The following is a 72,089-nucleotide window of genomic DNA, read 5'->3' on the forward strand; positions in this document are numbered from 1 at the left end:
ATTATGATTTGAGACTTTTAAATAAGTCTGAGAGTATATTAGGAATCCTTTAAGTATACTTGTAAAGTTGTATTTGCTGATTTCAAGTGGTAAATGAATTGGTAATACTTTAGATTAAATGCATCCAAAGAAAAGGGTGTTTTTTTAATTACATGTTTTTTGGGATGTAAATTAAGAATCTGAAATCCGTTTTTGGCGGTCGGCCGGAAAACCAATTTTTCCGATTTTTTATAAATGAAAGCCTTAGTGTGCCTAAGCTGCAACCTCCTGCCTCCTGGCTGGTGCAGAATAGCAGCCTACACCCTAACCTCACCTAACGTAACCAGTGTGGAAATCCAGAGGGGTAATATATTAACTGGTAAACATAGCAAATTGGAAAGCAGGACCCAAAAATCTGGAACGTCCAGCACACTTCCTTTTTCAGTCGATCATCATCACTGATGAGTCTCTGCAAGATGCCACAGCTGTTTCTTTGAAAAAAAAAAACAGTGCTTGCATCATCACAGTAACAAGAATCTGATCAACGCTTGAACGCGTCCAACGTAACAGTCACAAGAATCCAATCAATGCTTGAATGCGTCCAACGTCACAGTCACATGAATCCAATCATTGCTAGAACGTGCGCAATGCCAGTCACAAGAATCCAATTACCATCAGAATGCGTGCAACGTCACTGCCACTGGAATCCAAACAGCGTTAGAAAGCTAGAATGGACCGCCCCAAATGCACACATTGTTAACGCACTAATGCTAATTTAATGTGTAATGCTACATTTCTTATTTCAAGCACCTAAAACAATAATGTAGTTATGTCACTATTGATGAAAATCGCAAAGAATAACATCTTTACTTTGTACATTCACTCACAAATACATGAAAAACTGCCTATGATTTCATCGACAAATAAAAAACTGATGATAGTTTTCAGTTGAGACATGAAACTACTCGCGATCAGGATTCAGGAGTACCATCTGTACCGAAACAATAACAAAGGTGACACGTGACAGAGATACCAACAATATGATATCAATATACTTAACCGTATATGTTAACCGACCGTTATTAAACCAATATGGTTTAATAACGGTCGTAAATGTTATACATGCATTGCATGCAGTATCAATCGTGTGTAAAGAAGCTGGTGGGAAAAGCTTTCAGCTCAGCCTGCTGGTTAGTTGACTTAGTTCTCATTACGCAACCGGTGGATATGCTAACTGCGATGCAGATGAAGCTTGGACTTCAGTTTAATACTCCTTAGGTTTTATTCATACACTTCGAGACTATTATTGAGTGAAAATTTTATGCGATATATTGTGAGCCATCTAAAGTTCTAATAATGTATAAATTACGAGGTTCACAGAATCTAAAGTTTTGAATGCTAAATTTTCCAAGTACGCTACCGGTAGTCTGTCTAGTCAGTCAAGTGTCATGTAGNACAATAAAGTATTTTACAAGCGCTTTCAGGAGTTTTTGAAATTAGGTTGAAGGTTCTTTGAAAAATTGGCAATTGTGGAGCTGTCTCTTATACACATCTTTAAGGCGGAACGCTTTTTTTAAGTGAACCTCTAATCTTAGATTTCCACTCTGAACGTAACCTAACCTAACCTAGTGCGATTTTTGGGTTTTACATAGTTTTACAGTCATTCACAGATCAATATAGAATTATAGATCATTTCCAGTAAAAAAAAAAAAATGTTACAATTTTTTGTCAATTTTGCTGATTTTTGCCCGATTTTTTTTTTACTAATTAGATCCTCAGGTGTTCCCTCCCCCCTAAAACCCCCGGTTCCCCATGGGTCCCCCATTGTCGTTTTCTATAGAAATATACAAAAAATTAGAAAAAATCAGTTTTCCGATGCTGACCAACAAAAATGAATTTCAGATTCTTAATCTACACCCCAAAAAATGTATAATTAAAAAAATGCCCTTTTTTGGATGCACTTAATCTAAAGTAATACCAATAAATTAATAGATGATTAATTTAATCAACGGTTTTAGACACCTACAAACTAATTCCAACACAGCTTGGAATTAGACACACACAGCTCGTTCCGAGGCTGACCAAGCTGTGTCCAAAAATTAAAATTTTCTTAATTAAAAGCTTAATAGCTCTTGATTAAAAGCTTAATTAAAAAATTAAAATTTTTAAATTAAGCTCGTTCCAAGCTGTGTTGTATTCTGATACAGCTCACACAGGGCGTCAGAATTCCAACACAGGGTGCCGGAATTACAAATTAATAGAGTTTGAAGCGCTGCCAGAATTAGTCTCACAATATGCCTAATTTAGTCACACACAGCGTCAGAATTCAGGGATTTTGTAGGTTTGAATTCTAAAGGCTTTTAAATAAATATGGCAATAGTTTGTGACGTTTCATTGTTGCTGGCACATAGTGTGGTGTTTTGAGAGTGACGTAAACCAATCAGAACTCAAGTTGCGCATACGGGAAATTTTTATAGCCATTCATTTCTTGCTATGTCCTTGATGTGTCGGAATATGCCGCGTTTACCTATATTACTCTGCACACAACACTTAGAAATTAACAAATCAATAACTCAGTAATCCGTTACCAAATTGATCCTTTGTTTTTTATGCAGGAACAATTGAAATCAGGTTTTGATGGAAGTGTGGTAATGTTCTGTGAGAGTTGCATTAACTTCATTTTCATTTAATACGGAAAAAGCATGTCAGAGCAAGCATTAATTTATTTCCTGCTAAAGAAATGTAAGACAGACATACACACCATTTATTATCATATATTATGGGAGATTTGCTTGAGAAATTGAACAATATCAGTTAAATCAACAAGGCAACCACACAGCTGTGATTCATACCCAATTACATTTGGGAAGTAGAAGATCTTTTGTGAAATTACTAAGTTGTCTTTTATACAGTGAGTGTAATTGCAAGTCACGTTACGTTCACAATATGCTGCTTTTTGGCACGCTGGTCTTCCTGCTTTGTTCAATCTTTCCACGGTTTTGGGACTTGCTTCTCCTACACAGAGTTTGAAGGTACTTCAGTTATTTTTTCAATTATCTTGCAGAATTTGTGGCAATTTCTTCACTGAAATTGCTTGCAATGGAATTGGGACAGGCAGATTACCGTCAACCGGGGCAACTCGGGACTGGCGGGGCAACTCGGGACGCACCTCCAACACGGCGTAAAACTGTTATAGTAGCAAAACTAATTGGAATATTGCAAAACTAAATATAGTGGTGTAAACGNGGACTTTTTCTTCAGAAAACGAAAAAAACCGCTTAATCACCCAAAAAAAACAAAGTCCAGCGCGGAGTTAGAGCTGTCTCTTATACACATCTAGATGTGTATAAGAGACAGGCTATAAAATGAGCCTAAACTTGTTTATGAAATGTTTCATCGTAAGAAGTTATTAACAAAAAACGCTCAAAACCGTCCCGAGTGGCCCCGGTTGACGGTAATCTTTCTGATTTCGCATTTTTTACACTAAGGAACATGGTGTCACGTCACCTGTCTGGGACTTGAGTCACATGCAGACACATGACACCAGTTGGCAGAATTGATTGAGAAGCAATTGAATTCCTGGATCAGGGTTTTAAAGCATTGAGATAATTTGAGATTGGTAGGGACCAGGGTAGAGTTCTGAGAATGTGTGTTCATATATTTAAGATCAATCCAGCCTTGTAGCATAATCGGTTCCAAAATATTAGCTAAATATAAAGTAAAATTTAATTTTTAATTACACATTTTTAGATCTAATATGATATGTGCACATGTTCATACATTACCCCTCTCTATCCCTAAATCCTCCCTGGTAGTGACTAGGGAGATGCTGTCTGTAATAATCACTGCCAATTGCCATAATTTGAGGTTCCTTATTATTTACTAAAATCACTCTGCACATGAGTCCAAAGTAATATATTTCCAACAAATTTGGAATCTTGCAGTTGCTGCAAAATTGTGCATGTTGTTAACATTTGGAAAGGGCAGCAGCCAGTAGGTACCTATAAATACAGTAGGTACCTATGGAGCTGTGGTGGTGCAGTGGTGTGAGACTCTGTCTCTCGCACCCAGCCCCCGGGTTCATGAAATTTGTTTAAAAATTTGTGAATTTGAAACTAAAGGACTTCAACCAAATATGGAAATTTTCCAAATTTGTTGTTACTGAGCTGCTAACCAGACTGGATTGAATGGATTGCACTATTTCACAGCTATAAATGGATAAATTAAAGGCTCCAAAATCCCCATTGCATCTTATGAGTAAATATTTGCCTCCCTTCTTACTACTACTGGATCATTGAACTGGCCCCACCGAATGGCCCCACCTAAACATCACAGTAATTTCATGAATATAAATAAATATTGTGTCACTTTCTTTCAGAGTCACTCCCAGGTGATTTCAGATGACAGGATGAAATTTTACAGGAGAATTCCATGTTCAAGAAATTTTCTAAATGTTCTCATTTCACTTGTCATTGTTACTGGCTCCTTGATAGTTGCAGCAGGTGTAGCATTCCTTCTCCTTGAGGTATGTATATAATGCTTCTATAGAAATAATGTTTCATCATAAAAACAATGATTTATGTCTGCAGCATTGAAATCTGCATCATTGAAATTTGCATTCTCCAAAAGATGGTTATTTCTATGTTATTTTTATGTGTGTGTATTTTATATACTTTTCTATGTAGTTTTGCAGCACCTTTTATGCATACTTATTTAGGTAGGTACTATACGGTATGTGCAATATATGGATTCAATTTCATAAACTGAGACTGGTAAATAGTTGAAGACCTTTTGAATTAATCCTGTTCAATTTAAAAAAAATTGAATTGGTGATCCTCCAGGAAATAATGCATTGGCTCTTATACATGCTTTGATACATTTCTCAATAATAGTTGATTAATATTTTGCAGGCTATTCATCATTTGAGAAGTGGTCAAGTTACAGACCTCAACTCGCAGCTTCAAAGTCCAAGCCAATGGGAGTCTATTGTAGTGCAGAGCAAGGGCATTGCGCCCACACCCTCCGTCCATTCCTGTCACCACCACTCCTGCTTTGATGTGTATCGCTGTGGCTGCACTCATCACTCTCACATTACTGTGTAAGTTGTCTTTTCTAATTAAAGTTTATTAGCTCAATTTTTTTGTGACTTTTGCCAAAACCATGGTTCTTGTATATTACTTTGCTCACTTGATTAACTCGCTTACAAACAAATTAATAACATGAAAATTTTTAACCCAATTGGTTCCACTTAAACTTTTTTTTTTTACAATGGAACATTTTGATCCAATGGAACTTTTTGTTCCATTTGGTAATATTTATGGATTCCCAAATCTCAAGTGGAACCATGAACATACATGAGCGTAGCTGTATAGAAAATTCATCCATACTCTCCAAGTGGATGCTAGTTTGTTTGTGGATCCTCATCTCAGCAACTTTTGTATTTTTGTAATAAGTGTTTCTCACATTGTGATTGTGTAAATTTGATTGCTGCTTCCAACCTTTGCTTAATAAACAAATACTTGAAACGAACTGGTTGCCTAAGATTATATACGGTATAAATGTACTCCAATTCATTTATAATGTAAGCTGAAATACATACATAAATTATTAATTTCTCGTGGATTTCAGGTATGTTTACCCACTTGCGCATTTCATTGATGAGGATGGAGTTGAGATCAATCCAATTTCGAAGGAGTTTTTGGAGATCGTCGAGGCCGTGGCCAACTCCCGCTACTACGTGAGCGACCCCAAGGATGCCTGCATTTTCTTCCCTACCATTGACCTGCTCAATGAGAACAACCTCAGGAAGGACATGATTGGCAGGGCTCTTGCTGGTCTCAAATAGTGAGTCAGCTTTGTTTTGCAGTATATATTAGGTCTATTCAATCTGCAATTATGTTTTAATTAAATCAATTACTGTTGGTGCTTTCATTTTTTTTTTAATATTCCTGCTTGTTAAATTTTTAGTTTTGCGTGCTAAATCAAAATACTGCAAAGTAGATACTATCAAATGAGAATTTCCATTTTCACAGCTGGAATGAAGGAACCAACCACCTTCTTTTCAATTTCCTGCCGGGGACTGCACCTCATTTCACCCCTCGTTTGGGAGTAGAGCGAGGCAAGGCCATAGTGGCTGGAGCTGGTTTTTCTTCTCACACTTTCAGAAGGAACTTTGATATCTCCTTGCCTGTGTTCAACCCGGCCTACAACAACCAGCCTGTCACCAACAACTCTATGTGAGAATATAAATAGATTCTAATGGTCATATCTAGCTTCATGGAAGTGCTTTACTGAACCTGTTATGAATTTCATGCTCTGTAGAAATTGTGAAGTGCGCATCATTTGTAGCGTTTTTTTTATATTGATCCAATATAATAGATTTTACAGCATTAAATGTTACTTATTTCTTCATACACACACAAAATAACGTAATAATAATATGTACAGAGACCAGCGTCCATGGTATCTGGTTTCTTCACAAGTGAATCTACACCGCGATTACTATGAAGAGTTGCTTGCCCAGACCCCTGGCAACCCTATGCAGCGGCAGCTGCTGCTGCTGCACATCTGCTCTGACACGGTGCTGCAGCGAATTCAGCGGCAGCACCAAACTTCATCCCGCAGTGGCGCTCAAGATGAAAAGCCTTTTAGCAAACTGCAGTACCGATGCAGAGGCGAGCAAGTCTTCCCTTATCCTCAAATCCTTGAGGTACATATAAGATTGTGGTCATTTCTGTGATAGGTAATATGATCAGGTCGTTGTCATGGATCAAATTTTATTCAAATTTTGCGTCCAAACAAATATCTTTATGCTCATGTTACAGGACTTATAATCCAAAATAATTTTCAACCATCATCATGAACCATCGTCAGAATTGTCATCAAGAAAACTTCATCACGGACATTGAAAGGAAATATATACATAAATAACATAATTCAAGGTCTTGGGCATACATGTAATTCGTAGCATGTTGCAGGAGTCACAGCTTTGCTTGGTGTCGCGTGGAGGTCGTCTGGGCCAGGCAGTTCTTTACGACGCTCTGCGGGCAGGCTGTGTGCCTGTAATTGTGGCTGACACTTTGGTTCTTCCTCTCAGTCAGGTTTGACTCTAGTTCTTAATTATAAATGTGGAAAATTATCTTCGTTCCCTTGGGTAATATATGTAGCATTATTTATCACTTTTCACCCCAGAGTATTCAGCACTATTGTTTTGCTATAAAATAATGACAATCGCATATGTCGTGTTATAAATATGTCGGATTCTTTATCCATCCCAACTCATCCAGCACTTTGTTTGCGCTGTAAAAAGTTTTTGATAGAATTATTATTCATTAGATTTGTTTGACGTGCGCAGGTGTTGGATTGGCGGGTGGCAAGCGTTCAAGTCTACGAGGACGACCTGCCTGAGCTGCTGCTGATGCTGCAGCGCGACCTCAGCAGTGACAGGCTGGCGCAGTTACAGCAACAGGTCGGCACTGACTCGACGAAATATTAGTTTCTGATGCGGGAAATGCTGATGGTGCTTTTCATTGATAGTTGCGCGTTTTGACTTGAGAATACTGCCGCGCCCCTACAATTAAATCGGTAGGTGAAAGTGTCTTCTCGACTGCTACAACCTCACCATAGATTCCTTACCGGTATGTTAATTATTACTATGCTCGTTGCATTTATGCTTGCTCATCAAACATGCTCTATGATAACGGTGCAATTGTGGAGACCTTCTTGATCCATAATTAGTACACATTTATGAGCCTAAATACGAAGTTGGAGAAAGCATAGTAATATTTTTGACTGCACTGACTACATTTGATTGCTTTAGTGGTGCAGTGGCGGTACAGTATTCACAGTTAGTGTTGTTGCTGACTCACCCCCACATTTTACCTCTGTACAGGTACAGTGGCTGTACGCACAGTACTTCTCAAGCGTAGGGACGCTGGCATTGACCACCCTGGATCTGCTCAACGAGCGCGTGTTCCCTATGCAGCGCAGGCGCCGTGCCCTCTGGAACAGAAACCCTGCCACGGCTGGGGCTGACAACCCCCTCTTCCTGCCCCTCACCGCCCCCCCACACGAGGGCTTTACTGCTGTCATCCTCACCTACGACAGGCTCGACTCCCTCCAACAGGGGAGTGGGGTTATGACGCTTTATTTCTTTATTTATATTAAGGATGTGCATCGGTATTGAGTGCAGTCATGGCGCTTTATTTCTTTTTTCTATTAGTAAATCGGCATTGGTGTTTAGTTACTGGTTGCTGCCTGATAGTCTGTTGCCGGAATATTATATTTATTGACATGCCGGTGTGTTTATTCATATTTTTCTTTGTACTTATGCCTCTAGGTATGGGAAATTTAAGAATATTTGAAAATGGGTTGAATTTTTGAAATATTTGTTGGAGTTTTATGAAGTTTATCATTATGATTCACGTAAGTATGTTTTTTGAGCCTGGATTTCTCTTAAGCGTTCTATGTATTTCCTCATAGCTTAATTCAATGCTGTGGGTTTACACCTTACGTTATTTGTTGTACATTTTGTCATAAACGATGTCACGGTTCTTGTTCTAATTTTGTGTTAACATTGTGATTGTGACGACAGATGATCCAGACGTTGTCTCGAGTGCCGTCTTGCAAGAAGGCTCTCGTCGTGTGGAACAACCAGCAAAAGTCGCCACCAGCATGTTAGTAACGTAGTACCACATCATACTTGTGTTAAATATTGCATATAAGCTTTCAGTTTTACAGGTATTAAATTGCAGTCCTATTGTTTAAAATATCACTTCAGTTTCTCAGCACACAAAATGATTGGAATCGTAGCTCTGAAGCCTCTCATGACGCAACTAGAGTCTGTATGTTATTCATAAAAAATCAGGTTTTGAGAAATTAAATCGTCATACTTTTGCGTATGCAACTGGAAAATTTCTTATATTTACGGCTCTGAATTGTGATAACTATTAATCTACGTTTTTATAAGAAAGAAAAATATACTCTCTGTAAACTGAGCTGAATGGTGTGCAGCGCTGTCCTTGGATAATTTGGTTGTGGCTGTTGTGCGGCCACCAGAGAATCGCCTGAGCAATCGCTTCTTCCCTTACAACGAGATCACCACTCAGGCCATCCTCTCCCTCGACGACGACATCAACATGATGACTCCCGATGAACTCGAATTCGGATACCAGGTTCACTAACAATTACTTGAGATTTGCACGTGTTTATTCGTGTTTAAAATGATCCATTAGGACCCACCAGCGCACGGGTTAGGTCGTAATGTCGCCCATCCTAAAAAAAAATAATTCCCCCCCCCAAAAAAAAAATTTTGGGGGGGGGGTATTTTCGACAGTGACTAATTTGCGTAATATTCACTGCTCTAATATCACTTGCTCAGTTTTTGTGCATATTTTGAAGGAAGTGGTTTGTTTTATCGGATTATTTGAGAGTCATTTTGTTTCCCTCAGCCTCAAACTTACGTGCGCTTGTGGGTTTAGTCATAAAGAATTATTTTTGAATAATTTATGGATAATTATTAAGATGATGAGCTGTTCCCAGAGTTTTCCCCGAGGTCCCGCTTCTTCTCTCCTGTCTTTATGTCAAGTTCAGGACTTTAATGGCAGCGCTGTTGCCTGTTAACGTCATGTCTAATCGCAGGTGTGGCGCGAGTTTCCCGACCGTCTCGTTGGTTTCCCGTCACGCAACGTCCTCTGGAGTAACGCTAGTCGCTCCTGGAAGTACGACTCAGAGTGGACCAATGAGGTACTATCAATAATTGTAACCTGTCGCCGGACCAATTAATTTTCTTTGGTTTGGTTCCTTTTATAATGGATATGATTAGCAATCTGGTGTAAGTATATTGCTTTCAAGGTTTAATTTAATACCTTGCAATTTCCTTTGAGGTTTTCCTTGAGCGCCGGCAATGAATTTCAAAACGGAAAAATCATGGCAAGTTACGAAAAAAAGTTTTCTTTTGTTGCCTGAAGCCATTATTAGTAGTTGATGCTGCAAGTGCGTAGGTACACCTTGACTATTTTTTTTTGCTTTCCATACCAAATTTGGTTCTTAAGCTGCTTTTTATCGTTATAAAGTAGGACTCGCTTGTTCTTTGAGTTTTAGTCCATGCTATTTTTTGTTTTCAGAATAATTCTTCTGTTATGATTTCTTTATAGAATTACAAGATTCAAGATATTTCACATTTGTCGAAGTTTTAATTACTAATTACTTATAGACGAAGTCGAATTGCTTCGGGATATAAGGAAAGTTTCGTTTCATAGAAATTTCTAATCTCGAGGTGAATATATTGACTTTAATTGGTTAGAATTACCGGTATACATTAATTTTATTTTGTGTTACGGCTAAATTGATCTGCATGATTTACTCGATTTACATTATTTAAGGCATGTTCCAATGTAAATTATTTCTCAAAGATACATGTTATTAACAATTTGAAAGCAAAGAAAACGCGAATTTAATCTATCAAATCGTCATTGAAACGTTCATGTTCCCCATATCGTCGTTAAAAAAAGTTTAAATTCACCATATCGTCTTTAAAAAACGTTTAAGTTTATCATACCATCATTAAAACACGTTAAATTCACCATACCGTAATTAAAAACGTTTCCACTAACGATATTGCGAATTTTCTTTGCGTTCTCATACATTTTTAATTCATGGTGAATTTTCGATTTAAGTGGACTAATGATATAAATACTTACACATGTAATTAAACTTGCGGTTTTTTGGAGCAGGTGTCGATGGTGCTGACAGGCGCTGCGTTCTACCACAAGTATTGGAGTCACGTGTACACCACGGAGCTGCTGCCCAGCGTCAGGGACTGGGTGGACCAGCACATGAACTGTGAAGACATCGCGCTCAACTTCGTCATCGCCAACCGCACCGGCAAGGCGCCCATCAAGGTGGGGACTGCCTTGTTGTCTGTATTGCCTGCGTGTTCCATTGTGGCGAAAAAATACTGGGAATTTTTTTCTATTCTCTTTTAATTTCTTAATTGAAGGTTCATTGGCCTGGATAGTTTTTTGTCGATTGACGCTGTATGACAGGCTGACAGCAGATGACGTGCTCTGACATCTCTGACTTGCTTAACAATCTGACCTACTCTGACATCTCTGACTTGCTTAACACTGACGTGCTCTGACTTGCTTAACACTGACGTGCACTGATATTTCTGACTTGCTTAACACTAACGTGCTCTGAAATCTCTGACTTGCTCAACACTCAGCCTGCCTATGCACTATTCTTGGCTCGTTTCCCTCGTTTAACTCCGCCCAGGCTGGGGCAGCCTTTAAGATAACATTTGTGCGGTAATTGATGATCTCTTGACCCTGCCTGGTCTTGTGCTGCGAAAGTAACGTTGATTATGTAATCATATACCTATTATTTTACTTTAAAATAACACAAAGAAGAAAAAGTTTTGTTGGTAGTTTCGTTTGCAATATGTGAATATTCATCTTGTTTTGTTATTGATTACGGTATATAGTTACTTTAAGATAGAATTTTGGACTGATAAATTTAGACATTTTTTGTACCCATCCATTATATTTTTATTCGTATTTCTCAATGCATTGTACAGCTGAAAGTAAGTTTCTGCAGCCCAAATTTCTTGTCATTTATGTGTCTCGCAACTTTGATTTCGAACGGACTCTCATCTTTAATTATAAAATCCATTATTAACCTTAGTTGTTTCGTTGAAAGTTATGTGTAACTTCTACTTAATTTGTAACTAAAGGTCACAAAGATCTTCGTGCCAAAAATGAACATATATTTAAAAACAATTATTAGTATTTTTACATCGCCAAGGTGCATCTGTAGCAGCGCTGGCCTTTTCTATGTCACCGACTATTGCTTAATTCCTACCAGCGCGAAGGGTTGAATGTTTTCTGGATGTAGTGACGAAGAAATTTATGTATATTTATGGACTTATCAAAAATAATAGAGTTAGTGTTTCTTTAGGTTTGTCAGTGGTGTGGAGAATCAGTACAACTGAAATAGCCAGCTGGCCCATTGTAAAAAATCGAGTTGACAGGTTAAAAAATCATGTTTGCCAAAAGCCATTTACCCAGCAATCGGGACTGAAATTTTATACCTGTTCGCTACTAAGCCTGAAATTTTTTAATGACGGGCCTGAAGCATTAGTTATGTTAAGTATGTATTTTATGAGCTATCATCTATTACAGCTTATTATATGACGTACCGGTATACAGTTCGCAAATGTCAGTGTCGCAAGATATCCCCTAGGTTACTTAAATTCAATGAATATGTGCAAAAGTATAGATATATATATTTATTTGAATGCAGGATAGATTATAGCTTTCATGGTGCTAACATAATTTTAGTTCTATTTCTAGAATATTTTTCTGGTTCATATTAAATTTGGAATTTAACCAGGATTAAATTACTTATGGAGCTCAAGAATCGAACAAATTGCTGTTGATTGCTTTGCCCTGTCGTTGTACTCGTGCAAATAGGAATGAAAATAAAGAAACGCCAGGAAAGTAGTTAATTATTTCGAATTATTCGACATTTGGTGTACAGCTTCAGTCATGCTTGAGAAGCTCGTGATTCTGTGATGCGATGTTGAGCTGCGTTGATTCTATTACTCATTGCCTTGTCCATACGTAATAGTTGAATATTATTATTAATTCAATTACATGACAATTTAATTTAACCTAATCTAGTGATATAATCTTCTGTTGATATTGGCTTATAACTTAATCCAAGCAATAAATGTTATACTCTCTAAAGAGATCTTGAAGAATTCTTGACATAACTTCTATAAGTAATTTTTTGAATATGAAGTAATTTTAATTGTGAGCGTAGTGACATCATCGAAGCATTGCATTTTACGTTTTCGCTTTTATCTATTACATATTTGAACTTGAATCAAATGACTAACAAACTTCACGAATCAGTCCTTGACAAGGTGCGTGGGGGGCAGTATTAGGCTAACTAGAAAAGAGAAATCTCTCGGTGGCGTGAGCTAAGGCTTTGCTTCTCATGAATCTAGAGTTGATGTATTGTTTTTAGTGCAACATTATATGGTATTATCCAAGCTTTTCTTTGTGTCAAACAGCAGTCACTTGTATAACATTGCTGAGAACTCAATGTTAAGTAGCTGCTGTTCTCTCCTGTTCTGTAGTTCCTATTTTTTAATATATGATTATTTTCCATTATGGTCGTCTTAGTTTTCCCTAAAAATTCGTCTAATTTTTTAGTTGAAAGTTACGTTGCAAAGAGACAGCTTTCATACTGCGTTTTCACAGAAATATAGAACGTTTTAAAGCGGTTGATGTGGTATTAAACAGTACATCTGTTACTGTACTTACGCATTGCCTGTTTTCTGTCAATTTATCATGTCTATTGGATTCACACGTTTGTCTAACGGTGCCCTTGCTGAGTGAAAAAAACGAGTGAAAATTGTCAGTTGAATGGAAAGCTCTTAGTCTAACTTTTATATCTAAATAACATCAACACATGTGCATGCATTGTTGTACATAACATCCTGCTTGTGAAGAAACGGCTACCATGAAATATTTTGCAGGAAATATGGAACCTTGTGGATGCTTAAGATTGCTCCTGCATGTGTGTGCCATAATTTCTTAACTTCTTTTGATAATTGAGCTCAAGTATTATATATTCACAAATATCTTGGTAAAGGGAACCAGAACCAATTCTGCGTGAACATAGCAACCTTCAAAGTAACAGGTTATTTGTTCAACTCTAATTTCGGGGCTGACGATTCTGTTACACTGAATCACTTCATTAACTTTGTCATTAAACTCGTATCAAATCATCGTTGGTAATGGGCAATTATAATTTATGATCTTTTAGAATATGTAAATGATATTCATCATTATTTTGAAGCAAAATTTCGTAATTTTATCGCTAAATTCAAAATTACAGGCCGTCCAACGAATATAACTTTCGTCATTTGACTTAACTTAACGAACTCGCTTCTACTATTTTTTTTTTGGCAAGTTAGTTTCAGTAAACCATTTATTTTCAAGTGACAATTGATAATATAACATCCAATATGAAGCGAGCAAATTAAGAGCATCTTTTTTAATTCAAACCATTAGCTTATTTCATAACTAATAATTCAGTCATGTACATGAGTTTCGATCCTGGTACGCGGTCTGGCTTCTACATATATTGGCTCGCTGAAATATATTCGTCAATAACCATGAAACTTTGCGCATTTGCCACGAAATATGCCGTAAAATATATTATATGAAATAATATAGCTTTAACGCCACTCGACTGCTTGAATTGCAAATGGACTAATATTGTAAAAGTAGAATGCCACAAAAATTCAATATTTCTCCTTATAAAACATTTCTCGTCCAGCTCCATCGTCAGTTCGAAAGCTATTGGAGTTACGAATGAATTAGGACATATCTCAACATTTTCTGATGATCAATGGTGAATTTTTCTAGCATTCATGCAGTGAAGAAAGTTCAATGGTTATTAAAAGTTTCATCCTCGACACTGCCGGTTATTTCAAGCTTTCATACCCACAAAGCAATTATTTCACATCTGCATTAGTCGAATTTGTTCTCATCTCTGAGGCTAGGTAGAACGTTTCATAGGTAGGATACAATGCGACAATCTTCCTTATATTATTATTATTATACATTTGCATAGTGAACACGGTGAAATTCAATTAAAAATATCAATAATTATAATGAGCAGAACAAAATCTATGAAAGCGCGGGATTACTTTACGATGACTTTCAGTCAACAAGAGAAAAGTATAATGAATGTTGCTACATTCATAAACAATGGCATTTCGAGCCCTGAAAACCTGCTTCATCTCTACGTCGTCTTAATAACAATTTCGATACATGTCGTTTTTGTAAATCTAATATTATCTGTCTCGGTAACGAATTTGCTATAATTTCAGAAGTTATTACATGAAAGTGGAGGCGAGAGGAGAGCTAGAAGATTGGAACTTGACTTATTGTAAAATAACTCAGCTGCAGCTATTTCATTAATTCATTAGGAAGACTAAATTTTTAAAACATGCATCCCACACTGTGTGTTTCATAAAACTGGAAAATGTTTTTTTAATGACAAATCGCTTAGGAGATCGACGGAAGTTTTTTTACGTTGTTCATCTTAACGAGAAATCGTTTGATTGCCAACTTGAATTTCTAGTTCTCAGTTCATTTCTTTGGTTGATAAATGGAAGCAAAAGTGACTGAAACGCTTAGAATGATCTTAAAACAATTTAAATAAGTACAAGAACGCTGCAGAGAAAACCAGCATCAATCCTTTCGCTCCTTGCAGTTCACCTGAAGAAAATAGACGATAAGAATTAATAAGTTGTTCATGTAAAAGCAGACTTGAATTATAAATTTGTGACAAGGGAACATTTCCAATATCCAGGTATGCATTAATGGCTAAAAGTTTGAACAGCTTGTGCCTAACATGACGATTTGATCATATAATTTATATATTTACTTACTTATCTATACGACGATAAAAATGTAAACAAACTTCAAAATCAGAAAGAAAAATTCACCGTGAAAATTTTTGGACAACACCATTGTCTATAGTGCGAGTAACTGAAAAACTCACAGGCTAAACTGCGGTAGTTCTCGAGCTTGGGGGCAGAGGTAGTCGAACTCGACTGTGGTCGCCTCCTACTGGAGGACAGCAGCGTGGACGCGCGTCTCGTGGTTTGGACGGTGGACGATTTGCCGGTAGGTTGGACTAGAAGCTTGGCAGGTTGCTGCGTAGGTCGTGGTTGTACTTGGGCAAGGGCAGGTCGTCGCGTTGGTCGCTTTACGATTGGACGTCGAGAAGATGCGTCAGGAGAGTCAGGAGAAGCCGGCTTCAAGAGTCCCGACTTGATATTGACTGTGGGGCGTTCGGGACTTGGCGTTGGTGTCGTGGTTCGCACCATTCCGAACAAACCAGAACCTGTTTTCGTCGCTTCCTGGTTACTATTCCTCCTGTTTGACGTTCCCTTGTTCTGGGACAAGTTAGATTCGTCTTGGGATTTTCCGTGGTTGTTTTCGCCGCTCGTTGGTTGCAGCAACGGCCGCATGACGACCGGTCGCCGCTCTTCGTTGGCAAGCTTCTGGTGGGTTGGGGACTCAACCATGGGCTGCAGGAGGGTGTTGCGTCGTTCTTGGCCTCTCACCACTGCAAAAAAATCAAATTACATCAGATTTCCATATTAACAAATATTTATGGCCCGAGCAACGTATGGAAATAGTTGTTTTATTGGCTTTTCATAAATGTTTAAAAATGCAACATTCCATTTATAAAAAGAGGATAAATTCAAACGGTCTTTTTATAAGTAAGCATTTTATTTGATTTCACATGTTAAGCTGGCGTTTTCAAATTAGTTGAAGGGCGAATAAATTAATTTTAAGTCATAACTAGAACAAGTTTGGAATATTGAAAAGATTGAGTTTCAAAACTTTAATTGAGTTTCAAAACTTTAGGGTGTGTTTTATTGTTATAGTTTTTAGTTTTGATTATAGTTTTTGATTGTAATGATTTAAACACGATTAGACACAATTTTCGAGTCTTTAATATGTTCATCAACTGAATAAGTTGCGGAAATGTTATGCAATAAGGAGATAAAATACACAAGATATGTATCACTTAATCCAATGTATACTTTAATGCTGGTGTCATTATCCGTAGATCAACAATTGTGAGTCTCCCACCCCACACAAACACAAGTTGGTTTACAAGAACGAAAACCAGAGTGCGGCGTTTCTTCGCGCCTAAATGACGTAAAGCTGAATTCAACTAACTCAGAATTATTCGATTCGAAGAAGGCCAATGCAAGGGTTGATTCATTATTTACTTTTCTTCTGAACTTCTGGCACTTCCTTCTTTAGCACTTCTCCTTTTTCTCTTCCGTTCGCAATTACTCTTCCTTTTTCTCCTGAAACTCCTTCTTGAAAACTTAGTCCTTTCACAATTCCTCCTTCTTTTCCCCCTGAACCTCTAACACTTCCTCCTTCCTCTCTTCCTTTCACAATTTCTCCTTCTTGTCCTCCTAAACCTCATATATGAAAACTTATTCCTCTCACAATTCCTCCTCATTTTTCTCCTGAACCTGCTCCTTCCACGTCGCGTGACCCCGCCAGACAATCGTGACTGGACCAGGATTTTAACTCAGTCCCCCCCTTACCGCGGCCTGTAATTGTCTGGGCGTTACTGCATGCGGACAGCGGCCGTGGCGGTGGGCAGTAAAATACTGCGCATCTATGTTGATTCCTTCAACAATTATTCCATTTAAGCAAGCTCGATAATCATATATCTGTCATAAATTCGATGCTGGATTGAAAATTTGAAATCATCTCCTAAAAATAGATAAAAAATTCAATACAGAAATATAATGATGAAGCAGTTTACGGTATAGCCATTGACGACCTCCATCGCTGATGTTGATTGTCAGAACCTTTGAGCGCCTGAAAGTCGGATTTTCAATATAAGTTATATATGAAGTATCCTGCAAAACTACGGTCTGATAAAGAAAATCAAGTAATCACATCAATCAATCTGATATTGCACGGTTATCTAATGAAATATTATTTTTGGTATAAATTACCGAATTCCAGCATACATTTCTATGCAGCCGGATTGGCAAATCTAAAATAATTCTTTTTCAAATTAGGCAACGGTTAAACATCAGCAGTCGCCGTATCCTTTCTGTTGTCGTTGACAACAAAATGAGCGTCCATTATGTTTTCAGAGTTAAATAAAACCTCGGACGTTCTCCCCTTCAAATGAAAATCGTATTCAGGACCAATTAATGTCGAGAAGGCTCTGTAAGCAGGTCAAGTGAACGTGTCGTGCTCACACACAATTGAAAAATCCTTTATTATTTTCTAGTGAATATGGGTCAAGGCCTCGCGCTCATCAGGTTAAACACTGCGACCTGAAGAATGAAGGATCCTGGGTGAACCATCCAACAAGTGGCGTGCCGTTCAGGAGGAGGACGCTGCATGGTCCTTGAGCAAGTCAAACTCTGCGTGGCATGACAAGCGGAACAGCTCTGAGCTGCTGCTCTGTTTGTGGTATGACACGCAGAACAACTCTGAGCTGCTACTCTGTTTGTGGTATGACACGCAGAACAGCTCTGAGCTGCTGCTCTGTTTGTGGCATGACACGCAGAACAGCTCTGAGCTGCTACTCTGTTTGTAATTACTTGAAATGCTGGTCGTTAAGACAAAACAGTTGTTTTAAAATATTTACAGTGTTTTAAATGACCTGTTCCAGTAAAGAATATCTGGAGCACGTGAGGTCAACTGCTATCTCTAAGAGGTATTATTTTAGAAACTCGACTCGGTCTGCAGACACCGAGTACCAAATAACTTTATTTTATGTTGTCAAAACTGAAATCTTTGTCGAAATATAACTTGATGATCGTAACTATTCTTAAACAAGTGATTGTTTACGAATAGCTGATTGTGGAAAATTGGTTAATTTACCTAAATAAATTAAAAATATGATTGCAACCATCGAAAAGCAACATTCCTCTCTGAAGAAAAAGTAGCGGTTTTATCAAAAGTTTTGAGAAGTTGAACAGAAGAGTCAAAACTTTACATCGAGAATACTCTACTAGCTGAAGCTGGAATACAGTAATTCTTTGCTATATCGCGCTTCTCATACTGCGACTTCAATTCATCTTGGGTTTTCCAAAAATATTAATAATAAGAATCCTTCACGGGGATCTTCGCAAGTTCGTGGGTTTCTTGGGGAGTCGATCGGATGATTTAAACAGCCTGCGGAACTCGATCGGCAGTAAGAGTGTAGGGAAGGTTTGTGAACACTTAAAGCAGTGTAAACTTACGGAAAATTTGCAATACAAATCCTTAAATAAGTACTATCAGTCGATCGATTACTCATCGCAGAATTTACCTATTGAGGCCGAAGTCTAAAAATTAACGTAACACCTGTTATAGGTGAGGAATGACTGCACAATCTACTAGCTCAATCTATATTCTACTATTACTAGTAGCTCTACCTGTTTCTAGATTCTACTTACTTTAGGTAGTAGAGAAGTACAAACGGCACGATTATTATCATTGCAGGCAATCCTGCCCACGACTTGTCACAGCTCTGTCTTTAAATGCGTCCCTGGCGAGACCATTCATTTTATGACATTAATTGCAGGGTTATTTGTAGGCTAGAATGCGCCCCCAAGCGAGGTTTGGTTGAAAAGAACTGACCTGATGTATGGGCAGGGACGATCGAGCGCCGCGAACGACATTAACTTCATTTATCAGGTCACTATCAAGCCTTAACAATCGGTATTTATTAATCATTCATTATTCATAAATAAAATAAACAAGACCGATTTAAAGAAAACTGACATGCATAAAATGACGCAGAACCTTAACCTCACCTCTCTTAACCTCACCTCTCTTAACCTCCCCTCTCTTAACCTCACCTCTCTTAACCTCACCTCTCTTAACCTCACCTCTCTTAACCTCAGCGTTACTGCAGCGTTAGCTCGTGCAACGGTCGATGCGTAAGTCGGCGTAACGCGCGCGACCAGCTCCGCGGCGTCACGTGGTCGATATAACAGATAACCGCCGCGTGCAGCGAGTGCGTAATCACGCTAGCCGACACAATGAGTATAATTAACATACAAAAAATATTACGTAGTTCTCACTTGATCGACTGCTTGAATTATGCTAGGTTCCATTATTTTATTTGGTTCTTTGCCAGTTAAAAATTGTAGCAGTGTGATATATCGGTAATTGTATCAACCCATGCCCCATTTTAAAACAGTAAAATTCACACATTAGTGTTTGGCATTCCTCCTGTTCCGTAGATTATGAGCGTCTGCGGAACACGTTATGTGTGTTCGGTGTTGTACGGTGGTGCGGACGAGCTCTAATCGAGGTGCCGTGACCGGGGGCAGTTCTGTGATGATGGGAGGTCGGTAGCGAAAATACGGTAGCATTAACACGGCGACCCAAGGCCAGCTCCGGATTTATTCTCGGAACCTGGTGATTGTTTCACTTTCACAGGAAATCTCTCCTTTTATTGGCAAGCATCGGTAGAGTTCAATTTTATATGATAAATTTTATTTTTATCAAGATGTACATGAACATTATTTTGTTTAGATTGATTTTTCAATGAGCTAATTTATTTTTTAAATTCAATATTAAAACGTGGTATTTTTGTTGAGATGCTATTTGAAAATAGTACGTACCATGTATAAAAAATAAATGAATGAAGTTTTTGATAATAAGACACTAAATAAATTTTCTCCACCATAACTGTTTTCTAAGCGAGAAAAATAATGTGCAGTCATAATTCATAAGGTCGGGAAGACTCGCGTGAATCATGAATATCCTGAAGTGACTTGACCTCGAGTGCGAGGTCACTCTTAGCTAATTAAGTGGCTTGTGCTCCTTCAGCAATCACATTAAATATAATGTCAATAAGATATCAATATGAGATATCAATAAGGGATCTCTCTAACAGGTCTGCCTCGCCAGCCTTAATTTCTGTAGGCCAAATGCAAGGAACTCAGAACTGGTCGATATCGACCTCCAAGCTGTGGCTAGAGGATTCCTACCGGTCAATAATGGAATATGGAATCACGCAAGTCAATAATTAATCAATCACAACTCATTAACTGGAACATTTTTACGACACGTTTTTTATCAACTTTTCGATTAGAAATTGATCGTTACCCGCCGAAAAGCTACCTTATTCAATTAGCTCAGCCTATCAAACATAACAATTAATTGATGTGATAAAGATGGATATTGGAGATGTTATTGAATTAAAATTATTATTATATCATCCATAACAAATAGTTAATTTTAATTAATGTTCGCATGAACACAGCAAGATTGCGCTGAATAAGATACATTTTTTAAAATGTACCATTATGTATATTTCATGCTTCATGTAAAACTTGATGTAAAACATAAGCTAAGTGGAAGTTACAATATGAAAGGAGTTCCTCATATGCTCTACTTTGTACATTTCAACCCAGACCAATTGAACAAAGTATTCCCGTTACTGCTGGTCAAATGCTGTCAACATAGATTTATTTTACAGTTATTACCTTGTCAGTATAGCGAAGAATTTTCTGAATGGTATTTTTACACTCGTAGGAAATATTGAGTTCTTCAAATTTGGTAATTAAACCCGGAAAAAATTATGAAGTCACCCAATTAGGATTTTACAAAAAAAGAGCGATGAATTAAAGTGAACTATAATTATAATCAATTATTACTTATTTTATTAATAATCATATTTCTAATTAATTTCCCACAATTGATTACTTTCCCTTGAAACAGCGATAGTTTACCGTAATATATAGTTTACGCTTTGTTTGAGATCAACTAATGCAGGTAAACGTTTGAACTACACACGCAGGATTACTGAAAAGTTAAACAATGCTCGGTATGTAATTTGCCTGCTTCCAGGTCAGCTGCCCGAAGGTACGCGTTAATTGTCTACAACAAAGCTTAAATCCTGTAAACCAAAACCGCTTACATGACACAAATTCTTTTGTATCCAAAAACAGATTTTTTTACGAATTTCTTTGTACCGTGAAGGAGAGTCGGTGCATAATTTATCGTGTCATTGGTTACACCGCGACTGCCCGATTAAACATGCAGGTGGAAACATTGAACGCTTTTGTTTCGAATTTTCATTTGCCTTCAGCTCAAATATTTTTATATCCATACAATTAGTAGTGTAACTGAAAAGAAGATTGACGTTTTTTTTAGCATTTTTGGATAGTGGCAGGAAGATTTAATACAAGACTTCTTAGCAAATAGAATTGGAAACTAATAAATCCAATTAAAATTTGCTAAAAAAATTTCACTTCTATCATTAGAAATAAATAATATTACATAGTGGTGAATTTTCGTAAGACAATCAATCGTAGGTTCTGTCCACCAGAACATAAATCAATATATCTCTTGACTGATTAGGAAACTGGAGCCAATGGTACTAAAAAATCGAGACCCATGCGGCGCTATTCGATTTTAATACCTTCAAGGCTTACGCAAGCAAAAAATTGGTGCATGTCCCAAAGTAACCTGAAGCTTCAAGGCTTCTTGTACATGACAAATCGTCTCAAATGAGTCAGAGGTCGGATTGTTCTGACCTTCAGCTGTTCAAGAGACGCCGCTGAATCACAATCGCCACGCGTTTGGAGAACACAATGATTCACGGCAGCAATGGTGGACTTCTTGGAAGCCTCTAGTATTAGAAGTCCACCCTCTTCTCGGTGGACTTCATAGAAGCCGCTAGAAATCCATCTTATTTTCGTTCATAAATTTTGCAAAGTAGTCCCTGGCAATCTCAGCGGCAGCAACGTTGCTGTGCTTCCCTGATTTACATGTAATGTCGCTATGATTTTTGATCGTATCTGGTTTTATAAGAACTTAGGAGATTTTTTGATAAATTGTAAAAAATATCGATTAATTTGTTGGATATTAGTTTTAAACAGTAATTTTTTGTCGGGAAAGACTTTAAATATTTAATGAATTCTTTTTCTATAAGATCTCTCTATAGAATTAACAATTAATATCTGAAAAATGTCATGTTAATCAGTTGTCAAAATCTCAATACAATTAAGCGACAGATAATTAGATATTTGACATTCTTCGCAGTTCAAATTCTAGTTTCTATTTGTATTACTTTTATTACCAGGTATCTGGAATAGATCCTTTCCTGCAAGGAGAATGTGTCTTAGGACTGACAAAAATAACATCCTCCCAGTCTGTTGACGTGACCAGCGCTTTATTAAGACTCGTCATAGAGGCTCATATGATGACGACATAAGAAGGTCCTTCGGGCATTTCCCGGCCGCGGAAATGTTTGCAAATTACTGTTGATTTACCTAAGGCAGGGAAGGTCCTCAAGGCATAATTCTTACACATACAAGGACTTTACTTAGAGTAAAAAAGTATGTTCACGTGGGACTGTGCAAAGAGCGGGAAATTGATGAAATATACTCAATAAAGAGTTTTATCACAATAAGTAGGTATACAATCTCCAAGCCAGAGAGTATCTTCCAGGCAGCGACCTCAAAGCAACGAACTCAAAGCAAGGACCTCAATGCAATGAACTCAAGGCAAGGACCTCAAGGCAATGAACTCAAGGCAAGGACCTCAATGCAATGAAATCAAGGCAAGGACCTCAAGGCAATGAACTCAAGGCAAGGACCTCAAGGCGACGAACTCAAGGCAACATCTCAAGGCAACGAACTCTAGGCCAAAACTTCAATGCAAAACTTCAAGGCAAGGACCTCAAGGCAACGAATTCTAGGCAAGGACTTCAAGGCAACGAATTCAAGGCAAGGATTTCAAGGCAAAGAAAGGAATATTCTCCGTGAAAGGCATATTCCCCAAGCCAAGGCGGGCTCTGTAGGCTGAGAACGCGGCTGAACGCCCTAGAGGCAAGGAATTTCTCATGATTGGGAATGTCATTAAGGCAGGAAATTCCAAGAACAAAGTGCCCTCAAATAGCAACGCGTGTTCTTTATTGTTGAATCGAGGGGAAAAACTCTGCAAAAATTTTCACTTGTAATTGAGAGAATAATTGATTAAATATCCATGCCTGCTTGGATGATATTTATTAATTGGTGTCAAACATAAATGGAAGGAACATTCTAATGCAGAAGTAATATCTTATATGTTATAAATAAAAAAGTATCAAAATAAGAGATTTTGATACTTTTTATCCAAAACTTCCTTTTAACTTCTTAAAACGAAGCAGATTCAGAAATACAAGCCAACGAACATTCATAAACAGGAAACGCTTTTTCAGTGGATCAATGGCAACGTCCGGTTTAACGGAACTGCAGGCTAATATGTTATGAGCAGGACTGATCGAAACGTGAGCCTGAACTAATTTAAAGACAAAACGAAGCTCGTGTTATTTTAGACAAGCAAATATAGCTTGAACATTACACGACTTTATCGGACATCTGGGCGTTGTTTTGCGCTACTGAGGTTACATAGCATCTGAATTGTAACGGAGAATAAGGTTTCTGGTTACCTACAATGATGCTCGGATATCTCAGAAAAGTTACTCCTTCTCTGTGTAACTAGAAACTATGATATCTGGTTACAACGATGCTCGGATATCTCAGAAAAGTTACTCCTTCTCTGTGTAATTAGAAACTATGATATCTGGTTACAACGATGCTCGGATATCTCAGAAAAGTTACTCCTTCTCTGTGTAACTAGAAACTATGGTATCTGGGTCAATGATGCTCGAATATCTCAGACACCATGGTTTCTGGTGAAACCATGCTATAGGCATACGGTTGGCTTGGTTGATGTGCACTGTAAGCACGAGTAAATTATCAACATTCTCAGCCCTAGTTATGCATGCACTTCTGTATAATTTTACTCTCATCCCAAATCTATAATGTAACGGATAATAAAAAACGAAGCGACTGAAATTTCTGGAGATTCTCAGACCAGCTTTATATTTTTTAGCTGTGTTGTTTCTGTTTGACTATAAGAGGCCTCACTACTTGTGTCGGTTTGCTTCAATTTCAGGGTTGAATGATTCTTATTTTAAACTTTAATCTGAAGTCATTGAACAAACTATAGATTCGTAAAACAATGCGCTAAATTATATTAAATTTCGAATATTTCTTTTTAATTATTAACAGACGGAGCACAACAATCCAAATTATTGGGTCTTGATGTTGTTTCGCTATCTTAATGGCACCAGAAAACTAGTCAAACCGGCTACAGACCAATTGGAAAATTGCATTCCGTAATACATTTATTGTACAGTGGTGCCTTAAACCCGTTGAAGTGACCCGAGTGTCTTCAGTAGTTCAGGTCTTTGACCTGAGACAGGCTTTGGTCACTTAGGGTCACGCACTGTCTGACACTACAGCTTTTTATTCAAGTGGAATACCTGATCGAGTAATTTACCTCTGCTGCCTTCGCTGTTCATTGTACAAGCACCTGCTTTAGTGATCACTTATTTCTGTTTTAATTATCTTTTTTAGCATTCTGTAAATTATATCAACATATACATTAAAATACGCCCACAAGCAAAGTAATATGATCGGCCAATTCATGCGTTAGAAAGTGTTTCTAATTTTTTTAAGAACTCGTCGAATCATAAAATATATTAAGCAGAAAAACTGTATTTAATAATAAGTACAGAAATACGAAAATCTGCTCGGTACTTAACTTACTTGAAATACCAATGACCTCTAAACAAACAATTTCAGCGAAATTATCATTGTAGTTAAAACATAAATCCTTAAATATATTAATGCGTAAAATTATTCATATAATTCTCATTGAAATGTGTCTCAAATGTACTTTAGTGACGACAGAATGGACCATAACTCAAGGTATGTGCACTGAACATTAATGGTCTGCTCTGTCCGGTCATTTTATGGGTCGATGTCTCATAAAGACCACGCGGCTGTACGGGCTTTGAGGACTGGACATTCTTACAGACAAGTCTACTTCCTGGGCAGAAATAAACTTCCGCCTCTACAATTTAACGACTATGATAACTGCTTATTTGAGTCGGTATTTATTACTTACGCAATAATGGAAGTATATATTTGAGCATTGTTAGTCCCTATAGGATCATTGTAATATAATAACTGGGGTAACTTTAGATAACTTAATTGATCTCCGGTAAATAAGAAGTGCACCGCATTTCTTGGAATTATATTGAAACTTGATAGCATTTAGTTTTTATCGTAAATAAATTGTTATAGGTGTCATAGAGAGCATAACTGTGCATAAAGAAATAACTTGTGTTTTATTTAAAAGCAACAGTCTAACTTTTTAATTTAGTAACCATGAAACAAGACCGGAAACAAAGACCGCTGCATGGTCCACGCACATCACCACCACAGAATTGATCATGAAATTATAAGTTGGCCGGTGCAGCGAGCACTCAAAGAAATGAGGGACATTCTTTCTAAATTACGATTCAGTTTTTGCCCTGGCGTGGGTCTTCCTGACCCAGCTTTGTCCAATAAAATGGCTGATTTGTGGTGCTATATACGCTTGCTGCTCGTGCCGTGGTTAGGAAAGTGTCACTATTTAGACGAATTACCCCTTTATTTTTCTCACTGCAGGTTGTTCCTGATGTTTGCGGTCAGGTCTGGTGAGCTACACAAGCTTTTAATTAATCACCGTTGCAATTTGACTGATTATGTTCATCAGGTATTCTACTTTTGCGTGTAATATTCATGAAGATATGGTTTCCATTGGTACTTGTAATACTTGCGGTACATAAACTGCAGTTATCAATAGCATTTTAAAAATAATTAGTAATGATATGAACAATTATATCCCATAACTTTTCCAATTAGCTTTACCACTAATATTTCCACACGAATATCTGCTTAATGATTGATTAATTATTATCGCTTGTATTACCATAATTGGGAGTAAGAAAAACATTTATGTCTAATGACTGAACATCACCTTAGATGTGTATAAGCGTGATGTCATTCAAATCTATCTTCAACGTTATTTAAAATAGATGAGTGGCATCAGCCAAGTTGAAACCGAACCTGTAAACTCAAATAAATCTAGAAGAAATTTATTTTTAAAATAATTTTTCGACTCGGTCTTTTTTCCATTGAAATCTTGCAAATATTGCTTTAATTTTTTGCAACTTATGCCTTTTTCGTCTACATTTGGCTGCTGAAATTTTTTATCAGAAGTTGTATTTATTGAGAAGATAGCTTTGTGCAGGCTTTCATTAAAATGAAATTGTAAATAATATCGTACCTTATGTATAGTAAACACCTAATACATCATGCTTCTACCTGTTATGGTTTGTAATTAATATCACATAATATTTGAAGATTTTCTAAATAAGAAATATGTCCTTGCTTTTAGATAGTTCAAGCGAGAAATAATCTTTTTTGAAGAATAATCAAGAATAATTAAGTAAACAAACACGTTGAAATCTGAATGAATAATTACGATAACTCGAATACCTCGGCAACAGAGAGCGTGAGCACAGGACGCGAGTGTGGGACTCCTGGTGCGTATTGATCTGTGCGTGACGTGAGCGTCGTGCGTACGCAGCGGCGTATGTAGGAACACAGTGCATGCGTTGAACTACCTAGACGTATGCAGTGACTACCTAGGCTTATGCAGTGGATTACCTAGACGTATGTAGTGGACTACCTAGACGTATGTAATGGACTACCTAGACGTATGTAATGGACTACCTAGACGTATGTAGTGGACTACCTAGACGTAAGCAGTGAACTACCTAGACGTATGCAGTGAACTATCTAGACATATGCAGTGAACTACCTAGCTAGACGTATGCAGTGAACTACCTAGACGTAAGCAGTGAACTACCTAGACGTATGCAGTGAACTACCTAGACGTATGCAGTGAACTACCTAGCTAGACGTATGCAGTGAACTACCTAGCTAGACGTATGCAGTGAACTACCTAGACGTAAGAAGAGAACTACTAGATACTAAGTTTACAAAAAAGATAGTGTTGCTATACAGTTACATGAAATATTACGTTCATTCATAAATTAATAACCGGTCATGAGGAAGCGTGGCTAGACTTACTGAATATTTTATTTGATTGCGCAAAACGAACAAATTAAAGTAAAGCTCGACGCTTCAGTCCTGCCCTCATATCCTGCCGTCTAACCGAGCCTCAGCACGAACTGGCTCGGTAAATGATCAAGCAGGTCCCTTAAATAATATAATTATAATAATCATAGTAATAATAATCATAGTCTGCATGAGCTGACCATGGTTATGTTGATGTGAATGAAAATCTCAGTTCAACTTGGAGCGAAGATGAATGATTGAAGCCATTCAATGGATAAATAAAAAACCTTTATCAATCACAAACTTTCCATAGGAGAGAGTCTGAATTTTGATTTGCAGTGAATGACCTACACAAGGATAAAAAGGTCATCGATAATAGGACAAAGTCTTCCTCATTTGTATGAGTGGAGAGTCGATGCATCCACCACCAATGAGCTTCGCAGGCGCCGCTTATTACGTGAAGTGCAGGAGTGAACCTGGCGTGCTGTGATGGTGGGTGGTTATGAGGTGTCTGTGATGTGATGTGTCTGTGATGCGATGTGTCTGTGATGAGTATAACTGTGATGTGTCTGTGATGTGATGTGTCTGTGATGTGATGTGCCTGTGATGTGATGTGTCTGTGATGTGATGTGTCTGTGAAGTGATGTGTCTGTGATGTGATGTGTCTGTGATNTATGCTGAGGTGATGTAGTCATATGCTGAGGTGATGTAGTCATATGCTGAGGTGATGTAGTCATATGCTGAGGTGATGTAGTCATATGCTGAGGTGATGTAGTCATATGCTGAGGTGATGTAGTCATATGCTGAGGTGATGTAGTCATATGCTGAGGTGATGTAGTCATATGCTGAGGTGATGTAGTCATATGCTGAGGTGATGTAGTCATATGCTGAGGTGATGTAGTCATATGCTGAGGTGATGTAGTCATATGCTGAGGTGATGTAGTCATATGCTGAAGTGATGTTCGTGCAGCGATGTCGTCCCTCGTCATTTTATTTAGCAATGTCATATATTACACTAGATTCTGAATACAAACAACCAAAATTAAGATGTTAACGCAAGTAGACATAAATAAATTAAATTTCATGTTTATATTCGTGGAAATATTTATGACGCCATTAATATAATGCCGAATCTATTGGCCGTGACAGGCGTTGTGTCGCATCTTCTTTATCGAACCTTGAATTATCGCAATCAATAAACTGGTTGTTGGCTTTCTTTGAGCCACGGCGCACCATATTGAAAATTAGAATAGTTTTAGTACCGGCCGACAGTCGGCCGCACATAAACCACCTCAAAACCACCTCAAAACCACCTGTGATTATCAGTTTAAGGAATTCGGGTTCCACAGTGCGGTGCATGGGCCAAATTTCTGCCTCAACTGCCATGTTTTATACAAGCCTGATAAGCCGCCTGTGCAGGCGACCACAAAGCTGGACAGATGGCGCTGTGAATAACACAGTGAATGTATACGATTTCTCATTCAGGCGTGGCAGTACACAGTGAATGTATAATGCGTCTTATTTAGGTGTGGCAACGTGCAGTTCGATTTTCTTTTTCAAGGGTATAGAGAAATTTTTCAGACATGAAAACATAAATAAAGTTTTTCCAAAAGAAGAATGCGTAGAACAAATTAGTTTGACCTCGTGTAAATATTTTACAGCTTGCAAGCTTGAGCGTGGCATGAATTAACTAATAAAAAAATTTACTAGACAGTAATTTACTATAAGACTATTTTGGCAATAAATCAAAATCCAGGTTAGTTTTTATAATTTGAGTTTTTATTCTGCTTCAGAATTAATTACATTGTTTTTTTTTGCGCTTGTATTCACCTCGATAGTTAAGGCAAACTTCGACGACAGCAGCAGATTGCAATAAGTCAAGGTCAGGGTTAGAAAGTTGTCAGGTTAATAAAGTTAGTTCGTTAAGTTGATCAAACTATGCCGACGTGCCTGGAAGTTAGGGAAAACTTTTCCAATAGAGGTTTGCTGGAACTCGAGCCGCTTCCGCTATTGATATTGAAGTGTACAGCAGGTTTTATTGAAGTGTTTGGCTTATGTCAAAAATATAACATTACACAAAAATATGTCTACAGAAACGAGTATTCAATATTTCACAGATAGTTAAATTTCTCAACATTACGATTTCAAATTACTTGCTTTTCTAGATATGCTTATTATTTTTTCAGGAATAAGTATTCTGAACGATTGAGCAGTCAGGCTACATATGTAATGTAGCCCGCGTATTCCCTGCAAGTGACTTCGCTTCTTAACAAGTTCGGTCCGCTACGTCAATGGCTTACAACTGTCCTCTACATCAATGGCTTACAAATGTCCGCTACAACAATGGCTTACAATACTGTTCGCTACAACAATGACTCACTACTGTCTGCTACATTAATGGCTTGCAACTGTTCGCTACAACATTGGCTTACAATACTGTTCGCTACAACATTGGCTTACAATAATGTTCGCTACAACAATGACTAACAACTGTCCGCTACAACAACGGCTTGCCACTGTTCACGCTACAACAATGACTTACAACTGTCCGCTACAACAACGGCTTGCCACTGTCCGCTACAACAAAGACCACCATAAGCAGGTGTAATCACTTTCTGTACAGCAACGTACGATGCTAATCACCCCGCCTTTGATTCTAAACGAGCCTGGCATTGCTGGCTGCATTTACGTTATGGGGACTTGCTTAGGCTAAGCGCTTGGTAAGGTAAGTGATTGCTGATTTAGGCGCTGGTCGAGTTCAGTTCGTTGTATTTATCAAATGGTGAACTACTGAAAGAACTTTGTTAATTAGTTAATTAGTTCTTATTTTTTCCAGTTCCAGTTGTTTTTCCAGTGAAGTTTTATTTGATTACTTTGGCTGACATTATATTTCACTTAAATCAGAAAAAGGAAAGAACATTTTTAATGTACTTGCATAATTTTTATCGTGAATTTTATTGGAAAATACGATATAAAATAGCGTGGTAATTTTTGTCTTAAATGAATGAAATTGTTTAATGAATTATTATTTCGTACAAATAATATTGATTAATAGTTTACCCAACTTCTGACTGAAGTTTTTTTTTACAAAATGTAAAAAATTTAATCGTAAAGAAAAAACTCGGAATATAAACTTATATTACTTTTTGCTTAATTTTTTGTCCTATTAAATTTCATGTAATATGAGGCTCAAACAATCATTTGACATTTATACCTTACTCATACATGCAACTATGCATCAATGATATCGGAATTATATAGTACATTTACACATTTATTTATATAGTAAAAATTAAATAATTAATGCCAGCTTACCTGCAGAGAAGCAGAGCAGGGAGACGGTCCCTGCAAGCAGCAGCAGTTTTGGGTTTGCCGTCATTTCCAAAATACGTCGAAGCTATTTTTATTTTTAACGGTAATTTTAGGGGCAAATATGGACGGCGTCAATCGCACGTTTCCTAGGGTTATCTTTGCTTTATATTGGGCTTTTGCTTTTTACAGAATTTATTTCCTGATAGGACTCAAACCTTCTCAATTTGTTTATTAGGAAGAAAATTAGTTACTCTGCGAGGAAAAAATTGCGACACAATCAGAGCAATTTAATTACGAAATCAACTCCATAGAAACATCAAAATTATATTAATAACGTTGAGTGAATTGGTTGCCTAACTGGCATCTAATATTTCAAATTCAACATAAAGTTCTGTATTTCAAATTATAGCAGCAGTATAGCTACAATCTATCTTCTATTGCTATGTTTGACGAATTTAGCTTTCAATTCAGTGCAAAAACTTATCACAGTTTCTACAGCGTGATAAGTGTAATTCAATAAAATTCTCAAGGGAATCCACTAAATGTTTAAAAAAATCATGTAAGCTTTTTATGGGGAAGAAAAATTGAACGACTATTCCGACCTGAGATTTACTCAACTGTTAATGAATGTTTACAAAAATTTTCAACTTTTTTACTTCAGGTCAAGCAAAGAAGAAATGATCAAGAGTCCTGATGGTCTGCACGAAATTTGAAATGATAGCGATCAAAATATTACGTGGCTGTTCAGATTTGCCGCCGAAACCGAGCTCAAAACACGAATTATTTTTCTAATGCATATTTATAGAGCAGCACGATGCTTGAGACATGATAAAGCAATAAATCTCGAACAACTGGGAACAATAATGCTTGCTTGGACGACCGGTGCCCGGCACGCAGACTTATAACACAACCTCTTCCTACCGCGGCTTCGCGCCGAGTGAGGGAAACGAGACAATCCGAGGGGATTAGCGTGGTGATGACGCGGTCACCTGGATGGTGAATGGTTGGGACTTGTTAACCGTCGGCCCTTTGTTTGAAGCCCGTTTCTCAAGAGGCTTATTCATATTTAATGTACTTCCAAATTATTTCCTATCTGTCCTAATATTTTCTAATTGCTTATCACATGAAAAGGTGAAATTACGAAATCAAATAAAGACCACTATTATTCTTAAAACTGTCTTTTTAAATAACTCGCTTTGCTGCCGCATGGATCAATATATCAAAACACATACTTTTTTGAAAGACAAGATCGTAAAAAATTGCAGCCGAAATTCTTGCGATCCTAAGTTTAATCATGTACACGTTTGAGCGAAGGAGTCAAGGTTGAAATCATCTTCCTTGACCTCTCGTGTCAAGAACCTTATTTTTCCGAGGAAACACCACGCTGAGGGCAGTAGGTCACAGCTGCTTTTCGATTCTTTCTGTAACACGCGAGCCCTAGATCTGCCTTAAACAAATTGTACCTATAATAGTTCTTCAAATCTTTATCATCTGATTGATTAGTGCATCGAAGTCAAGGAGATTTTGCTCTCGTGATGCAAAATAATTTATGTTAAGTATCATGTGTTACATCTCTTGCATTAAAAAAATTAGGTTTTTACAAAAGAAATTGCGGTATCGGATTGGAAGCATTAAAAAAATTTCTCTGTGTTATGGTTAATTAATTTTCACAAGAAAATTTCATAATTGGATTTAGCGGTCTATTCTTATCCACGTTGCCAAAGGCCATTTTATACAACTATGTATTTCATACCGGAAATTTAATGAAGTAGAAGACACCAAAACTCTTTTATTCATATACACACTGAAAATTCCTTGATTTCAGATTTTTACTTGTTTTACGCGTTAATAAAGTTTGTTACTCTGCACCATACCTGATTACAATCCTGTGTTTGCAGCACACTTGATAATGAGCAAGATCAGTGCCCTGAAATGTGTTCTTTGATTAATGATAGTGAATGAAAGATTCTGATAAAATTAATTCTGATCATTTGTCGACCCTATTGAAAATCACAATTAAATATAAGTACTTTATTATATCAAATATGGTTTAAAATTATTTAATTATTTAATGTAAAACCCTAAAACTTGTCGGAAGTTATGTGAATTATCTAATAACAATACTGGAAATAAAAATAGGAGGCACCATTAATTCGTCATCACCCATAATAATGTATAGTGATAAATTGTTGGAATAAGACACAATATGATATTACTTTTAAGTAAGATTATCGAAGCTCGTGAAACACTGTTAAATTACATGAAATATGAACAATAATTGCAGCTCAGCAAATATCTTTTGACTCAGAACTGTTAAAAACATTTCAAGTTTTGCATTATTTAACTAAACGCATCCACTTCATGACCTATAATGACTTAATTTCAACACTTGACACCTGATGACACGGATCCCGTTAAGCGATTCCCATCACTTCACTCAAGTCAAGATTTGACTATGTCATTATTTGAATACTGGATAATTTAAAAATTAATGGCTTTCATGAACTTTCAACTTGGTTAAAATGAAATGAATAATGTCGCTATTGAAATTAACGCTTTAAGTTGGCTGCTTATAGTTTACAGAATTCATGCCGTTCATAAAACTTGAGTCATCATGAATTTTCTAACGGAATAATGAAAGTTTTTCTGTCTAAAAATATCGATTGTTGGACAAAATAATTACGGGCCAACTAACACATCGCTTCATACGCCTGAATTAATTTGTTTGACTAGGCCAGTATGAATGAGAATCATGGCATGGTGAACGTTAAATTGTTCATTTGTTGGATCTGCCTTCACCACCATGGTGAGTGAGATGCTGAGTCTCTCAAATACGTCTAATTGAATCAAACTAATTGGTTAGCTAAATGAAATATGTTTCTGAAGTAGGAAAAAAATTCGAGAAATATTTTAGTTGGGATTGAGGTTTTAAAACCAATATGGAACGTTTTTTTGTTTTTTATAGTCCTTTTTGGTACGAAATTCTTGCAGGCATTCATTATTCGCTTGCAACATTCAGTCGAGTACTTCTAACATGTCGACGGCTTATATATATATCAATATAAATGGGCAGCGCTACTTTGAAATATAACGGTCGCTACCGCTACCGCTACATGCTCTAAATGTAGCGGGCGCTACTGCTACCGCTACAATTGCTTAAATGTAGCGCCGCTACCGCTACCGCTACAATTGCTTAAATGTAGCGCCGCTACCGCTACCGCTACTGAAAATGTAGCGGCCGCTATATAGTAGCGCGCTACTGCCCACCTCTGGTAACAACTAACATGTTGACACTAGTAACAGGCTGCATGAGATTAACATCATTACACCGAAATATTTCGTACAGTTTTATTCTGTAATTTATATTATGTATGTATCATGCTGGTTTTTAAATAATATTTAATACTATTAAGTAAAATCTAAAGGCTTTATCTATAGATATAGCGGTAGCGCTGTAGCGGTAAAACCTCGTAGCGCTACTTAAATATATAGCGGGCGCTACCGCTACCGCTACAGTTGCTTAAATGTAGCGCCTCTACCGCTACCGCTACTGAAAATGTAGCGGCCGCTACATGTAGTGCGCTTCTGCCCACCTCTGGGTATATAAATATATATGTTAAGGACTGCATACGCTTCTGGTCATGAATCCTGCCATTCGTTGTCAATTTGCCCGATATGTTCTATAGTAATAATTAAAATCACTCAGAGTTATCATTGTATTTTTTGCGCACTGATATGCATCAGCCGCCAACGTGAAGGTATGCAGATGCCATCGGGTAACTTCTGGCGGAGAGATAAGTAGCCAGTGAGTCAAAAAGTATCAATATTTCGTGATTAATAGCCTAAATTGTTTTCAGAAAATAATCTTTATGAAGGAGGCAGGTTATCTGCATAGGTCAGGTTCATTGTTGTAATTCGCAGGCATTTAAGTAATATCCAAATGAGCGGTGGTCATAACGCTCAGCCAAACTATGACGTCTTCCGGCCGGTCTGTGCCCAAGGGACTGGCAGTTTAGACAGGAATAAACGAGGCTGTAAAGTAAGATGATATAAGCGTTTGATTTATTGCCTACATGACAATTTACCCTTCGTATTATGTTTCTAAAAGCAGACACTGATGGATTTTTCCAAGTCTGAGATCGTTATCACTACAATAACACAAATAATAACATTTAGAGAATCAATAACTTCAATTTTTTGCCACTCGTGCTAAGTGTTCAACTTCGATTCATGTTTCACAAATTACAATAACCAGAACTGATCATGACATACGCCACCGAGTGCAGAATTTTTTTATGAATTAGAATATTTAGGATTAGAATAACTTAGTTTGTAAATGCCCGGGAAATTTTAAAGCTGGCTGCTGAGTTCAATTTCACTCTTCAGTTACTGAGTCAAAGGTGTACAATTACTCTGAGAATTAATCGAGCCAAAATTATTGTGATTGGGTTGAGTATTTCTAGACCAGACAGCCGCTCGAGCGCCGCTAAGAAGCCAATCAAATTATCTCGCCTGGGCACCACAGGCGGTCCGGTGCTACCCGCTAGTGAAGTGATCTTTTTATAACGGAAGTAACCAACAGAATATACATTTCTGTACGAGGCATACATTAATCTTTGGATAGAGTTTTATGAGCCAGCGGAAGAAAAACAAAGTAAAAATATGTCATGAGGGTTGTTACAATTATTTTTCTATAACAAAACCAGCCAAAATGATTCAGAAAATCAGAAAAAATTTACAGGAGTGTGACAAATTTTAATTTTGTTAAGCAAGGAAATGGAGACGTATCTATAATTCAATTTCAAGAATTTTCCGTCATCTCCTACTTTGTTCATTAAATTTTTGCTGCACCAGAAGCACTGGGATAAAAAGTAGGTTTACTGATAATGTCAGCTAAAAACGTTGTCAATTCCTGGAAACGAACGTTGCTGTATCATCGGTACAAATTCCTATCAATCCTAAGGACTAAGTTGTTCCAATCGAGTCCTGTTTTTCGATATAATCTTATGTCTTCTTTAGGTTTTATGTCTGTCTTAGAATTTTGACTTATAAAATGATTTTATTCATTTTTAGTTTACCGAACTGATGATGGAGCTGGACTCCGAAACGTTTTCAATATCGCTATGGTGAATTTGATTGGCGTTTTCTTTGCTTTTAAATTACTTCCGTATCAATCAGCGGTCACGCCGCCTTCGTTAACTGTACGACAAAATCCGCGGAGCTGCTATTCTCGAAGTCAGGATGCTACAGCAACCAGAAGTTAACAAATAGGTTGGTTTGTTAGCTCACAAAAGCAGTTGGCAGGCGGAGAAAAATTGAAATCGCGTGTATATACTGAATTAGGATCAATTTTTTGCAATCCAGAAATAAAGCTATAGTTATTTTAATATGCGACTAATTCACGAGTGGTACTGTAGATTTTTTAAAATATTTTAAAGCCATAATAAACTTATGTTAATATGATACAAACTTTGAACGAATATTAACAGCTTAAAACGCAATTAAAATGGCTTACAACAATAAAGCTTATCCAATTTATTGCTGAACCGTTTGATCATGTTCGTTTTACGATTTAATTGTTTGATAATGATTGATTGATCAACTTGGTCATAAAAATAATATGCTTTTAGAAATTACTTTTTAAAGACAACACTTTTAAAGAATACAGTGTATCCGATATTATGCATCTACAAATGAATTTCTAATTTTATCTCCTCCTTCTCCCACCAATTTTTAATTTTTTTAATATATGAAAAAAATTAAATTTTCAAAATTGAATTAATGTCAGTCAATTTGTAAATTGATTCATGCATTGTCTCTAACTTTACGCAAATGTGCAAAATTTCAGATCGATTGGAGAGGTAGAAGTGTATTAAATATCGATTATTAGATTTGTAGCAGACAGACAATTAAACAAACAAACAAGCAAACAACAAGAAGCGAAGTTAAAGAGAAGTGTTGTAACAAAGGTCATTTGGTGCGAGGCGTATGTAATTTACAAATATTCCTATGAAATTAATAGCAACATCAAAACTAGAAATAAATTTTAAAAGTCACTCACTTCAACGTTTCATTAAGTATTCTATGTCTTGATTAATAATAATAATAGTTTAGTTAGGTTATATTAATTTGATTAGTTACTATTAATTAATTAAATTACTAATTGTTATTTAATTAGTATTATTGCGTTAATAATAGAACTGGTGGTCTGGTATAAACGACTCGGAAAATATGCAGCGAATGCTGTCTAATTTTTCCAAGAAAAGTCAATCAAGCTGAAAATTTGTTCCAGTCCTGCGTTGTTTAAGCAAATGGTTACGTTCAAATGTACATTTGACCGCAGGGTTCACACTTATTTCATGTTATCAACTTACATACGTGTTGTGTACCTATTGTGGCAAATATCATACTCTTCGCTATGATATATGAACGAGGCTGCCAATCAAATTGTTTATGAGGCAATTAAAATATTTGCTGCGAAGTTGATTTTTTACTGTACACTCATAGCTGGTTTAAAAAAATAATATACTTAATATAAAAAGCTTTGAGATTGCTAGATTTGAAGAAAATCTTAAGTGCATTTTCAAACCAATTAATAAATATATACTTTTCCTCCAATACTTTGCGATAACTATAGAGTGTTGCTCTCAAATATTACTGAAAAAAAAAATTCTGTGAAACACTGTTTCAAGAATAGTAGACATAGCACATAATGCTGTCTAATAAACACTGTTTCAACTCCTTTAGTAGACATAAGCAATATTTTTAAAAATTATAAGCAATGATTTCGACTTATTCAATGATTCCGTTTTTTAAGCGCTCGCCTAAGTTAAACGGAGTGCAAGCGCTGAAATCGGTAGTCGATCAATAGCAGCATATAGTGTAATGAATACTACCATGCCACCGAGCGCACACCTTATGCCACGGCATTGAACTCTCTTGCATGCTTTCCTTCGCGTATTGAGCTTTTGGCTGAAGATTCCCGAACTTTGAGACAGTCACTCTTTAGAAATGAGGTGGAACGGATGATGACCTGGAAAAAAAAGATGCTGAGAAGAAGATATTCACTCGTTCTACATTGACAAATATATAAATTTTATATTATTTTGACAGTAAATACCTTAAGTCAGGCTTGCATTGTTTCAATAATTGATTCAACCCAGTAGTATTAAAATCAATCAAAAATAATAGTTGATCCGACTGCCAAACTGATACTTGTAGATCCATAGCCTGCATTTTCATTCTATCGTCATATTACTGACTGCCGTTGGTAAATCAAGATTTTCGTTTTTTTTTTTCATGTATAAATGATGATGAATCTCAAAGTCTATTACTGGGCAACTCCTACGAGGGCGGGCGGAGACTTCCAGCTTCTCTTTTCAGGGTCCGCCTTATGTTCTGTGATGATTTAGGCCTGACCGCGGCTATAAAAAGCCACCAACCGCATCAATTGTGTCAGTGAGAGCCGAGTTCTTCCTTGGAAGCGTTGTCCAAAATTCGTACTGCGGCGGAGCCACGTGTCTTGAAATTGAAAATTCATTCTCTAGCCTCCTTTGCGACTCGTATCGACTTCGTATTTAAACAACCCCGTAAAAATGGCCGAATATTCCGATTTTGATGCGAATTACACTGATTGTGACGTGTTCGACGAAATTAAGGATCTTATTTCGTACATCGATTGTACGTATATATCTGCAAGCAGGAAAGAAATAAAAAACTTGATGAAACTGGTAAGTTATTTATATAACTTGATTAATTAAGCATTTAACATTGCTTGCTGTGATTGATAGCGATTCGATTTTGATCATGAAAAATTTTTGTAACTGAATGGCTCATTTTGGTCTACGTTGAATTTATTCACTAAATACAATATTTATTTTCATGGGTGTAATCAACTTTATTCCTGCAATTATAAATTTTTATTCTTTAGATAATCTGCGATGTGTCTGAGATTTTGCAATTCAATTATACACAAATGTTAGGCTGAATTCCCTGAAGTATTTCTCACGCTTATCAACTGTCGTTCTGTCGTTGGCAACAGAATTTGATGTTTTTCAGTACACAATAAGAAATGAATAATTAATTTTTTAACTATGGAATTTAATGTGATTTGTTAGGATGGAATTTGTCCGAAAATGGCATTAATAATTATTGGGTACGACCTGGATGTCCTTTGTTATCTGATGATTTTTCGAAAAAAAACATAAAGTTCGGAAGAATATTAATTTGAGTTGGCGTAAGCTTGTAAGCCTGGTCTGTATGTTACAACTGATGAAAACATAATATTTAAACATATAATTGGTGAAGAAAAATCGTATTTACATCTTTAAATCATGCACATAAGTTTTATCAGTATACATCAGAAGGGATGTTAAATATTGTGTTTTTGGCCGCAGGACTCCATGTCAATGCAGCAGCGCTATCCTGAACAAGTGTCCGTGAAGTGCTTCTGACAACTGAAGATAATATTGCAGGACATCTTGCACGGGAAAGGATACTCCACTCATTACCTGTTATCGTTAGTCAAAATCCTTGCCCTTTCTTTCGAAAACGCGGTCTTCAATTCGCCCGTCAATAAGCTCATGCCATGCATGTCATACCACCTCGTCGATTTTGTTACATGCATTAATTCGATTCTAGAGATGAGAGCTTTTCCTATCTTCGTGAGAGGGAACGCCGTAGATAACTCCACCGGCGTCCGTTATTTCTGCAACCTATTTAACTGTATATTGAAAACCCCGAACTTCATTCAACTCGTAAATCAGCAACCAGATGTCGGAATATTAGCTAAACGCAGCAAATTTCTGATGCAGCGACAAATCGCATCAGTTATATTCCCAATGATACTATCAGGCATCATGGACCACGTGCCATCCAGCATTCCGCTGACCACCAGTCCCGCGACGCTCAAGTTGCTCGTCTCGCCGAGTAGCAGCGACTGCGGCCTGTGTTTGGATCCCATCTCGGACGACACGGACTACGCCATGCTGACCTCCTGCAGCCACGTGTTCTGCATAAGCTGTGCTGAGGAATGGTTCACTAACAAGTGAGTTTGGTTTCGGAGATTTATTCGTTTCGTGCATATATTTTGATGTTGAAATTTCCAATGAAAAATTATTTTGCTGTTTAAATTTTCATTTCACATGAACATTTGAAATTTCATTTTAAATGGGGCATTCTTTACTTGCTTATAACTTAATTTTTAAAATTTCGGCTAATTAGAAAATTCAATCAGCATCCATTGTTTAAATCGTTCTCTAAGCTGTAATTTTCAGGATCACATTTGTCGGGATCATATCAACTGAATTTCAATTCCGTTTTTTTTTGCTTCTACAGTTCGTGCTGCCCGACGTGTCGAGTGAGCAAGAGCTACTGGTTGCCGAGGAAGCTGGTGCAGAGCTACCAACGATACAGAGAAGCTAACCCTGAGCTGCTGGTTATACAAGAAGAGATTCCTATTCACCTCCTCCAAGTCCTCTCGCCGCTGCTCAAAGTTAACTAGTCAGCTCCACGTCAGTCTGCTGCCAACAAGTCAAAGGATTTTGGCCGATCATATATTTGTGGGTAAACGATTGAAAAATACTTGCATTATTACCATAAGGAGACTATTTCGAAAAATTTTTAAACAGTTTTTTTTATTTGTGGAGTTTCATGAAATTTTTTTTAACTTGTTTTTTTTTTCTAAAATTTGTGGAAATTCATGAAAATTTTACCCAAGGTAGCGCTCAGCGAGACATTAAATTAGTTTCAGTATTCTCCCGTGCCACAGAAAATTAACAGACGAATGAACTGAGTTTTTAACGCAACTTTCCTTCTTTGCATCTAATAAAAAAACATGTGTTCATTTATAATTAAAAAATAATAAAAAATAATATGTATATCATGTGTTTCTTCTTCCACCCAAATAGACAAACAGAATTAGGCAGCTAATTAAATCTGTGGATTTTTGGGAAATGATGAAAAAATTTGAAACGTTTTGAAAACATTCGAAAGCCTGCATCCAAAAATCGACCCATCGACTGACTGCAGCAGAAGCTTTAATAAACGTTGGCTTGTTTTAGCAGTAGTGAAGAGTCTTACCAATTGCCTATAGATCCCTATTGTCTAACAAGTTCATATTTGCAATTTGAAATGTCTAGTTATGTTTCCGTAGAGACTTCTTTATTTTGCATCGGATTTTTTCAACCGCAAACAACTGTCCGAGACAACTACCAAGATGTCAAAGATTCGGAATTCGATCAGAATGTGAAACTCAGATAAATTTTATGTTGGTTACTTAAATTGGCAGCCAATTGTTAATTTAGTTCAAATTATTTAAATTATTAGCTAAATTTACCTCAAATGATATGATATAAAATGATATAATGCTTGCCAGTTTTAGAGCAGCTGTCTATTTTTACTTAAAGAAATTTTCAACTTCAATATTCGCTCTGACACTTCGATAATCACGCGCGGATCTGCGGTACTATCCGACACCAGATTACATCCAACTCACGGTAAAGTTGGAGGAAGTATGCAATTTCTATATATAACCGCAGTTAAATACATTTGAAACTGAATTTAACTCAATCTTAGGAATCGTTTGAAAGAGTTTGAGTTTAATTTTTAAAGTGATGGCTTGCCTATGTCATAAATATCGACTCGATTATAAATCTTTTCCTATGTGATAGCAAGTTATTATGCAAATAATATTGCGTAATTTTCTTACATTTTTCAGCCACCATCCACTACATTCCATCATGGTTCATCCCATAACTGCATGGTTAATCCCGCAAAACATTCCTATATGCATTAAAGCAAAATAATAATAAAATTATTAGTAAATTACTGTCGCTTCAATTCTAAAAGAACCATTAAAGTCATTCTGACACACCAAAAATTTCCACCTACCACCTGAAATAATTCATCATTATTGGTTTCATTACTGAAAGTAGATGAAAAACGATGAAAAATTACTTCAAAATGGAAACACTATTAAAATTCTCGCTTTCTACATGGAATGATTCGTAGTAAATGCTAAAGTTCATCTTTACCGTCATATAAATATCTAAATGAGAAGAAGTTTTAAAGACGACATAGAGATAAAAATTCAAAAGTGCTCAAAATACTCATTCAACCTGAATGAAATAATAGAAATTATTTTTGTTGAATATATTGGAAAAATCCTTGTTGTTTCCACACATTAGATGATGGGGATAATGGCCTCTGTACGTCTTCAGTGAATGTGTCAATTAAACCTTGCTCTATACTTGGCATGTGCGTATTGTTTCTATTTAATAAACCAGCAATTCAAGCAACCAAGTCAGTAGATATAGCGATCTATTTCGATTATATTATCAAGTGTAAGATGTACAGGGAGAACACAGCTCGATCCTTACATAATCCTGCCAATCCTGTGGGGTATCACATGACTCCATCAATCAGCGATTTTTAGACTTTAGCTATACGTACGTAGTTTTGGGACAATTATTTTTATCGGCATCGTTCAGCTTCGATATCTTTCACTGTTTTAATAATATTTTATTTTCATCGTTCATGATAGCGATACGTAAGTGTTGTTGAACCTATTATTTCTTCGGCATCGTTCACTTTTTTACTTCGTTGTCACTGTTATTCTACTTTTCATGTGTAAATTGGACTAAAAAAAGTATGGTAAATTTTTTCACGCTATTTCTCATCTTGAACTCATCGATGGTCTTGAAAACTCGATACAAATCTCGCCAAGTAATGTTTAGTGAGCCAACTTTTCCAGAGTTGTTATTTTTATTCTGCCGTTAATCATCACAGCTTCGTATATTTCGGCCTCCGACACACTAACTGATTGGTTTTCGTTCATTTTTAACACGATTTGAATCGATTAAATGAAGTATCATTAGAAACTGCATGTGCTTCAATATTCCGAGGCAGCGGTTTTGTGTTAATATATTAAGTCGCAAGTCTTCATTATGATGGCTTGTAATGTTGTGACTTCGTGGTTCTCTAAATACTGAAGGTTTGATATTATAATCACGGACGATCTTGCACACCAATGCGAGACTTCTGAATCTAATAATAATTTATTTAGAGTACAAATTCAAGTACGAAATTTATTAGGGATGCTGGCTTTCGTATTTTAATATAAATAAATATTCATTTTATTATTATATAATATTATATTCTTATTAACTTGATGCATGGACTTTTACAGTCCGTTGCCAGAGATGCAGAGTTTCCTGCGTAGGTCTGATTCAACACATCACGAACGTCATGTTAAGAAATACACGAGACAGACTGGATTCATGGAGTAAATTTACCAAATAATTGATTTTTATTCGTAAATTGAACATAGAAAAAATTTCAAGTCGAATCTATGCCATTGTATTTGGAAACAGTTCTAATAATTTCTAAGTTGAAGATGGACAAAAACAAAAAAATATTGCTCAATTTTTATTAATTTCACTTCTTGAATAAGTTTAAAAATTAGCTAGATTACAGTTCAACTGGAATGTGTATCGTCAACAGAAAAATGGTTATTATTTAGTATCCAGGAATTATTAAAAGCTAACTATCTATCTTGCTCAAAGCTTACTAGAATTAAACAAAATGACAAGGAATTACATGAAAGCTTTAAATTTGCTCAAAATTATACCGAGAATTAGTGAGTAGGGCTTCAGATTTAGAAGGCATTTGTAGCCTAATGATCTACTTAAATAATTTGACGTGTTACCTTTTCACTACTTGTTCTTGGCAAGCTCACCTAAAGGCGAAGGGTTATTGCAGGTTCTAAGGTTTAAGCAGGGATACAAGGATTGACTTGAGGTGCACCTGAACGTCAAAATTGACATCGAGCAGCCTATTGTTGGCATGTGCGTACAGCAGGTAACTCAGCACCAGCGACCTCGGCAGCCAGAAGCTCCTGCGCGCCCGACACATCGGGCAAGACAATCTGCAAGAACAAGACAAACATCAAAATCAAAACAGTTAAAATTATATAGAATACGGCAAAATTTATATTTAAATCAGATTTTTTCGACACACAGTAATTATAATTTTTACCTGAATTGGGCTATGGAAATCGAATTAAATATCAATGTAACAGACTTGAGGATCTATAAAACTTACGTTCTAGTGAACCATTCGTTAGCACATCTTATGCAGAACACGTGGCTGCAGGAGGTGAGCATGGCGTAGTCCGTATCATCCGTGATGACATCCAAACACATGCCACATTCGTTGCTACTCGGCGAGCAGACAACTTTGAGGGCTGCCGCACTTGATGAGAGAGGAAGGTCAGCTGAGACTTGGTCAGCGAGTCCTGATAGTATCACGGCGAATAGAACTGAAGCGACTTGTCTTTGTAATAGGAAGTGACCGCTTTGAGATAGTTTAGTGACTAATTCTGGATTACAATTGACTAATCCTCCGAACACTGGGGAGTATAATAATTGTTTGTATAAGGTGTTGAGAGTATGAACGCTTCTCAAATTACTCAAAACGTTGCCTCGGACGAAAATAGGCATAGCTCTCATCTCAAGAATGGAATTGATGCACACTACTAAATAAATGAGGTGTCCGTGCATGGTAGGCATGAGCGAGTGGTTCTTGGCTGTAGGATCTTCATCATCCGATGTTGGATTGTCGAATGCAAGCATAACGATTTGTTTTAAATTCAACAAGTAATCGCTAGAATATCCTCTTCCTTTCACGATGTCACGCAAAATTGTTCTTGCTTTCCAGAAGCACTTTGCGGGCACCATTTCAGGATGTTCTTGTTGCGTTGTCGCCACGTCCTAAGAGCGGAAAATACAAAAAGTAACATCAATTTTAATATTATAGCTCGCCTGATAAAATTTACGAAAATTAATAGATTTGTTGGGAGCTTTCCATTAAATGCAGTTCAAGTTTATATTAATTAAAGTTTTCAAATTTAATATAAAAAGGAGTAATTCCTATTGTAATTATGAACATCAGAACTGAAGTATTTATCATATACCTAGCGTACGTCAATTAGTTCAAAGAATTAATTGCGGCCAATTAAGCAAGACTGGTGGACAGAGTCTACAAGTAACATGGCTGTAAAGAATCAACAAGTAATATGGCTGTGGCTGCACCGGATATACTCCAGTATCTTTCATTTTCAAATGAAGATTTTTGTAACAAAAATAAAGAATCCCAGCAGAGTTCGCATAGAAATCAAAACCATTCTTTGGCTAGCAGAGCACATCTTATTGACATATATAGTCCAGTATCACATTTAATAGCATTTCCTATCAACCATCGTTCGTTTCAAATTCTGAACTAGAACATAATTAAATCCGTGGGAAGTACAATATATTTTTATCGCTTTATGCTATAAAATATTTATATGTAAGCATACAGGAATATTTGGTTTGATACAATAGATACAATACATTTCATAGGCATAAATAAATCAGACTGCGGTAGTGAATTAAAAATGAGGACCTTATATAATAAATTAACAATCGGAATAAGTTACAAACTATAGAAGAAATATAAATCACAAATCATAAGTAGAGTGAACGTAGTTTATATCGAAGCATACTACGATTAATAATCTGTACAATTAAAATTCATGCACAACACTTAGTTTTAGTTGACATATTCTATAATTCCAAATAACTTACCATTTTCATTATTTTTATTATTTCATCTCGGTTTGCATAGAAATAATCGAAATTAATATAAGTTATGAGTCTCTTGATGTCGTGATACACTTCAGACTCTGTGTGAGTCGCCGGGAAACTGGAATTTCTAGCCATTTGGACTTGGTTTCTTCGAACTTGAAGCACTTCCGAGTTACACTGAATGTTATGTCTGAAAATCTCCCGGAACTCACTGAACCGCTGAACGATTTTTGGACGGTCTTTCTAAAGGAAGAACTCGGATGCTACTGACAATATGCGGCGGTTGGTCGCTTTTATAGCCGCGGTCAGGCCTAAATCTTCACAGAAATTTGGGCGGACCCCGAGACGCGGGAACGGAAGTCTCCGCCCGCCCACTCCTTGGAGTTGGCAATTTAACACAGCCGAGATTGAGATTCATATTCTATTTAGTGAAGATCGTATTTTTATTTACTCCATAATTTTTCATAATTTAAACTAGAACAAAAATCAATATGATGATTATCTGCATCGTCATTACTTTTTTTGATACTTCGTTTTTGTATATTGGACATTTTACTGTATACTCATTAAAAATTTATACTGGTTTTTCAAACAATACCCATCGTGCTGCAGAGATCTGAAGCACTGCATCGTTGCATATTGCCTTCAGTCGAGGAGGAAAGATTATACAGAAGTAAGAAAATATTATACAACGCTCAATGATAATTTATTACTAGAGTCCGTAGGGTTAATTTTCATATATATGTACACTTGTTTTGAAATGATATTATTATTATTCAAGGCTTGCCATCTCAATAATCGAATAATCAACTTTGATAACATCGATTGATAACATCATGCACAGTCAGGTCTCCCTGCCCTTGCCCTCAGTCGTTATTACCGCAATAAATAAATAAGTACCTACTGTTTCTCCCACGTAGCAAATGTTACATTTGGTAGGGCTTGAGATAAGCCTTGAAATAGTTTGTTTGCAATTGTTAGCGCAATTTCTCATTTATGGAAAATATTTATATTTCTCATTTATGGAAAAATATAACTCAGTAGTCACTGCAGTGAGTGACAGAGAGCGCATTTTCTCGTCGACGAAAACTTGAGGTCACGGACGGACGGACGGACAGACAGACAGACGGACAAACATGGCGAGCACAATAGTGCATTTTTTCCATAAATGAGAAAATGCGCTAAAAAGGTGCTATTGTGCTCGTCATGTCCGTCTGTCCGTCCGTCTGTCCGTGACTTCACGTTTTCGTCGAAGAGAAAATGCGCTCTCTGTCACTCACTGCAGTGAGTACTGAGTTATATATTTTTTCTTTATTGATGACTGTACGCTGCGTTTTGTGTTGTAGTATTACCGCGCAAATAACTGATATAGTTTCAAATGGAGGTAGTTTTGTTGTAAATTAAAGTAGTGAAAATATGTACACTTATAATGATAGTTGAGAATGCACTTTGATAAGAAACTTCGGGGCTTAAAAAATATGAATTTATAATATCACTGCATTAAATAAGCAGGTACGTGCGCTTGACAAAAATGCAACTCATCATTCGGCAAAAACTCTACATAGATCTCGATCACGTTGTGAAGTCGAATAAACATATTGCAAGGTATAAAAGAATTATTGAGAGGCGATAATGTCAAGGTTGAAGGAGGTGGCAATTTGTTTCTTGAATCCTTGCTAATTTGTTTGAAGGGCGTGAAGAGACTGTATAGTATAGAAGTTGATCCTGATATGAAATTTAATCTAAGCCCAACGGAGAGCCCAACACTGTGTTCTAATTTAAAAAAGTTAAAATTTAGCAATTAGGGTATATTCGCAATAAGTGATCTTAATTGGTATTTAATATATATTCGCGTGCAATTTAATACTATTTTTCGCGTGTTCTTAATTGGTATTTAATTTAAGGATATGAATAAGCCTGAAATATGGGTCACCCCATCTCAAAAAGGTGACTATTTAGTTTACAGAGCAGAATCCACATCTTCTTATAGCTAGCTCGCAATTTGAAAAGATTTAAGTAGCAGATGAACGCCAAGCGACAAGTATATACATAATTAAAATTTAAGTTTAATTTTAGAAATTAGTCCGAAACTGGCAATCGCGACTCATATAAGCTGTTTATTCACCTTGCAACGTCCAGATTTTTTTCATTACCGGAACCTCTTATTAACTGGTTTAACTCCTACAGAAAAAATCGAGCTGCTCTAACTTCCTGTCTGGGAAAGGTCTTATGTTAAACTGTTTATGACGGCTATGCCCGATGTCATCGAGTCGAGTATATATAGTTCGGCGACCATATGATCGAGATGTTGACATGAGTGAAGGGAACATGTATTGCCTAAGGTTTCATGATGGAAGAAGATAAACATTCAGACATAACATATGCCGATCTTTATATTTATCATTTGACGAAAAGAAATAATTTTCGAGTTTATTAATAAATTGGGGCACTAAATTGATTAGCAAATTAATAATGGGTACCAGCATTCCATGATTCTCGGACGAGCTTTTCCCTAAATATTTATTGCATTAAGATTTCGCATAAATTTTTCCCGTATCTGCATTTATTTGAGTACTCCATTTGGGTGAAGTTCTTGAAATACAAGTTCAAGTAAACAAATTAAAATTATATAGATGAATAATGTGAAGTTTTATTTACTGTTCTATACATAGTTTACTGTACAGAGTGATTTGTCTTATAAAGTATAACTCTTCTTCATTTTATTTTACTAATTTCTCGAGCAGTTGATGGAGGTGCATGCGGATAACTATATCGACGGAGACCGAATTTTCGACATTTTTCACATCCCTGGCCTTTAACTCAGTCAATGCAGAAAAATTATTCTTAAATTAAAGTTATTGCCAGAAAATATTTGGAGCGTCTACCTCTTTATTCGGTTGCGGTTGAAAATAATGCATCATAATGAAATGTTTCATAACACAAATCACATTATTCAACTCGGAATCCAGTTAAGAAAGCATGGAATTCACTTTTCTCTGCAATTTACAGGCAGAATTAAAAAAAATTGTTGTCATAATAATTCTCATGAGCTTTTTTCGATTCTGCGTTTAGACATCCGCAGGTTTTTCAACAGTTTTTATATGCACAAATTTAGTTTTGAGAATAATCTAGAAGAAATGCGATCTTGCGTCACCACGGATACTTTGCAGTCTTATTGTTTTTTTTTTGTTCGTCGTCAAAAACTTGCACGGGTAACGTTAATAATGAAAAGTAATTGAATATAATAAAGATGAAAGACAAGGCCTTTCTATGATAATACTTGGAATGAATTAAGTTGCCGAGTTGAACAGCTTCATATATTATTTTCCAGTCAGGCTGTTCAGTTCGCGAAATAAAGAAAATTAAATCACTTATATTGATTGATTACATAAAACTCAGAACCAGTGAGTTGAAAGTGACCATGCTTATGATCAAGTCATGCTCATATTTTTGTGACCTTCCAGACAACGAGATTATCAGACCAACAATACTTGTTTTCCTTATCTAATTTATTTACTATTATTCTTGCATTAAAAATATTGTATGACTTCCGATATGGATCTTCTAGCATTCATTAATAAGTGACAAGCCGGTCTTTAGGACAAGTCGTTCTGAGACACAATTATTTTATTGTTATCAGTATAATGGCGTTTATACTTAAAGCTCAAGTATTTCTGCACTTACGGGTAGATTTTCACTTTCTGGTAGATATCCAAAACAGGACCATCACTTTGTCACGTCTCATATAAATTTTCAAAATTTGATTATTTATTAATGCTCATTTGCTCGAATACTTAATGAGGATTGTATTTTATTTCCATGGATAAGTCTAAAATAGACGGTCATTGCGACTCCCGAAAATGACCATTTAGTGTACAAAGGAACACTTACATTCCTTTTTAACTGGATTAACTTCTCTAAAAAAATTAAGCTGCCTTCACTTCCTGCCTGAGAAAGGCATTTGGGCAGAATTTCTGTGTCGGCTACCTGATTTCACTCACTATCTAGAGATTGGTTTATTGGTTTTCAGGTCTGCGGTTGGAAGGAGATAAAGAATGACCATTCGAGCATATCAAAAACTTTCAAGCAAATAAAAAAAAACTGCGAAGCCCAGCTAAAGATCTACATATAGTTGGGAAATAGCTGCATGGATTCCTTCGTATTTTGTCACTTTGATCTCCCTATAATGCAATTGCTATAAGTTCGTATTACTTTGTAGTTTGCAATGAGAACTTAGCAAGTAGTAGAATTGCATTGTACTTGCGCATGAGAAATAGCATGGAAAATTTTACCTTACTTATTTGGGACTTACTTACGTGCGAAAAGGAAGAGAGCACTGACAACGGAATATGAAAGTGAACGATACCTAAAGATAATCGTTTCAACAACTCATACGTATTTCTAACTAAAGTGAACGATAAAAATAAAACAAAAAGTGAAGAATTATAAAAAATATACGTTTAAAGAATACATGCGTGTTAACAAGGTCTAAAATCGCCGGCCGATCGAGTCCGGTGCTACCCCGCAGGATCTGCCGGATAACGAAAGGAGCTGTGATACTTTCTTTGTCTTAAATTCTCAAAGTTCTTTGTCTGCTGTTCTTTGCCGGAAAAATTTCATACTTTTTTCTCCAGCTTCCTAGTGATACAAAATTAATAGAGCCGACATGAGAGTTTTTTTCATACGTTTTAGCATAAATGTGAATTTAAAATTCATACCTGCGCCACGTGGCGCGACTTGCACCACGCTACCTGCGCCACGTGGTTTAGGTGCTCGCGCTGATGACAATCTTGCCGATGACAACCTCAGACGACAATCTTGCTGAGAAACAGCCGCGTGGATTGTGTCTTATTTTGCCTGTTTGATCTCCTTGTACTTCCTACACTTGATGATATAATCGTAATACATCGCAGTATCTATTTGACTTGGTTGCTTAAATCACTGGTTTAATAAACAGAAACAAATACGCCGGCCAGACCAAGGTCAAATTTACACATTTACTGAAGACGTAAAGAGGCCACAATCTCCATCATCGACAGTGAAAACAGCATGTGGGAATAGCAACGTTTATTTCCATTGCATTTAACCAATAAAAATTACATTATTCCATCCAAATGTAACGAATGTTTTGAACACTTTTACTTTTCATTCCTCCGTCGTTTTTTATTACCTAATATTAAACTTTATTATTTACAATGAATCTTTTGCGGTGGTAGGTTGATATTATTATGGTATTTACGTTTTCAAGTAAATTTTAAAAGATTAATATGTACTTTCAGTGATGAATCCAATAATGATGAATCATTAGGTGGAAATTATAGGTGCGTCACATTAAGTAATAGTTCTCTAGAATGGAAGCAACAGTAATTTACGAATATGTATAAGTAAGCAATGCGTTGTGCATAACGGTCAAAAATGGGAGCCTAATATATAGATCGTAAGTCGCTTTGAATGGAGCTAAGGGATGAACTATGATGGCATCATGAGGATGGTTGTAAACATGCCCCTTTGTAAGAAAATTACGCCTTTATAAATAGCCTTATAACTTTACTTAATTTTAGAGATGGTTTGAACTTTGGTCAATCATTTTGGCAATGGAAGTAAATATCTATCAAGCTGTTTTTAATATATGAAAGTAATGGCGATTGGTTTTCAAGATTCAGTGTCAAATATTTTAAACCCGCTGTAATTTTTAAATTATATATAACCTCTAGCTTTACCAAGAGGTTGATGTTATAGGATATCCATATACGTAGATCCGTTGCAAGGTCAGCGTTTGATTGTCGGAGAATCTGAGCGAAATAAAAATTTCTCGAATTTCAGAAAAAATAACAGCTGCACCAAATTGAGGAAAATTTAAGATAAAATTTAATGAACAATTCCAGATAAATAGAAACCACTAGAACATTTGGATAACAATTAAGTGACTAACGTTAAAAATAAATTGAGTTTTAAATTCAGATTGAATTTCGAATCATTGATCTCTTCATACTCGTAGATTTCTCCGACAGTTGTTCGCATGGAAAAAATACTATTTAATACAAAAATGTCTGTAATAAGATATGGAGAGTGTTGTTCAGATTACAGATACAAAATTTAGTGGACAATCTGGACCTCTAAAAAATTACAAAAATTCTTAACTAGCGATGAAACCATCCAACATCGTTCAAAGCTCCCAATGCAGTCAGTCGCTGAATCACTTATTTTAAGATGCTGGCTTTCGTATGTTTTCAAAGCGCTTCAAATCACAACGGACCTCACACTATCCTACTGAATAGCCATTCTCACATATTATTCGTATATGGTAGAATTTATCCACTTCACGGCAATGCCTAATTTTATGTCCCTATTTGAGTGGAAGAGAATACACATTAAATATTTTTTAAGTTTATATACAACTTTTGAAACAAAAAAAGGTACAAACGAACACACAGCTTTACATGATACGACGTTTCGTATAAAATTTAATGTACTCGTGCGTTAATTTTTCGTGGCGCATTAGTATACAAGCATAATTATTGCATATACATGCACAATTGCATGTACAAGGGACGTACGATTATAATTACATTTTTGATATGAAAGAAGTTTCCGCAAAATGTTGTATGAAGATAATAAATATAGTTAAAAGAGTAATTTATTAGGCATTACCTAAAATTATTGTAAAAATTTACAGGGGTACTCGTAATTAGGCACTCATTAAAGTAAAAAAAGCTTTATTTACGAATTACAAAAAGTTTAGGCTAATACAGTATGATACACGTGATTTAAATTTTTCTTAGCTTACTATCTTTTTCAGTGAGCCAACAAACAAATTAACTTATTTCTTCACTTCTGTTTTCTGTCGCATCCAGACCTCGAGAATGTTGGCTGCGCAGGTTTAGTAGAGCAGGAGCAGTTATAACGGAGGCGGCGTGACCGTTGATTGAGACAAGCTCCGATCGACGATACCGCAAAGTTCGTTGTTTCCAGAAATCACGATGGTTCTGAGTGACACATCAGTAAAACTGTGATGTGTGTCATGGTTTCCTCTCATGTACCGGAGCTTCTGAAGCAGCAAAAATTTAAGGGACCAATTTGAAGGTGACTGAAAATTCTTTTAATTAAAATTAACGATACATATAATTTTTCCTGCATGTCAAAATTAAAATAAGTTACGTTTCTGTATTTTTTCTGATTTCCTACATTGATTTTGCTGGTTCAATAATGGAAAAATAATTGTAGCATACATTTTTGCATGTCAATATTTTTGTTTTGGATTCTCCCATTATTTATCAAAACTCTATCCAAAGATTAATGTATGCCTTGTACGGAGATGTGTTATTCTGCTCGTTACTTCCGTTATAAAAAGATCACTTCACTAGCGGGGAGCACCGAACCGTCTGTGGTGCCCAGGCGAGATAATTTAATTCGCTTCTTAGCGGCGCTCGAGCGCCTGTCTAGTCTATAAATTTTCATCCAGATTACAATAATTTAGGCTCGATTAATTTTAGAGGAATTGTACACCTTTGACTTAGTAATTGATGAGTGATATTGAACTCATCAGCCGGGTTTAAAATTTCCCGGGTATTTATAAGCTAATTTATTCTAATCCAAAATATAATAATTTAAAGCAAAATTCTGTACCCGGTGGCATTTATAGTGATCACTTCTGGTTAATGGAACTCATGAAACATGAATCAAAGCTGAAACATAGGCATGAGGGGCGAAAAATGGAAGTTATTGATTCTCTAAATGTTATTGTGGAGATAATGATCTCAGACTTGGAAAAATCTATTAGTGTCTGCTTCTACAAACATAATGCGGAGGGTAAATTGTCATGTAGGCAATAAATCAAGCGCTTATATCATCTTACTTTACAGCCTCGTCTAGGCTTGTCTTTACTGGCAGTCCCTTGGGCACAGACCGGCCGGAAGACGTCGTCGCTTGTCTATAAAGGGTTACGACCATCGCTCATTTTATAACATTGAAATTAAATTGAATTGAATATTATTTGAATATTAAATTAAATGTTATAATCCTGCGAATTATAACATTGAACCTGACTATGCAGATAACGTGCCATCTTCATAAAGATTATTGCCTGAAAACAATTAAGGCATTAATCACGAAATATTAATACTTTTTGATTCCCTGGCAATTCAACTCTCAGTCGGAAATTTTGCGTAGCATTTGCTTATCATAATGCTAAGCGGCGAAAGCTTATCAGTACGAGCGAAATACACTATGATGCTTTTAAGTGACATAAAATTTTCACTTTAGTACATTTCCAGCAAATTGACAGCGTATGGCAAGATTCTTGACAAGAAGCGTGATGGAAATCTTCACGTATGTGAACTTATTGTATGCATCGTTAAGTACCTCGAATTATAACGCTTCATCAGCCATCGATATGGAAGGGGTGGTCTATTAAAGAATGTAAGCGAATAATAAAAATAAAGAGGCCAGAATTTTGTACCCAAAATTTTGTTTCAAACATTTTTGCTGCTTTAAAAAATTTATACTGGTTAGTGTCAACTGCATGATAATGTATATAACTTAAGTAATACATGAATTATCTGTTAAGTAATACATGAATTATCTGTGATCTCCAATATTTTTGTAAGGTTCTATTCATCACAGTGATTGCATTATTTCTTAATTTATTTGGAATAATTAATTAAAACGAAATGATTGAAAAATATTTTATAATGCGAGAATTTGCTGCTCAATATTATTTTAATAACATTCTTATGAGGTTACGGGTAGAGAAGTAAATCTGATGACGAACGTCATAAATTTTCGTAAAGATGCGTCGAAATTACCTCATATGTATTTCCATTTAATAACAACGAGTTATTAAATTATCAACAAACAACTTGGAACCCTACAAAAGGCTGGTCTATAATTCACATTATATAGGAAGCGTGATAGACTTGGCCACGATTAAACTAATACCTAATAAACATATAACTAATATTAGCTCAATAATGGACGTGGTTACCTCGTGTTCGTGACGGTTATGTTAGTGTTAGTCTTCGAATGATGTAACGGGCGTGTTCTGTTCTATAACTTAGACCGTTATATTATTTTATGGAATAGCCATGAAACGCCATGATTGTCAAGGTTAATTGCTTAAAAACTGGTTGTCCAGCATGCAGCCATAAGCTGACAAACTTTATAGAAGCCATAAGCTGACATAAGCATAAGACATAAGCTGGTTGCAGCCATAAGCCGACAAAACTTTACAGAAGTCAAAGCAATTCTTCATTGAAGCCTAAATATTGTCGCGAGAAAACAAAAATGCATGTTAGGCATCACGCATTATTTTATTTAATAAACTTTTGTTAATGGAGGATATTTATAATTTCATCATGAGCTGCGTATTTTTACAATTTTGTTAAGTTTAATGTCAAGTCAAAATTTTTCTTATTAACCTTTCCTAAAATGTACCAATGTCACTTCAGTATCTGGTAGCACAGCCCTTACCTCACAGTTCACTTATCTGTTCCAAATCGTTCATATTTGAAATGACTCAATAGTTTTTAGATAACAGTTTACTTATGTGATTGATATATTTATTCATTGTTTGCGGTGATACTTTAAAGTGAAAATAACTTAAAATGGCCAGGTCAACAACACCTTTCCTTCTGGTCAACAGGTCACTTATCTGTCGAGTTTCTCACCTCGCCTTCAGCGGTGAGTGTCGTAGCACTGATACATACTTTTGAATGTGCGTCAATACAAAAACTCTTTTAAATAATGAGTGTTTGCATAATTTTGTAATCCTGAGGTCTCGTTTGAATCAAAATATCAATTAAAATATTCCAAAATAATTTCCACTTATTTCCATAAGATTTCTAAAAAATGGTAAAATTTAGAAAGTTCTATTCTTTCTTGTCCCGGGGCTGTGAATGTAGCACCAATTTAGTCTGACCAACTTGACTGAAGGGTGATTTTAGGTGATAGAAATCTTCAAAAAAACCGACTTGACATGAAATAACGAAGAAAAGTACTTGTGCTTGTTCAAATTTAGAAGTATAGCTCAATTTACATATTTTTTCACTTCTTCTTTATATAATTTCAATAATTTGTTGAAGCTGCACTATGCTTTCGACTTTTGTTGACCAGGTTCCCGCTGTTAACGTGAGGAGGTCATTGCATTCACTGCGGGTCTTTTTAATGATCAGCTTGGGGTGGTGACTACAACCTCGTGTTGCGTGAATTTTTGGAAATTATTCAGTAATTAAGATGCAATGCTGAAAATCGTTCCTCTTATTAGATTACCGCAGCAGTGATTCATTATTTCTTTGAGTGGCGGGTAAGCCAATGCATTGTTATATGGTTCACGACCTAACGATGATCTTGGTTTAAAATTCTATTCTGTTGATTTACAAATTTCTAACATGTGGAAATGCTAGATACTGGCATACATCCCCCAATTGATTGTGATTTTGTAGAAGAGCTTAGCTTGTCTATAATATTGAACCTTTGTGTATTTAATGAATATTCCAGGTGGAGGTGGGCACCAGATTTACCTTCAGCTCGAGGTTCAGAGCACTTTGAGTAAAGCATCTTCATTGAATTTCCTTCGGTAATGGAAGATTTGAAAGGAATTAACTTCAACTGAGGAGGAACCCTAGTTCATGTGATCCGAAAGTTCTCGCTAGCAGTGATTTGACGTGCTGACCAATTTGTCAACTGTGGTTTTGGTCTTCGTAACGCAAATGGTTATTCCTGTTTTTCATGTAATTATATTTCGTAGTAGGTCAATTTTTCTTAGCTAACTATCTTTTTATAATAGATCACTTCAGTAGAATGCAATACCATTCCAAAAGTTATCATCCCAGCGTCTATGTATTTTTTGAGTTAGGTCTCCGGTAAGATGTTTTTTTTTTGTCGTACTCCTTTTAGCTTGTCTTGCAAATAAGGACTAATGGTACTCTAGGCAAGCTAGGGTTTAGCTTTTTTTTAGTTCTCAATAAAGCTATGTAGCTAGCACCAATGTAGTCCAACCAACTTGACTGAAGGATGATTTTAGGTGATTGAAATCTTCAAAAAAAAAAGGACTTCACATGGAATAACGACGAAAAGTACTTGTGCTTGTTCAAATTTAGAAGTATAGCTCAATTTACATATTTTTTCACTTCTTTTCTATATAATTTTAATAATTTATGATAGTTGTTGATGGCTTTCCTTGAAGTCGCAATGCTGGATGGGTGCTCTAATGATCCATTAGCTATAAAAGTGTAGGCTTCATGAAGGTAGGAAACCAGTTTATAAATTCTTACAATTTTTTTATAGGATCATGCCTTTGCAAGTACGTTGGTGAAGCCATGCAGATTCAATATGTAAATTAAGTCTTATTAGAGACACGACCATTCTTACTAACATTTATTTGGCAATGTCAAACCATATAATTATAGTGATTTTGAGTCATTTTTACCACATTTGCTATATCCGACGATGGATAATATAAACTAAGGAAGTTAATACCTATAATTAAAAACTGAAAGGTGGGTACAGCTTCTCAGTCGAAGTCAAGAATTCTCTTAATGTAAAATGCGAATTAAATGGAGATAAAATTCATAATACTCAGATCAAGATGAAAAAATGTGGAAACAAATTTATGCTAATTCTTTAGTACTGAACTAGTAACCCAATTAACTCTTGACTTACGTTAAGTGATAGAAATCAGTTAACGTGATTAATTTCTATAGTCGATTCTCAGTGTTCAGAAGAGTTCAAGATAAGTCGAGAAGTGGAGGAGTTTAGGTAATGTATGCTAAGCTTAAGTAATGCTATCAGTTCAGGGGCTAGAAATGTGTTGAGATATGGTTGAGGTGCATATTGAAAGTTACTGACCAATAATTGTTGATTTTAAGCTATAAGCAGGGACAGTAACCACAGTTTCGCATTCTACAAATTTGTCCATAAAAGTATTTTTTAAAAGCTAAGACTGTGCATAAAATGACTGTAAAGAAAAAATTAGGATTATATATGGCCCTGCCCGAGGTCTAAAAAACATGTATGAAAACGCGAAATAAACCTTTCTGTAGAAAACGGACAATAAACTGTGATATAATGTAAATTTCCTGCTTTTCCAAGTGTAATCCGAGATAAATTAGGTGATCTGTACCATGAAACGCAGCATTATAACGCATTGTTATCAACAGCAACGGAATTAACAAATTTACGCTTAGCAATAAAAATATATGTAATGTAATAAATTACTATTAGAAGATATCTCAGTTATAAGTCTTCATTAAATGTGTCTTGAACTTTGTGTGGGCTTCAGAATTTTATCAGAAATCGGCAATTCAAAGGAAAAAAGTCCGATAGAAATATAATGTTCTTTATTCATATTGTGAACATAATCAGGGCTTCCGAGTTAAATAAAATCACAAATTCAAACACCAAAGTCGAAGAAAAAATATGATGTACTTCATTCACATTGCCGATTGTTTGATAGATGAGGAGATCAAACTGCAATAAAAAGCGCAAAAATATGTGCGGCGGTTGAATTGACAGCTGTGCCGATAAAAACAAAAATTGTGAATTAATAGTCCAGTAATTTTTAGTAGGTCATACAAAATCGGTAAAGGTTTTTACCTCTAATTTATTTGCCGATATTTTTAAAGCTCCAACAGCTCTAAGAATAAACTCAGGCATCAATTACATCCTTAGTGTATATTCGATTACAAATAAATTATTTGCTTGAAAATTAAAATTCATAAGTATTAAAGAGACTGGATCTATAGGTTACTTATTTTAAGTGATGGAAAATCCGTTCTGCAAGTCAAGGTAGATAACTGATTAAAAATACAATGATAACTATATATGAACATTAAAAATTTCATTTGTTTTCAGTCGTCTCCGCATTGTCAGTCGCCTAAAAAAGTTTCCCGTCGTTGTTGTTGTTGTTTTGAAACAATTTTTGCTGCCTTCCAAGTCGAACTATATATAAGCCTGTAACAAGAAACGCGAGCCTGACCCTCTCTTTGTCTCTTCGGACCCTGGAAGAGGCACTAGCTGGACTTGCCGATTAATGACCACTAGGTTAGGCATTTCAGTGATTAATCAAAAGTCAGCAATGTAATTGTATCCATCTCGTAAATTATTATAAAAGGCTATATATGTTCAACATTACAACTTTATTTTAGATAACATCATTAAATATTATTAGCTCTTATTTTCATTTTATTTCGTTTTCTTCTCTATTATATTTCAATGTTAATGTCATACAAGCAGTTATGAACGAAGTACCAGAATTGTACCCAGAGGACTGGAATTTAACAAGGTCACGTTTATTGTAGACGTTTCTGAATTTAAGCTTAGGCATAGAATTAATTTCATGACTAAACGCGAATATTTCACGTGTCAAAACCAATAGAGCAGTTAAAATGTCGAAAAAATATCCTGCATTCTGAAACGCAAATTCACTGACTTCTTAGTTGTTGTTTGAAATTAATAATGTGATCTGTTCAATGAAATGCATTATTGTCGTCTGAAACGAATTTTTGTCAATCGCAATCGAAAAGACTGATTAACGCTTGGAACATTAAACGGGAATGAAAAGTACTATGATGATTGAGTCACAAAAAAGGAGCCCAGCTACACTCTATATAATATTCGTGCAAATTTCCAAACAATATTTTGCATCTAGAATGAAAAAGGACACATGAAAGTTTTAGTTAGATTATATATTAGAAACTGAAATTAATTCTGAACTGATCTTATATTTCTATGAAGATCGTCCATCAACAGTCACTCTGACGGCACGGAGATCAGAATTCATAAAAACCATTGCGTGGGAAAATGAAGCTTCGTTTCATCGTGGGTGTATTCTTGCTGATATTCCTGGTAATGAATTCAGCTATCTTAGATCTAAAAATCCCAGTTAGATTGTCAGCTCATAAAAGATTAATTAACTTCCAGAAAATAAGATATGATTATCCAAAACTTTTTGTTGTCCCATTTTATGTTCAATAGATAATTTAAAAGGTAATGCTTCTGAAAATCAATGAGCACAGATGCAAGGAAAGTTCATGAAGCAATGTTCATTTCGTGAAATTCTCTGCCGACAAAACAAAAATTAAAACTAATTAAAAAATTTAAAACTAAAAACTATTTATGTTGGAGTTAGTTCATTAAAGGCCATTATTAATCCAGATAATTGACACTAACTTCACTTGGTCACATGAGAAGTAAAGAAAGCGTCTTATGTTAAGAGTGAATGTTCAATGTTTAGCTTCTTCCAACCCATGAACTTGAAAGCAATTTCCTTTACTTACACCAACAACTAATTTGGTTTCCAAATTAATAATAGTCGAGTTGATGACATCTGTTTTCCGTCGTAAACAGTTTAACCAAAAGTCGTTCAAAGGCAGTGAACTAGGTTTTCCTAGATAAGTTGATACAGTTAAGAAGAGGCTACAAAAATGTTTTGTATTATAAATAGTTACCTTCTAAAGGCACAGCAGCCGCCCTTTTCAGATTAATAAATTAAGAAATAAAAATTCTATCATTATTAGGTACTCATCACTCCACGTAAATACCTTAATTGCACCTATTTAAATATTTAAATGAGAACATACTCGCGTGACTTATAAATGTCTTACCTTATCAAATCTGGTCGTCTGTTTTATCTTACCAAATGCACTCTTTAATTTAACTCGCACTATAAAATGAATTAATCACAGGCACGCTAGAACAGCAATGGTGTCTAGGATCGTCCTTAATTATGAAATCGATATTTCAGCATTGAGGAAGCAATGAAGAGGTTTTAAAATTATTAAAGAGGTATTAAAATTAATAATTGGCGTTAAAATTTGCACGATCCAAAATAATTGAGAGGTGATAGGTTACAAACATATCGAAAATCCGAGAAAAATAATAAAGTATTCTTTCCACCCGATACGTAAGTTATTTTAATAGAATAGCGACAAGAGATATGATAAATAAAATGCTGTTAATTACTTAGTGTTTCGTACGTAGGCCAAAATACTCTAAAAGCGGTGATGATCAACTTTTTCAGAATAGCAATAACAAATCGTAAAGCGAATGCCACTGAGGAAATCACTTAACGGGATATGCGTCGAGTTTTTTTAGAGCATCAATGTAAGATGAGAAGAAACATGAAAACAATTAAGTAACTTACTTATTAGAGGGCTCTAATTACATGCGGATAGAATAAGAACACTGACAACGTAATGAAATGAAAAAATTCGACGTAGAAATAATCGTTTCAATAACACATGCGTATCACAATGGTCAACAAATAAATAGCCGGTAAAGTCCGGCGCTACCACGCACTGTTGGCGGGACAATGAAATGAGCTAATTGAGAGATGATCGATTATGGGGTGAACTTTTTATTATAAATATTCATGTTCAAAGAAACTAGTGGATCCAATTTAAAATTAAACTCTCTTTGATAATAGTTCATGCATCAAATACATATTCAGGCAACCAAATCAGTTGCTCAATTCTTTAGCGATTTTGACCCTGGGTTGAACCTTGTCTACGCGTCATGCAGTGCACTGCGTCACTGTATAAGGCGTCCTACACAAAGCTCTCGCGCTGCTCTGGAAACACCGGTAACTTGCCACGTGCTCAGAGTCCTATGGTTTAACTCTATAATTCGTCATGATGACATTTATACTAATATAGTTTGTGAAATCTAATTTTACAAAGGCTATCTAGTCACTATTTTGAACGGGTTGGTAAAATTACTTTCTCATACAGGATATTTTTGCATAGAAAAAGTCACTCTTGCGACCGGTTTAGCATTATAATGTTAGCACTGCATAAGCGACGCTGTTACTGGTAAATTCAATTAATAGAAGAGAACTTACACCCGAGCCTCGAAAGTATCATCTCGGTCACAACAATTTAAGTTGACTTTATTCCAGGAAAAAGAACAAATGAAGCGCTAACCAGAAACTTCGCAGTCACATTCAACAATAGCAAGATATACCTTAATTATGCGCTATTGTGAAAAGCATCGTTGAGTTATGCTTTAAACAGTAGCATGTAGTAAATTGAATTATGCATGCATTTCTGGTAGGGTAATAAATAAAAATAGGAAGTTGCTGCACGGAAAATAGCACAAAGGAAAGAAAAATCAGAGACAATGTCACTACCTGCATTTGTCTTCATCGAGTTTCCGATATCATCTATTCATTGGAGTCACAAAAGCAGATGTCCAGGGTAGGGCCCTTATGCTAAATAGGGCACTAGCACTACGAAGTAGCACTATGCACTACGAAGTGTCCTGTTTGTATGCTAAATACGTCACAGACATTAAGCACTTCGAAGTAGCTCTACAATGTTTAGTGTCGCTTAACAAGATATACCTTAATTATGCGCTATTGTGAAAAGCATCGTTGAGTTATGCTTTAAACAGTAGCATATAGTAAATTGAATTATGCGGGCATTTCTGGTAGGGTAACAATTAAATAAAAGAAGGAAGTTGCTGCACGAAATATAGCATAAAGGAAAGAAAAATCAGAGACAATGTCACTCCTGCATTTGTCTTCATCGAGTTACCGATATCATCTATTCATTGGAGCCAGAAAAGCAGATGTCCAGCGTAGATCTCATCTTTCTTGCTGATACTGACATTTATGACCGCCGAAGATGTTTTTAAAAGAAGCATCTTATCACTCAGTCCGAGAAAACATGACTAAAATTCATTTACATCTTTTCAATTCTCAGGTTCATAGTAGTCTAATCTGTCACCAACTACCTCAACTGGTCATTCGACCCCAAACTCTTCCATGTAAACATAAGCCGGACAACGAAACGACAGGAGCATAATAATCTACTGAGATGTAATGAAAGTGGATTTGAAAACGTAGCAGTTATATAACTTTTTAGTCGACAGATGAAGAGGGAGAAAGATTCTTTCTTTTCATCTGAGGGGACGAGACGGAGATTTATACTTGAATCAATTGAATGGATGGCATGCGTTACATGTGTTTTAGGTCAAAAATTTAAATCCTCAAAATAGGATCGTCCATTTTGTTCATTATAACCATCGCAATATCAAAAAGGTCTTTTGGCATCGTTTTTTTTGTTGCTGAGACATATTTATTTTACTGCTGCGTGTGTTTGGACGCTAGTGCTGACGGGACAGAACTCGTTGCACAGAGCGGACTATAGCAGCGTTCACCTGACCTGCACAAGGCACATCGAGTCATTTCGAGTGTCCAATCATGGTTTAAAATTTCGGCATATGCATTATTTATTTAAATGTCTAATAAAATATGCGTTTAAAAAGTACTTTTTAAAGACAACACTTCTATAGAATCTAGTGTCTCCGATGTTACACATGTACAATGAATTTCTAATTTTATTTTCATATAATATTGAAAAAATTACTTTTAAATTTTTAATATAAAAAAATTAAATTGTTAAAACTAATTATTCTGTCAATTGATTCATGCATTGTCTCCAACTTTAGGCGAGTGTGCAAAATTTCAGATCGATAAGAGAGGTAAAAGTTTGTTTGATGTCGATTATAAGATTTGTAGCCGACTAGCCGACAAACAAACAAACAACAAGAAGTGAAGCTGTAATAAATAATATGCGTTTAAAGATTACTTTTTAAAGACAACACTTCTAAAGAATCCAGTGCCTCCGGTGTTGCGCATGTACAATGAATTTCTAGTTCCATTATGAAATATTAAAAATTAATTTTTAAAATTTATTTATGAAATTTAAAAAATATAAAAAATTTCAAAATTATTTATTCTCTTAATTGATACATGCATTGTCTCCAACTTTACGCAAGTCTGCAAAATTTCAGATTGATTAGAGAGATAGAAGTGTGTTAAAAATTGATTATAAGTTATGTAGCAGACAAAATTATTATTTGCATATTTTTTTATAAAAAATATTAATTTTTTTATTTGCAAAATTATTTTTTCTGTCAATTGATTCATGCATTGTCTCCAACTTTACACAAATGTGCAAAATTTCAGATCGATTGGAGAGGTAGAAGTGTGTTAAAAACCGATTATTAAATTTGGAGCAGACAAACAAACAAACAAACAACAAGAAGTGAAGTTAAAGAGAAGTGTTGTAATAACTGGCATTGAATGCGATCGTGTCCATTTGCAGATGTGAATCAGAAGTGTTGCAGAAGTGTTGCGTGTCCATTTGCAGAAGTGTTGTAAAAACTGGCATTGAACGGGATCGTGTCCATTTGCAGATGTGAACCAATCAACATAAGCTTAATTGATGTATTTTCTGATGAAAATGGAATTTTTCTAATGCTTTTACGTCGACTTAATCACATCTTTCTAATTGAAAAAATTTCGATTTGAGGCAAACCTGTTGTTGTTAATCCAGAAAATGATCTCCACTTTCTGACAAAAAAATATACCGTTATGTGTTTCGTATAGCTACGCAAATCGGTAAATTTTCCACGGCCAGGAGCCAATTATTTTGAAAGCTCTCACCAAAACACAACATCTGTCATCAATTAGTTCCAGCTGAACAAGTTCGTAACATTTATAAAAGAAATGAAGTTTGCTGACGCCCTAACAACGTTTAAACAGTTTGCCATGCATATTTGTCAATGTTGCGGTGAAAAAAGTTCAGTATCGATTCATCGAGTATATAGATTATTTGTTAATAAGATGAACTTTGAAGAATACAAAAACTGTTTGTTTTGCAATGTTGCATCAACGAACTTTGATGGCCTAGGATCCGCACTTGCCATTGTAAAGTATACATCAACGCACGTTCATGTATCATTTCTAATAATTATATTTTCCAAGGGGACGATAGAGCTACTATTAGGGCAACATGGGGCAGCGCCCCCCCCCCCACTTTTTTAGAGTAAATTTTAGATGGAGTTTTAATTGATAGGAGGTGGTTCTTTGTTTTGTTTGAAGGTACAACTAATGAGGAATGTATGATGTGAATTAGACGCCTATAGAGTTATTCAATTTTTAATGAAAGACTATTTTGTAAAAAGTGTCAAAATGGGCCCATTGCCTCAACCCCGGGGCAATGGGCCCATGGGCTTGGGGCAAGGCGCCCACCCTTGGACCCTTTACCACCATTGCATATTTTTCGTTTAAAAATGATAAAACAACACTTTACAGTTAAAATAAGAAAATGTAATGAAAAATATGACATTCATTTATTTATTAACAACTCAAAAAATCATATCCTTAACTTGAAAAAAATATACTCTTGGCTTGAAAAATCTATCACTGACGCGTGAAGAAAAATATTTCATTGACATAAAAATATATATCCTTGACTTGAAAAATATATCCTCGCGATAAAAAATTCGTCCTTGACATGAAAAAATGTATCCTTGACTTGAAAAATATATTTACAAGGGTTTACAAGGGTTTAGAAGGATTTACAAGGGTTTACAAGGGTTTACAAGGAGTTTACAAGGGGTTTACGAGGGTTTACAAGAGTTTGCAAGGGTTTGCAAGGGTTTGCAAAGGTTTACAAGGGATTACAAGGGTTTACACGGGTTTACAAGGGTTTAAAAGAGTTTACAAGGGTTTACAAAGGTTTATAAGGGTTTACAAGGGTTTATAAGGGTTTACAAGGGTTTACAAGGATTTACAAGGGTTTACAACTGTTTACAAGGATTTACAAGGGTATACAGGGGTTCAGAAAAAAACTTCGTTCCAGTTTCGTCCATAATCTAGATATTATGTGCAGAGAATTCGTACCTAATCGTGATTTAAGGCAACACCATAAAAACTCATCAACTTTTGGCTCATTAGTGTTGACTGAAATCCACTTTTGGCAAGGCACGAGTCAATAACTCGATAAGGGGACAAAATTACGCATAATTAGAAACTAAACCTGCTGCCTTGAGGCGGCAAATAAAAAAATTATGTAATATGCAGTGTAATTTGTAATTCAAAAGCTAGTCATGGTTTTGAAAAGGTCATTGAGACAAATCTAATGATGTATAACACAAGACTTCACCATGGGCGCTTTGCCCCGTGACACGCGTGGGCCCGTTGCTCCGCTATGTATCATTTCAATTTATATCGCGTCAACATTTTATTTTGAAAGCTAATAGTCTAAACTTGATCTCAAAATTATCCCTATAAATATTACTTTCAAAATATAATTCACAGTAATTTCAAAAGCTATATCTACAGTAATCGAAAACAGTTTTATTTAGCAGTATAAAATTTTTATCTGGGCTAAAACAGTTATTCACAAATAACTTAATAACTCAAACACTTAGCAGAACGTAAATCCGTATACTTCATCCCAGTGAAACTGTCGGCCGGCGGTAGAGAATACGGACCAATATCTGCCATACTTAGCGAGAAACCCGCTATGGGCCCATGACCCGCAGTTGGCTCGTTGCCCTATGTTACCCTAAGTACCTCACCGGTTCTTCTGTGATGGAAAGATGCATCCTCAATCATGTTTGGTTGTGGCAGTTGGCTCGGCTTCTACTTAGAAATCCTGGTAAAGCTTAGACGCAGCACTCATTTAAAGTTTCAGTTCGATAAATTTATTCGGGATCTTGAAGTAGCACCTCGAAAGTAGCACTTTAAGTGGCTGCTCTTGTATCTAGAGCTCACGTCATCGGTTACGGTTCAATCATTGCTGATCCTCTTCTTCGGAGTTTGACAATTGGACGGTTATAAATAGCTGCGGTGGATGGATTAGCAGTATACCATCTCATAAAGAAACTTTTATAGCGATAGCTACCCGTGGTACTCTCTCACCTTCTTTAAACTATGACGTCACCTGAGTAAACGATGTTATGAGTTCGTATCACTTGAAACCGCTGAAACCTATGCAATAGGTTTTGCATTCCTTAGGCAATTTGTAGGTCCTATTTTGGTCCAAAGCGTATTAATGAAGTTTTTGTACTGATGATGGAGCTGGACCCCGATAAGTTTTCACTGTAGACAAAATGAATTTTTTGGCGTTTTCTTTGATTTAAATGCTTAGTTAATATGACAACATGCAACGAATCTGTCATTTCCTGATCTAAAGTACAATTGAATTTGAATATAAATTTAAAAAACAACCCACACTTTATCTAAGTATGACAATTTGAAATTTTGGAATTTATGCAGAATTTGTCACAAATTTTCATAAAACATCGAACGAGTATAAATGCATTGACCAAATCTTCATTACTGCATTCCTTCTAACAATAATTAATGCTTTGTGAGTCCGACTGAGGAAAGTCTAATTCTCAGCTCGGATTTTTTTTTTGTAGAAGGCCGTAAACTGATTTTCGGATAGATAAAACATAGAATAAATTTTCATCTAAATGCATTACCTAAATATTGATCGAAAAGAGGGCTAAATAGTTTCCTCGTTGATTAAAATGATTTGATGTGCTATACTGATTTTTAAAATGTGTTCAAAATTCATGTAAGGAAAAGAGCACTTTTTGCCTTCATGTGATGGTGCCCTCATTTTGATGGTGACTTCGAATCTTAATTCCGCACCAAAGAATGGGCAACTTAGACGTCGTCCACTGCATTTAGATTGGGTCTCTCTAAACAAAATTAGCGGAGCCTCACATACACGACATACAAACGACATTCACCAGATGCAAACGATCAGTCACATGCAGGCCATATCGATCATACAGGTAATTTTTTCGTCACAAGAAAATGATCATTTATTCGCCACATGCCATCGATCACTTGTTCGCCACATGCAAACGATCACTTATTCGCCATATGCACACGATTAATTATTCGCCACACACATACGATTGATTATTCGCCACGGGCATGCGATCACTTATTCGCCACGTGTGAGCGATCATCTATTCGCCACTTGCACGCGATTAATTATTCGCCATACACATACGATCAATTATTCGCCACGTGCGAGTGATCACTTATTCGCCACGCGCACATGATTAGTTATTCGCCACATATATACGATCGACTATTCGCCTCCTGCAAACGATCAATTATTCGGCGCAATCGATCAATTATTCGTCAACTATTCGCCACGCACAAACGTACACGTTTAATTAACGATCATGTATCTGTCACTCAGGAACGACCGCAGAAATGATCGACCGCAGCATCGATCTTTTCGGAGCTTTTGTGCTTATAACGAGTAATTGGAAAAAATGGCAAATATAATTTTTAGTGAATTCATCTACACTCAACAGCATATATGATATATCCATGCGTATTAGTGAATTTAAATGAAAAATAGATTAGTATATAGTAAAGTTAATAATTTTCTTCGAGAGCTGGCGGCCCGCACAGAAAATGAATTTAGATGGTATACTTTCATATAATTGATGACATACCTCCGTTCCCGAGCAATAACTTACAAAAACAGGCTAACACGTGGCATTTTTGCAATATCTTATTGTTATATAAACACCTACCCAGGTGAATTTTATTGGAAGTAATAATCGGCACCATCCTGTAAACGCAGCATGATAAAATATCCATTTGCGACTGCACTCTGCGGTGCTGGAACTGGTCCTGGTGTGGAGATGTTTTGCAAAAGAAAATGTCCAGCTTTAAGTTTTTTTTTTTGAAAATTGCACCTATGCTCATATTTTTCTAGCTATAGCTACCGAAAGCAAGAAGCATATATTTTGTATAAATTGTGAGACAGTAGCTAATCAGCATATATTTAAATACTTAGCAAGTACTGAGATAGAGAAGCCACGCAGCATCTATTTCTACTTACCGAGACGAAGTAGTTTAGCAGCATATGATGAATAAATCAACATGGTAAAGTTCAGACAAGCTGACGAAAGTCTTCTATATCAGCTGATATTCAACTTCGACGAAAATTACAATAGTTATTCAGCAAAGAAATTTTTGTTGCACAGCGATTTTGAGAAGAAATCACTTATATTAAATTTATATATTGAATGAATAGTGTTGAGTATTTTCCTTATATGAAATTTTCTACATATTATCGACTTTTCTAGAGTTTTTATTCTATAAACGAAAAATGTAAGAAACTTGCATAATTTATTTTTAGTAAATTGATACACACTGTTTCTTCATGCAATTTCGATTGAAAAATACATTAGTTTAGTATAAAAAAAGAAATGTTCTTCGGTAGCGAGTAGCCTAACAGAGAAAATATTATTAGATGCTATACTCATATATAAATGAATTCATGCCTCTGAGGCTCTGGCTCCAGGGATCCGAGCAATCACTTTCAATAACAGGCAAACGCGTGCCATTTACGAAATACCTTATTCCTATGTGAACACCTACCATGTTGAGTTTCATTGGAAGTGATAATCGTCTTCACCCTGTAAACGCGGCATGATAATATATTCATTTGCGACTGCTCTCCGAAGGACCGAATGCGACGCTGGCGGCTGGGACAGAAAAAGTTTCGCAAAAGAAAATGACCTGATTTAACATTATTTTCTGTGAAAATTTCACCTATGCTCATAGTTTTTAGTGATACTACCGAAAGCAAGTTTAGTGATACTTCCCCCTCAAAATTGATATGCAAAAAAATTTCTTGAATTTATAACTTCAGTAATTTCCATCAAAGTTGAATATCATATGATCATAGAAGACAGTCGTCAGCATGTTTGAACCTCACCATGTTAAATTGACCATGCCAAGAAATAATATACAATAGATGCTGCCAAACTACTATCTCTCGGTAAGTAGTAACTACATGCTGCGAAGCTTCTCTATCTCAGTATTTATTATTTATTCACATATATGCTGATTAGCTTAGCTACTGTCTCTCAATTTGTACAAAATATATGCTTCTTGTTTTCGATAGGTACAACTAAGAAATATGAGCATAGGTGCAATTTTTGCAAAAATATAATGTTAAATCAGGTAATTTTATATTGCAAAACTTCTCCTGTCCAAGCACCGCATTGAGATTTGAGAGATCAGAGATTGAGTCAGGACTCAGCCTCACTCAGGAGCTATAACTATTTGCTGCAGATGAAACGTTGAAGTTTACGCTCAACATCAAAATCCATTTTCTGCGATTTCATAGTAGAAAATTTAATGCTTGGATGGGAGACATCGCGACGCTTTAATGACTATAAAAAAACGAGAAAGAAGAATTATTTTAGAGGTTTTAATTAATACTACTAATGAATACAGTAAAAAATTTGTTATCTAGCGAACTATTTTGGTTTGAAGCATATTGAGATTATCCACATATTTTTTAGCATTAAATTGAACTGAATTGTGCGAAGAGAGATAAGGAATTTATCTGGTAATTTTTCTTGGTAGCAGATGGATTTTTAATCTCTCGTTTGAATAATTAAAGCAATTTTTGTTCTTTCCGTGCAGCATTCTAGCAAAGAACAGTTTACATATAAGAATATGTAATTGATAGCTCATGTTCATAGTTAATCCTGGCTACGAGATAATTCTGCAAGCAGTGTGCACATATGCATATAAAGCATTTTCATTGTACAACTGCATTAGTGGCGTATCAGTCTTTGCACTCAAAAGCATTTACTGACAATCAGAAAAGAAAATAAGTGTCTATAACTAATGTTGTGATATTATTATCGGTATTGTATTGAATAATTGAATACCTCTAAATCCATTACGTAAATTCAGTTGAGTCGTTACAGCACTAATGTCATAAGCCTTCAGTTGAAACGCCCTATTTTTAAAAGAAAGTAAACCACAACTTTCTAGCAAGACCGAAAGCTGTTTGCTGTTTTCATGTCATAATAATAATCAGAATACTAAAAATCGAAGGTCTGACCAGTATTATTTGGATTTTATTGAGAGAATAGAGTCTAATGCAGTTTATGCGGAGTGGCCATTTACTCCTGTGCCATTGACGACATTTCTTACCATGGAATGTGAGAAATGAATACAGAATACAATAGTAAATTGCGCACTAACAAACTTTTCAGACACGAGAAAAAGCCAAAAAATCTCCTGTAGTTCGTAAAACGATGCAAACTACGTCGGGATCGTGCAGCAGAGAAATCGCATCGTATTTTTCGGCGCGGTCCAGCCGTGGCGAGAGTTCCGTCCTCGAGCGTAGGCAAAAATTTTTGGTGCTCTAATTAGCGGCTGATTGGCGGGCGCCCGAGTAATTTGGCCGGTACGAAAACTTCTAAAAAAGCTCAAACAAATTGGCTAGCGGCGAGAACACGTTGCTGAAACTCCACGGGCTATAATAAACGCCCTTGTGATGGTTCACTGAAAAATGGGGGTGGCGTCAAACGGGGAAATTATGTCGATGCAAAAGAACTGTGGGAAGGAGTTTGGTTTCACGCGGAAATGAAGCGCATGGAAATGATCGGTCATAGTGGTGATTGCGTTGTTGCAGGCACAAAAAATAATGGGGATCATATGGCATTATGTGTAGTTTTACAAAAAGGATATGGTTGAATGAAAAGAATGTCAAGCATCTTGGATTCCATCCAGCAGAGATGCATAAAGTTCGTCAACCTCGCATTATGATTATATTAATTAAATGGAAAAGTTAGAAATCAATGCAGTGGACAATTATTCATCCATCCAAGCTTGTGTATGATTTTGATACGGTTTATGGAAAATCAGAAGCAGTTTATCAGTTGAGGAAGTTTTGTGATTAAATTCGGTAATAAATTTTAGATATTATAATAATAATAAAAATTTAGTGATGATATCAACATTTGTAAATTAAAAATCACAGAAATAAAATGACGAGGTAATTCAATTTTGCCCGAAGGATCAGACGCATCCTGTTTTAATTTATTACTTACAAGTGCCATTAAAACAACTCTCGAAAATGAATTCTAATTATAAGGAGAGAAGTTGTACATTCTCACAACGCTTATAATTGTATATCGATGTCAGAGTTTCATCATTGAGCTCAACTAGTCGTATTAAATTAAATTATAGTCGCAATAAAATATTTACCGTGAAAATATTTGCTGTTAATTGTCACCATTTTACCTTATTTCATTTTTAATTTATGATGGTATTACGGTACTCACGCCATGAAATTCGAAGAGAATCAATTCCATTACTTACCAAACTCTGAACTAGAACAAAAAAAGTATCAAGATTTTGTTATCATGAATAATGAAAAGTAGAGAATTTAGCAAGAAGTTTGTTCATAAAAGATTTTCCTCCTTGCACACAATGAATTATGGTTACAACGGTCTAATGTAAGCCATTTTGAACTATGCTTTCTAAGTGAAATTACCACTGACAAATTTTAATCAATCACGCCAAGCAAGGATGCAGAAACGCAATTTAAAACGATGCACTTGCTTCAAAAGTTTGGATGTATTGAACTGTCATAGATCGAGTCGCAATTATTCAGCTTATTTAGGTCGCATCTTAAGAACGGTAAGAACGAGACACGATCCAGCCATTCTGGAATTAGACTAAATTTCATATTGCCACAGAACTCAAGTGGCATAAAAAAGAGTTTGTAGGACTTTTCATCGTGAACTTTTTCATGTCTCCTAATGTCGCGATATTTCGAGGTGGGCGGCCGGCGGCAAGGAAATGATCTCATTTCCAGGCTCTTCGATAAAGCCTTGCAATTTTGCGGTCGCGCTTTAAACTTCATCGCTTGTATCACTTCTGAGATGTATCAACATACAACGAAACTTTAGTGACTTTATTCTGCTCGAGTCAATAAAATGGGACTTTTCTCTGCTCGAGTCAATAAGATGTGACTTCCCTCTGCTCGATCAAT

The 72,089-nt window shown here is 36.0% G+C and overlaps 4 protein-coding genes across 4 annotated transcripts; 2 read left to right on the plus strand and 2 right to left on the minus strand.

The window, feature by feature from the left end:
• The first annotated feature begins 4,357 nt into the window (after positions 1–4,357).
• On the plus strand, positions 4,358–11,119 carry LOC108677950 (exostosin-2). Its single transcript, XM_018166269.1, has 13 exons — positions 4,358–4,504; positions 4,890–5,077; positions 5,608–5,823; positions 6,012–6,215; positions 6,427–6,688; positions 6,957–7,079; positions 7,334–7,447; positions 7,871–8,104; positions 8,573–8,654; positions 8,992–9,152; positions 9,619–9,723; positions 10,713–10,880; positions 11,033–11,119. The coding sequence occupies exons 1-13, from the start codon at positions 4,388–4,390 to the stop codon at positions 11,117–11,119; spliced, it is 2,061 nt and encodes a 686-aa protein (XP_018021758.2). The 5' UTR covers positions 4,358–4,387.
• Positions 11,120–14,304: 3,185 nt separating this feature from the next.
• On the minus strand, positions 14,305–31,077 carry LOC108677956. Its single transcript, XM_018166275.2, has 3 exons — positions 30,836–31,077; positions 15,562–16,131; positions 14,305–15,275 (listed from the first exon to the last, which is right to left on the minus strand). Exons 1-3 carry the CDS (start codon positions 30,897–30,899, stop codon positions 15,202–15,204), a joined length of 708 nt encoding a protein of 235 aa, XP_018021764.1. The 5' UTR covers positions 30,900–31,077; the 3' UTR covers positions 14,305–15,201.
• An 8,613-nt stretch (positions 31,078–39,690) lies between these two features.
• On the plus strand, positions 39,691–40,477 carry LOC108677952 (RING-H2 finger protein ATL79-like). Its single transcript, XM_018166270.2, has 2 exons — positions 39,691–39,878; positions 40,169–40,477. The coding sequence occupies exons 1-2, from the start codon at positions 39,691–39,693 to the stop codon at positions 40,332–40,334; spliced, it is 354 nt and encodes a 117-aa protein (XP_018021759.1). The 3' UTR covers positions 40,335–40,477.
• Positions 40,478–43,359: 2,882 nt separating this feature from the next.
• LOC125178636 (putative RING-H2 finger protein ATL49) lies at positions 43,360–44,511 on the minus strand. The gene is made up of 2 exons (XM_047882871.1): positions 43,934–44,511; positions 43,360–43,757 (listed from the first exon to the last, which is right to left on the minus strand). Exons 1-2 carry the CDS (start codon positions 44,461–44,463, stop codon positions 43,595–43,597), a joined length of 693 nt encoding a protein of 230 aa, XP_047738827.1. The 5' UTR covers positions 44,464–44,511; the 3' UTR covers positions 43,360–43,594.
• Positions 44,512–72,089: the final 27,578 nt, after the last annotated feature.

This window comes from Hyalella azteca, unplaced genomic scaffold (assembly GCF_000764305.2).
Source record: "Hyalella azteca isolate HAZT.00-mixed unplaced genomic scaffold, Hazt_2.0.2 contig1556, whole genome shotgun sequence".
NCBI classification, from domain to species: domain Eukaryota; kingdom Metazoa; phylum Arthropoda; class Malacostraca; order Amphipoda; family Hyalellidae; genus Hyalella; species Hyalella azteca.

Coding starts and splice junctions, on each gene's coding strand:
- LOC108677952 (XM_018166270.2), top strand. CDS start 39,691: ATGGACCACGTGCCATCCAGCATTCCGCTGACCACCAGTCCCGCGACG. Junction 39,879..40,168: donor GAGGAATGGTTCACTAACAA/GTGAGTTTGGTT, acceptor TTGCTTCTACAG/TTCGTGCTGCCCGACGTGTC.
- LOC108677950 (XM_018166269.1), top strand. CDS start 4,388: ATGAAATTTTACAGGAGAATTCCATGTTCAAGAAATTTTCTAAATGTT. Junction 4,505..4,889: donor TAGCATTCCTTCTCCTTGAG/GTATGTATATAA, acceptor AATATTTTGCAG/GCTATTCATCATTTGAGAAG. Junction 7,080..7,333: donor TGGTTCTTCCTCTCAGTCAG/GTTTGACTCTAG, acceptor TGACGTGCGCAG/GTGTTGGATTGGCGGGTGGC.
- LOC125178636 (XM_047882871.1), bottom strand. CDS start 44,463: ATGCTTGCATTCGACAATCCAACATCGGATGATGAAGATCCTACAGCC. Junction 43,758..43,933: donor AACGAATGGTTCACTAGAAC/GTAAGTTTTATA, acceptor TTGTTCTTGCAG/ATTGTCTTGCCCGATGTGTC.
- LOC108677956 (XM_018166275.2), bottom strand. CDS start 30,899: ATGACGGCAAACCCAAAACTGCTGCTGCTTGCAGGGACCGTCTCCCTG. Junction 16,132..30,835: donor CCTGCTCTGCTTCTCTGCAG/GTAAGCTGGCAT, acceptor ATTTTTTTGCAG/TGGTGAGAGGCCAAGAACGA. Junction 15,276..15,561: donor GAACTACCGCAGTTTAGCCT/GTGAGTTTTTCA, acceptor TATTTTCTTCAG/GTGAACTGCAAGGAGCGAAA.